The 60,948-nt window shown below is 39.2% G+C and overlaps 2 protein-coding genes across 5 annotated transcripts in view; both read right to left on the minus strand.

Moving 5' to 3' along the window:
- The window catches only part of SKIL (SKI like proto-oncogene), a 22,078-nt gene extending 12,571 nt beyond the window's left edge, over positions 1 to 9,507 (minus strand). The window contains exons 1-2 of one of the 3 annotated variants that reach the window (XM_014056804.2): positions 9,451 to 9,507; positions 3,256 to 4,355 (exon numbers count right to left, since the gene is read on the minus strand). In XM_014056804.2, the coding sequence (XP_013912279.2) occupies positions 3,256 to 4,355; positions 9,451 to 9,457 (1,107 nt within the window). In that variant the 5' untranslated portion in view covers positions 9,458 to 9,507. Of the gene's footprint in view, positions 1 to 3,255; positions 4,356 to 7,591; positions 7,747 to 9,450 lie in introns of those variants that run through there. The other 2 variants (XM_087725258.1, XM_014056803.2) reach the window with 2 other exon arrangements.
- A 6,912-nt stretch (positions 9,508 to 16,419) lies between these two features.
- On the minus strand, positions 16,420 to 58,200 carry PRKCI (protein kinase C iota). Of its 2 annotated transcripts, XR_015697989.1 has the most exons (19): positions 58,010 to 58,200; positions 46,697 to 46,818; positions 41,903 to 41,992; positions 39,916 to 39,966; positions 36,142 to 36,227; positions 34,047 to 34,187; positions 32,833 to 32,878; positions 31,540 to 31,598; positions 31,193 to 31,366; positions 30,237 to 30,334; positions 29,152 to 29,238; positions 28,087 to 28,222; positions 26,680 to 26,767; positions 24,259 to 24,384; positions 23,688 to 23,767; positions 22,048 to 22,137; positions 21,154 to 21,269; positions 18,856 to 19,164; positions 16,420 to 17,030 (listed from the first exon to the last, which is right to left on the minus strand). XR_015697989.1 is itself a non-coding variant. In XM_087725270.1 (18 exons), the coding sequence occupies exons 1-18, from the start codon at positions 58,165 to 58,167 to the stop codon at positions 19,077 to 19,079; spliced, it is 1,836 nt and encodes a 611-aa protein (XP_087581396.1). In that variant the 5' UTR covers positions 58,168 to 58,200; the 3' UTR covers positions 16,420 to 19,076. The 2 variants fall into 2 exon arrangements, 1 of the variants encoding a protein (XP_087581396.1); XM_087725270.1 differs by having other exon boundaries at positions 16,420 to 19,164.
- Positions 58,201 to 60,948: the final 2,748 nt, after the last annotated feature.

The raw sequence follows: 60,948 nt of genomic DNA on the forward strand, positions 1-60,948 counted from the left end.
TTCACACAACTTTCTAAGATTAAAACTATATCCTATGTTGTGTGAATGCAGCCATTAGGTCTTTGACTGGTATAGTTAAATATGCTGCATTCACACAACCTATAAAGCACAAACCCACTTATTGAGAAAAATTGAGTGGCAGGTTTTCATCATAATGATAAGCTATAATAGGTTGATTTGTACATGTAGATGATAAAAAGAAAATGATGTGGCTTAGCCTTTTACATGTATGTGACCAAACAGATGTTCTTCATGAAAGACCTAAGAAATGCCCCTACTGTCTTTAAAGAATCATTGACAGTTACTGTGATTTGTCTCATGATCAATTGTATTGTTTTGTTTTTTGTCATGCAAAAAATATGTTTAACTGCTGCCCAGAATATAGGCTTTAGCAGTGCTAATAATTGAGGGTGGAGTTCCTTGGGGTTATAGCAACTGCCTGAACAAGACCCTGTAGCTTTCTTGGCAAGATTTCAGAAGTGATTTGTATTGTCTCCTTCCTAGGGCTCCCAGACTAGTGCAAGGTCACTCAGATCTGGCTGTGTGCCTAAAGTCGGATTAGAACTCATGGTCTTCTGTACCTCTTATAGCAATAGCAATGAGATTTATATACTGCTTCACAGTGCTTTACAGCCTTTTCTAAGCTGTTTAGAGTGTCAGCATATGGCCCCCAATAATCTGGGTAATTTTATTCACCTCAGAAGTATGGAAAGCTGAGTCAACCTTGAGCCTGTGAGAATCAAACTGGTGCCAGTTGGCAAAATTAACCTACAATACTGCATTCTAACCATTTCACCACCATGGCTCATGGTAATTAGTTGTTCCTTGTTTCTAAGAAATTCTACATTAAGCAGATTTTTATCACATATTTCCTTGTGCTTTTCAAGCTACTTCTCAACAGTAGAATGTAGTGGCAGGTTGTATATTTTAGTTAGAAGGTCTACAATCTCAGTTTTAACCCACTTACATGGAGGCTATCAAGGCGTAGTGATTTATTTATGGTCAATAAGATCTAGCAATTATAAAATATATATTTTAAATGGCAAACTATTTCTGTATTATCGCAAAGAAAACCATATATAGGCAGCTCAACAATTAGCCTGAAGATAAAATGGCCAAGGCAAAGTTGAAAAGAACGGACCAGTATCAGAAGAAGAGTTCATCAACGTGCATATAATTGGAACATGGAATATGAAAGCAAGGAAGCAAAAAAAAATAAAAAAAAAAATTGTCAAAGTGAAATAAAGCATGCTAATTGGAAGATTTATAAATAGGTGAAATTTAGATAGATTGAATGGGCCACTTTAAAATAGGATACGATATCTATGCTGTTAGACCATACAAAAATGGAAATGTCTCTGGGATTTTAAAAAAATGTGCTTGGCTTTATCTAAATAACTAACATAATTATGTCTATTATGGTAGAATTAGTGAATATCAATGTTACACAAGTATTTGAACTTGTAACTGCAGTGGTTAGGTTATTTATAATAGGTAAGACTCTAAAATTCTATGAGAAATTGCAAAAGATACTAAATGCAACTTCAAGAAAAGACATACTGCTACAAATGTATGTATGGACTACAGTATGGAATGAATGGAGAAACCTTGAATTACAGGAAGGTTTGGACTGGATAGCTCAATTAAAGCATATAAAACTATACATGAAAATAACAAAAGAAAGAGAATTAAGAAATATTTCAAAACAGGAAACAAAGACAGTCAAGGGAGAACATTACCTGCAGGCCTATTAAATGTTTTCAGTGAATATTGTTAAGAATGGCAGGATTGGAAATTACAGGCTAAAAACTGGTGGTCAAACATATCCAGAAATCACCACTTTGTAGCTTAATGTTAGAAAAGCTCATTATGTAAGTAAACTTGAAAGTATAAACTCGGGTTAATGTTAAATATTAAAAGGTAATGCCAACCAGTGTGCTTTGTGAACTTACAATTGACAACCAAGAAGTGAGTAAGGGGGGAGTGGGGAACTGGACAGAGAGGCTTAATAAATTACAGGACTAGACTGTCCATTTAAGAAATAGAGAAGGAATTAATTGTAGGGACACAATTACAAACATAAATAAGACTATGAAGACTAAAGATATTTCTCAACAAAATCATTATAGTATAAAAACATTGGTCTTTCTGGTATCACTATAATGAAAGCAATGATCTCTTCAGTAATAATGTATAGCTGTGAAAGCTGGGAATCAAAACCAAGATAAAGATAGATGCCTCTGAATTATGCCTCTGAAGATGCTTATTAATAATAACATGGATCACAAGAAAAATAAATTAGCCACTCCTGAATCAAATTGATTGTTCCTTTAAGGCAGTGTCAATCAGCAAAAACTCACGCTATACATGGAGATGGATGATGAGTACAAAAACAATTTAGCAACATAGAGGGAAATATGGGGATTTTCAAATGCTGTAGTTACTTAGAGCCATGGCTAAATGGTATCTGGCATAGAAGAATACCATTGATTAGATAGATTCCATCAAGTCTGGTTTGACTTTTGATAATAGCGTAGTTAGATAATAACTATTTTGATCTGTCTGCAGTATTATGACTTTTTACAGCCAATCCTGTAATCTTCTTGATTCTATTTTTTTAGTTCTCTCTTATTTTTTAAAATAAAAACTCTTGCTCCAAACACTCGAGTGTCTTTTTTTCATACTGCTGCACATGGAGACTGAGCTACAACTTTACTTTTATCAATGCATAATTTGTGATTATTTTAGGCATTTGAGTTTTATACCAGAAGCAAAATTATTTAAGACATTTTTACAACAAAATTCTATCCCCTGTCATAGACATACATCAGAAATTCAAGTACAGTATTTGAAGCATATTACTTTCCCAGGATTGGCTATCATAGCAATAGCAATATAGCAATAGCAGTAGACTTATATACCGCTTCATAGGCCTTTCAGGCCTCTCTAAGCGGTTTACAGAGAGTCAGCATATTGCCCCCAACAATCTGGGTCCTCATTTTACCCACCTCGGAAGGATGGAAGGCTGAGTCAACCCTGAGCCGGTGAGATTTGAACCGCTGACCTGCTGATCTAGCAGTAGCCTGCAGTGCTGCATTTAACCACTGCGCCACCTTGGCCACCTATCATGTTCTGTGGTCGCAATTTAATTTTTTTCAAAAACATAAACAACTCTATAAAGCATACACTTAATGCATGTAAAAGCAATCTTTACAACTAAGCTATTCAAATATTATATTTTATAAACAGACTTACCTTAGATTGGGGTATTTTTTGAGTCTTCGTGCTAAATTTTTCTTTCATTTGTTCTAAGAGTTGCTTCACATTTCTTTCCTCAGATGTTCCTAAATATTTTTGATTAATGTGAAGATAACAGTGCCACTTCGCTGACTCAAAGCCCCAGTGACAAGTCCTCTTGTCTGGAGATCGATGGGAATGCATCACAAAGGTTTGGGGTGAAAACATTCCATAGCATTCTGAACACTGGATACATGGGGAATCTGGCTGAAGATAAAACTGTGGAGCAAACAAACCTTGACACTTGCCCAAGCATTCATGTTCTACTTCAAAGGCACTTCCAGTCTCCTTTAGTTGGGCCAGTGAACTTTTAGCATGAAGTAGGCTGCCATTTTGAGGAAAAGTGCGAGGACGCAACAATGCATTGCATAATCTTTGAGCATCGGTCAAAGTGATAAGTCCACAAGAAGGAGCATTAAAGGGCAGAATCCCCAAAACTTTTAAGATGTGAAGCTGATCAGAACTACATCTAGAACAATAGATGTAAAGTTCATCACACACTGTGTTAATTTGCTGTAGAGAATAGTCTCTGAGGACAGAATTCAAAACTTGAGGCAAACAAAGTCTTTTTTCTCCTCCAACTTTAAAACAAGCTATAGACTCCCCTTCCAGTAAAGTCTGAGTCAACTCTGTAGAACTATCTGAAGGGACAAGCAATGGGCCAGGAAGAATCTGAGGTGATGGAAGAGGTACAAAAACAGATGACATGTTTTCTTGTGAATGTCGAGCAGAAAATGCTGCTGGTCCACCAAGTGAACTCTGACTGCTTAAATGGAACTGTGCCAATGTATGTTTCAAACCAGGATTTAAGTTCAAAGGCTCTGATGCTGCAGCAATATTTGGTTTGGCATCTTCTTCTCTGTCATCTATAGGATTTTCTTCACATTCATCCAAATGTTCCTTCTTAATTACTGGCAACTTATTTACCATTGTGTGTATTTTATCCTTTACATGGATTTCTGTCATGGCTTTTTTTGATGGAGGGCTGCCATCTTCTTGAGCAACAGTCCCTTTTGATTGATGTCCCAGGATGATTTTTTTCTGTGGAGCTTCCATAGCTAAATTTGAAATAGGTAAATTTGAAATTTCAACAAAGGTAGCTAATTCACATCTCAATTTCCAGTTAGCTTAGTTGCAAAAACTAATATGGCTTTTTGAGAATTACATGAAATTTCTGACATTTAATGCAATATTCTTTCAAAATGACAATATAAAATGTACAACTCAGTATCAGATCAAAATAGTTGGCTCAGACCTTTGTTTTAAAATGATCCAATGATATAATCCAACATAAAATTTTGATTTAACACAAACTCTACTTTTGAAATTTTCCATTTTTATACAAATAAAGGATATTTTTTTCCATTTGAACCTGAATCACAAATGAACCTGTTCTCACATTCAAGGCATACCAATTTCAAACTGGACTGAGAGATTAGTTGGAGGTAGCTTTGTGTAAAAGAGTTCTGATATTCCCAGTATCATAAGCAATGCTTTGAGTTTATTGGACAGAAAAAGAGCAAGAATGACACTTGTTCTTCTTAAAAGAAAGCCAAAAGGAATCTGATACCATTGTCCTAGTTTCAACACTACCTATACGTATCTGACGAGGTGGGCAGCACATCTATAAATAAAGGTCACTGTAAATTCCAGTGTTCCAACCACAATCCTTAATCAGAACAAGAAAGTTTGTGACTTCAGCAAAATTAATTTCTAGAGCTAGTATTTTACATATATTTATCCATTAAAGGAATCTGAACAAAGGAAAGAAAAACAATAAATTTAGAAATAGTTTAAAATCAGGGTGGATAAAAATTGATGTTTTTTTTAAAAAAAATAAATTTAAATTGGATTTGTTTATATACATTGGATTATTTTTATTTTTATCAAATTTATTTTAATAAAATGTTTTTGGAGTAAAAAAATCTATCTAAATATAGTTTTCTATTTAAGATACATTAATAATTTAATTTATTCAGCATGAAATGGAGCTTAGTTATGTAGCATGAGCCTGTATATTCAGCAATATTGGGACTGTCAGGGTCAGAAGATTTAAATTGTGATTTAAACTGACTTGATTTAAATCAAATTCACCCTGGTTAAATAAATAAAAAAAACTCCAAATATAATAGGATGCATCCTAAATGGATATTACTATATTGGGCCCAGAGATTAAAGCACATTAAATACTTGCACAGCAATGGTTCCAGAGTGAATATGATTTATATTTTAGGATTCTGGATTAAAAGATAAAGATTCTAGGTATGTCTTTGAAACTATTTAATTAACATACTAATACAAAGCCTGTAACCTCTTAGAATCCAAATGTTATCTTGCAAAAAAGATCCATGACCAGTCTTCCAAAATATTTGTAAAGCACAAATCAGCCATAAAAAATAGAGTAGCAGCAAAGAGCAAAATGTGTTTTAACTCTTTTTTCCCTTGTACATGATAATCCTCTCCCTATACATGCTATTTTCTCCCTTGCAGATGGGGGTAGGGGATTCCTTATTTCTCCTTTCTAATCTCATACTTCCTATTACATTTATTCATCTATGCATGCTCAAAAAGGACAGCTACATCCATAAATTCCAATGACCTCCAGTTCTTGTAACTGTGTCATTCAAAATACAATTTAGGCAATTTGATTGCACTATAATCTGACCATCTTTTTCTGTTTTTAGAGGGAAATATTCCCCTCTATCTCTACATACCGATACTAACATAACCATGATTCCTACACTTATTTTGAAAGAAAGTAGAATACAAGGAAAGCTTTTGCTAAATTTTCTCCTTCCTCAATGAGATATTTTACACTTTCATAAAGCCCTTAATTACTAGTGCTTGATTTCATAAACACATACATGGTGCCACATTTCCTCAGTTTTCTTTTAAAAAATATTTCCTTTCCTCTAGATCTTTAATTTTGCTGCAAAGCTGTAACTTCCTCTAACTAGAAGCACACTTCTGAAGTTCCCCATTTTCATATGGAACTGTACCAGACTCCACAGTTTATCTCTGAGCTACATTTATTGCCTTCTACACTTACATGCACAATTAGAAAATAAATTAAAATGTTTTACATAAATTATTCCTAAGTAATGTTTTCTAGGGATCTGGAAAAGAGACTTCAGTCTTTTAAAGTAATGATGGTGGCAACCATACTCATAACTCCAACCATACTCATATTTAAAATTAATTTCTGTGTTGCACATTATGATCATTAGAATAAAAAAATTCAAAACACTAAAATTATTAGTATGTTAAAAACACTAAAACTACAGTCCAAATACTAAAATAACTACTCTATATTTAGAGCAACTTCAGCCTTTTCAAATCAACATAAAACTAAAGTTAGATGAGCGTATGGAAACTTCTGTTGTATACCAGTTGTTGTGCAAAAACAAAACAACCCCCTCACTATTGTTTTACATAAAGCAACTCAAACATAATGAGTTTTAAACAATGCAGATTGTATTACAAAACACAGCCAATATTCTTCCAGTTTTCTATTATTCAGCATATTTCTCAAAACCTACCTCCTCAGCACTAGAGAATCACTCTCTCTCCCATCAACTAATGTAGAAAAATGTAAATCTTATCCTATGACTGTGTATGTACATTCAACATACTTTGTCTAAATTTCAAATGCATGCTACAATAACATATTTTACTCCTCAGCAGAATCATCCGCACTTCCTATTTACTAGACATATTCTCATCCTCACTGGGAAAAAAAACTGCATTATTTTCCCATTAAAACAGCAAAATCCTCAGATTAAAAAAATGTCTCCCTTTATTAATTGCCACACAAGTTCCCATGTTACACCCACCTCAATTTCACACAAAATATTTCTTGAAACTAAGACGTTCAAATAATTCAGAGCTTATTTTCCACAACCTCAGCAAACCCCCTCTTTGTCCATATCTATGTAACCTTAAGAAAGATATCTGAAGCCCCCGCACCCCAGTGGCATTTAGCCTAACCTATATCCTCCTGACAGCAGTTCTTTTCGATGAAAACAAGAGTTAGAAAATGGCAGGCAAAGCTTCCCCGAAAGTCTGACTTAACATTTAGTCTGCAGATCACAACCACAACTGATCGGTTGAGGCACAACTTCTTAAGGTTTGCCGTTTACCCCTTTGCCCCCAAAGAACAAAAGTTGGGCCCGATCCACTGCAAAAAGAAAAACACCCTATATACTCCGCCTGGAATCCATGAATCCGACAGACACGCCAAAAAGAGGAGCAAAACTTCCCCAAGCAGACATTCAGTTCACCTGAATAAGATTACCTGAAAACGCAACGTGAGGGCTTCCAGTGTGTGTGACTGTGGTCGTCGTTCCTCTCATAACACCCCCACTCCCCAAAATATAATAATAACCTGCCTGAAAAAAGCGAGGAAACTCCTCCTTTGTCCCTGACCCAATTCTTGGGGTCCCGGAGTTTGCATCCCCCGCAAATATCCTTTGCTGAAACTAAGGAGCTTCAAAGCCCCCCCCCCCCCCAATCCTCCAGAAAGCCTCTCTCCCCTTCCTCTCTTTTACGCCGGGCGGGAGGCTGCTTTCGCGGGCGGAATTCCCCCTCCTTTTGCCCTGCCTTCAACTCTCCTCCTTCCTTCCCCCTTTCTTCAGCCAGACGGGCTGGCTCGTCTGCTGCTCCAGACGCTCCTCCTCCCCCGCGGGGGTGAGGAAGGTGAAGTCTAGCAGTGGAGGCGGGGAGGGCGACGCCGACGCCGCGCGGGGCTGGGAGAGACTGAAAGGGGCTGCTGCCCCCCTCAGCCCCTGCCCCCCCCCACACCGTCTGCCCCCTCCACTCCCCCCGTCTGCCTCCTCAACCTCTGTCTGCCCCCCTGACCCCTCCGTCTGCCGCCCTCCCCTCACCCGCCTGTCCCCTCACTCCCTCTGACGGCCACCCCTCACCCTGTCTGCCCGTCACCCCCTCTGTCTGCCCCTCTGACCCCCCGTCTGCCCCCTCACTCCCTTTGACGGCCCCCCACACCCCTCACCCTGTCTGCCCCCCTTTCACTCACCCCGTCTTCCCCCTCACTCCCTGTCACCTCCCTCCCCTCTGACCCCCCCGTCTGCCCCCTCACCCCCTCTGTCTGCTCCTCTGACCCCCCATCTGCCCCCTCACTCCCTCTGACGGCCCCCCTCACCCTGTCTGCCCCCCTTCCACTCACCCCGTCTTCCCCCTCACTCCCTGTCCCCTCCCCTCTGCCCCCCGTCTGCCCCCTCACTTCCTCTGACGGCCCCTCACCCCGTCTGCCCCCTCACCCCCTCTGTCTCCTCCCCTCCTCCGTCTGTCCCCCTCACCCCCTCTGTCTGCTCCTCTGACCCCCCCCATCTGCCCCCTCACTCCCTCTGACGGCCCCCCTCACCCTGTCTGCCCCCCCTTCCACTCACCCCGTCTTCCCCCCTCACTCCCTATCTCCTCCCCTCCCCTCCTCCGTCTGCCCCTCTGACCCCCGATCTGCCCCCTCACTCCCTCTGACGGCCTCCCTCACCCCGTCTGCCCCTCACCCTGTCTGCCCCCTTCCACTTACCCCGTCTGCCCCCTCACTCCCTCTGCCTGCCCCTCACCCCGTGTCTGCCCCCCCCCTCACCTCCAGGACGATGATCGGGTTGGGGGGCTTTCCCGCCCCTCCCACACACCCCCTCAGGAAGCTTAATGCCGTTCCGCAGCCCCGCTTCTCACCCCACAGCGGCAGCCCCCAAACCTACTCCCGGACCCTTCCTCCGCTCCTGCTTCCAAGCCTCCCCGGGCGATCTAGGCCAGCCTTCCCTAACTCCCAGCCATCTTCTCCGCGGAGCGGCAGGATTACAATTCCCATCCTCCCCCTCCCCCCCCCGCCCTGGGGAGCACCGGCGTCGTGGCGCAGCTCAGGTGGCGAAGAGGGGGTGAGGTGAAAAATGAGTCCTGACTGTGCGGCGGCGGCGGCGGAGTCCCCCCCCCCCCACTGTAATTCCCTCCCTCTCACCCCGGGTCGGGTTTGGGGGGATGGGTGCTCGCCTCTCATCTCTCCCCCCCCCTCCCGCCTTCCCCGCCGTTCCATTTAACTCAGTGTAACCTACACGCCGCCCGCCCGCCCTTCTTTTCACAGACTGCCCCCCCTCCCCGGTTAGAGGGTGGGAAACGTCCTCCTCTCCTTACCGCACATCCCAGCGGGCGCCCCGGTTCTTCCCAAGACTGGAAGGGAAGCGGCTGCTGCTGCTGCTGCTGCCGCCAACGTACCGCCCACCCGTGACCTCACTGCAGAGACAGGAGGAGGAAGAGTGGAAAAGCCGCCGTGACGGAGGCGGCGGCGGTGGTGGTGGTGGCGGCGGCGCACGGGCAAGGAATCCGCCCGGCTCGCGCGTCCCGCCAAGCCCCGCCCCTGTCTGGGCCAGGCGGCGCCGGCGCTGCGCTGCGGCGCGTGTGTGTCTGCCAAGAGACGTCATCCTGCCTCCCCCGCCTTGGGGGAGGAGGAGGGGGGAGGCGAGCGAGGGAAACCCTCGTCTGCGGCGCCGTTGGAACGCCGCTCGGCTGGACTCGATGCACGGGTGGGCCAAACCAAGATCATGGATGGGGGTGGATGGGCGACGGGGGGGGGAGCGAAAGAGGCCGTTAGATTTCCCCAACCCCGTTCAGGTGCGGTGCCTCGGGAGCCACGTGACTCCCCCGGCTTCTCCCCCGCCCTGGCATGGTACGTGATCCCGAGCCGACCTTGGCTGACCTCAAAAAGCCTGAGCCGGCTCTGTTCGCGCCAGCCTCTTAAACTTAACAGGGTTGGAAGGGACCTTTGGAGGTCATCTAGTCCAACACCCCCCCACGTTCACGCAGGAAACCTGTACTAGGGGTTCGAACCCGCTGACCTTTCTAATCGACAAGCTCAGCGTCTTACCTACTGAGCCACCTAGTCAGTTCTGTGGGAGAGGAGACCACCGGGAAATCCCAGGCTGTAGGCTTACCAGGGAGGTGGGGGGGGAGTACTGTAAGGCAGCCACTTCCTATCCCGCAAGATATATAGGGACATATGATCTAAGGTGGAAATTCTCATCTGCCTCCAACCTTGTCGTCCTCCCTTGTCTCCCCCAAACCACACAGCGTGTTTATGAGTAGACAGCCTCTCTTTGCTTTCCTCTTGGGGTTGTTTCAGAAGAGCAAGCCGCAGGGCGAGGGTGCCACAGTTTTCGCAGGATGCTCCATTTGGGGTTTGTGTCTGAAAATCGAGTTCACAATAAAAGAATGGCGGAGGAGGGGAGGGGTGGGCAGACTGGTCTTATGTGGTATTTATGGACCAGAGCAGCGGTCTTCAAACTTGGCAACTTTAAGTCTTGTGGACTTCTGGCTGGAGAATTCTGGGAGTTAAAATTCACAAGTCTTAAAGTTGCCAAGTTTGGGGACCCCTGGACCAGAAACTAGCTGCCTCCAGATTTTCCAGGACTTTAGACCCCAGGATTTCCAAATCTTGGTCCTAATCCAGAATCATGGCATCTTGTCTTAGTGGGGTTGATTATTCCAGCAATGGGAGTCTAAATGCGAATTCCTGGCTAGGGATTCTGGGAGTTGCAGTTCTGGCACATCTGGAGTTCACCTGATTGGGGAAAACCAGACTCTCTACTGCCATTTCGAAAGCAAAGCTTTCGTGCAATGAATTGCTTAAAACAGAAAATCCAAATGACGTCTTCCCCCCTCCCACTTCCATTACCCAAAAATATCCGACTTCCCTCTGAATTGCGATGTGAGTCTGGTGTCACTTGATGGGCAATTTATATTGATAAAACTGTCTTGATGTGTGGTTTTAGGGTGTCTGGTAAAAACTCACATTATTCTATTTTTTTTTCTTATGTAGCTTGCAATCACCCTTGAACCCAGAGTTTATAAACCTTAGCAACTAGCCTGGGAAGTCCACATATCTTAAAGAAGCTGAGATTGAGAAACCATGCTTTAACTTCTACATATATTCTGACTATAAAGCTGAAGCTTACAAGTAACAAGGTTGTTGTTTTTTTTCAGCTTACAGTATTGCTTTCCATCACAGCTGTTAGAATCAGATAAAGTTTATTTGGCAAGACTTTTTTTTAATGCGGGGAGGAGTCGTCGTTAACCAGTTTCCTTTCCTTTAATGAAACTTCCTGTATATTTCTCAAACATCTGGGTAGCCTCCAATCACAATTAAATATATAATCCAGTTACGGGTGCACATACATTTCAGGAAATGCACAATAAGTGTGTGCACTTTCAAGTCAGTTTTGAGTCTCAGTGACTACTAGTTTTCTTGGGAAACTGTTTTTAGAAGTGGTTTGCCCTTTCCTTCTTTTTGGACTGAGAGTGACTGGCCCAAAGTTACCCATCTACCTTCATGGGTAAAACAGTCTCAATTCAGGGGTGAAATTCATTTTTTTTAAACTACCGGTTCTGTGGGTATGGCTTGGCGGGCATGGCAGGGGAAGGATACTGCAAAATCCCCATTCCATCCCCACTCCTGGGAGAAGGATACTGCAAAATCTCCATTCCCACCCCAGGGCCAGCCAAAGATGGTATTTGCCAGTTCTCCGAGCTACTCAAAATTCCCACTACCAGTTCTCTAGAACCTGTCGGAACATGCTGAATTTCACCCCTGTCTAAATTACTAAGGCAGGATGATTAAAACAATATGCAGTGCACCCTAAGCAAAAATACCAAATCTTTGATTTAAGGATCAAGTCCTCTAAATTCTGGTAAAGGTGAAAACAAAGGGAAGAGAGAGGCAACACATTTGAATTTGAAAAAAATACATTTGCAATGAATTCAATAATGCCTGTTTACAAGACTCACTGAAAACAAAATGACTATACTGTAACGTTCCCGTGGTTCGTCCATGAGGCCAATGTTGAGAAAAGACAGGACACAACCTTTCTCGGGATGGAGCGACCCAGATTGGGGGTCTGGTAGCCCCTTTTATTGAGATAGGACAAAGGCAGGAGGAGCAATAGCATGTGGTTAAAAACAGCCTGTAAAAGTACAATTTCTAATCTACTGCTCAGGGAAGTTCTGTCTATATATGGTCAAATCCTGGACGTCATTGGTAGGGCACATCTCAGGATGTTATGTTATGAACTATCAGGATGTTATGGGGTTTTAGGAGTTTGTTTTCTCCTGTGTGGTTCAACGTGGCTCTGCATGCCCTGGTACAAACTGGACCATGGGTGACCCACACCTAGACAAGGAGCTATATTACAACACTATACTGTGCTGGAATAACTCTACTGGTGCAAACAAGTTGTTAAGGACACATTAAAATCATTCAAAAATTGAAACAATTGTGATTAATCACAATTTGCACAGCCATGATTTGCTGAGTAAAACATAAGGAGTTTTTGGGTAGCAGATACCACAGAGAAACATTGACATTGGGTGTATAATTTATACGCACACACACACACACACACACACACACAGAACATATATTTATATATTTATAATGTATGCTTAATGTTACAAATATATATGTACAATAGTAATATAAATATACAATAGTAATTTACCATAATTATAATTTGTTGTTAGTTGCAAAGTTGTGTGTCACCCATCGCGACCCCAATTATGATTACTGATATACATATACATTACATATACATAGATGGAGAGATGGATAGAGAGAGAGGGCGGGGGAATCATGTGTAGGGTGTATATATACTTCCGTAGTATGGTCTCTCATTCATTGTGAACAGAAAGCAAGCTGAATGGAAAGAGGAAGAAAGTGATGAAAGGTCTAAAAATTCCAGTTGTACTAATAAGGGGCATGTTAAATAGTAATATGCAAACTAAGTCATTCAAGAAAAGGACACGTAATGCTCTGCTAGCTACTTGTTTCGATTGGCCCTGATGATAGATCTTTTCAGTGCAAAAAGCCACTGCTTGCAAAGTTCAATTCCCACACAGACTATTTGCTCAGCGATAAAACACTGCTTTCAAATCACAATGACTAGGTTCATGAATCACACAGACTACAGTCAAAGCAAACAGACAATATGGTGGAATATTAGGGCTAATATATATGTATTATGGATAATATGTATTATGGGGACCCAAATTAGGAGTGTGATTGTCAACTGAATTGATCTAACAAGTGAAGTCAATGGGGAAGGCAGATTCATTTAACAACCATCTTACTAACTTAACAACTGCGTCAAGAAAGGTTGTAAAATGGGACGAAGCTCATTTAACAACATTTAGCACTGGAAATTTTGGTCTCATTTGTGGTCATGATTTGAGAGCCATCTTTATTAGGTCCTATTTTAAAAAAAAAATCCAACTTCCTCTCTTATGAGCCTTGGGTGGCGAGCTCAATTTTAAGAAATTTAGACTGGGAAGGAGCAAAGGAAATGGTGGAAGCAATGTAATTTATATAATAAGAACGCCAAATCCACGACTTTCATTATGTCCACAAGATTGCTAGCAAAGTTGTAAAGCTCCGAGTTCTCATACAAGATAAAATAAATGTAACAAGTTCTTTTAAGGAGCCTTCTGTGTGGCAGTGTGAAAATTCCACGGTGCAATTTTAAGGTCTCTTTATAGCTCACCTTTCACATTTTTTTATGTGGTTCCTGATAGGTGATGTCTCTCTCACCCACACATGAAGGGAAAAGCGAGACAACTGATCTGCATTTTTAATACCCAAGTGAAAATTGCTCTCCCAAATTGCTTCACGTTGAAAGAAAGGTGTTGACTAGGGTTGTACAAAAAATTAAAAATAACCTTCCTGTCAAACTGGTTAAGGCACACACCAAGCCTGTTTTTCAAACTGCTAAAATGGATTCCGAATTTTATCACACTGTTTTATGAATTAATTTTTCGTGCCCATTGTAAACATCTGTCATACAAGAGATGTGATTTCCTACATTAACCCACTACATAATTAAAACACGACGGCGGAAAGAAAAGTGCCTTCTAAAAAATCCATAATCTATGAAAACTGGTTTGATTTATAAAAAGAATAGTTTGCAACTGCTCAAGAATGATTTCTGATATTATTTATTCAGTATTTATAACCAATGATCCTTCATCAGTTCCTAGGAGATGGGTGTTGAAATTCTAACACTCAAATATATTGTTAATCCCCACCTAGATAATCCCTCAGATGAACCTTTTACTGAATGTGTCTTTAAAGCAATTTCTGAACATTGAGCTTCAAAAACCTATGAACAGAAAGGCCTATGAATATAAAAATCAGACCTCTTTCCAAGTGAAATTCTTAGTGTCCCTTTGTTATCACTTCTTCCTCCTCTGTTTCCTTGCAAATTCTTAACTAAAACCTGACCTTATTATTAAGAAAGGAAAGTTATTCTAAATTTTACCTATTGTTAACAATATGGTTACCAAGAATTAGCATTACGTGTTTGCAAATAGTTACAGCAACCATACAAAGCAATTTTCATCTCGCTACTATTAATAGCTTACCAAATTTAAAGGTAGGCATATAGTAGACGTCAATCAGAAGGAATGGCCTCAAAGGAGAGCCCTCTCACACAAAAACTTTGAAAGTTTGTGAGTTAAATGATTAATAGTTGCATCTTTAGTCAGAAGCAATAGCTTATCACAGAATTATCATCATTGCCATAAAATAACAGGACAGGGGTCAGAGCAATCCATGGCTCTGGAGCCCCATATGGCTCTTTCATCTCTGCTATGGCTCCGTCGCTCAAAATATGCATCACAGCCGCCAATGTGTGATACCCGCCGGCACATGATTTATTGAGCTTTTCGACCCCCGGTAGGCCAACCATGGATAAATCCAAGAAAAGTTTCAGAAGAAAACAGAACGTTTAATTCAACTATATATGCTAGTTCTGTGGCTGCTCAGGAAATAGTCAGGCACGGGAAGGGTTTTGTGGCTCCCAGTGTTTTCTGTGGGAAACGGGTTGAAATGGCTCTTTGAATGTTTTAAGATTGCTAACCCCTGACATAGGATCTTACTTGCTGCATTTTGTAAATTCTCTCTCCCTCAAGTAATACCTGAAAAGCTTTAGTGGAGATAATGAAGAGTTATGAATCACTCGACTGTTTTCCTTAGACTTACAACCCAGCCTAAATTCAGTTTTCCCAGTTTTCTTAAAAGTCCACCTCTTTTCAAGGGTCACAAATTTCCTTTTCGGAGATCAATTGTGCACAGCTTGTGTTCCCCATCCTGCAATCGAGGTCTACTTAAATCTTGTATTCCGTTTTTAGTGGCTTAACGCATAGGCATTTTATTACGTACTTCTCGGTCCTGTATTCTCTTTTTCTTGGTGCATAGTTCTCACTTCAGTATAAAATAAAATTCTCACACACCACCACAAGTGATGTAGCATGCACCCTTTCTCTTAATGAAGCATACTTTAACACATTAGTTGTCAGTATGAAAGCTCTGTATGGTGTTGGCGAGCTTCATAGTATCCCTAGGGGAACAAGCAGCAGATTTGCTATTGGCACTTTCTAAGTCCTCCCCCTGCCCCCAAAACATAAAACTCAAGTGCTAAAACAGTACTTTGGAACAAAGTTAACCTTCACATAAGGCTGTTGTTAATTAATGAAAGAAATATGGGACCCACAGCTTCAACCAACCAAAGAATATAGCATTGGAAGTAATTTATATCCTGCACTGGTGTCACACACAACCACCCAACTTATCGTTGTTTACTCCTCTGCCTAATGAAAGAATGTAGCTGTGAGTAAGCATGTGTTCTCTGCTTATCTTAGTTAGGTGGGGCTTTAACTATTAGGTTGGCCCATTGAGGTTCGCGCTGCATCATATCCTACATTACAATGGACTTTCTGTCAACAAAAAGTCCTTCGCAGTTTGGGTAGCTCCCTGAAAATGGTTGCTGCACTATTGAAGAACCAGGAAAAACCAAAAAAATGTAAGTGCTAGTGAGGATACCTAGAGTATGCTGTTTTTTTGTTACTGATTAGGAGACATGGATGGGATTACTCTGAAGTGGTTGATTATCTTGTCTGCATTCCAGAGCAATACACATCACTGTCTGCTTCTTGCCAGAGAAAGCAGAATTAACTGTAAGCAAAAGACAATGTTTATACCACTCTTACATGAAAAATAGCAAATGTAGTCATTCCAAGGGTGTTTGAGAAAAAGAGCAGGACGAATTGCAACACAGGATATAAACAAAAGCCCTGCTTTTTTTTTTATTTTGAAACTTAAAAATGACAGTTTAAAAAGTATGTAGAAATTTCAGGAGATGGTTACACAATATCAAAGGCAACAAAAGAAGGAAACTCACAACAGAACAGAACAAGTTGAGTGAAAACATCCACCAACACAATTTTTATACAAAACCAACCGTTACATCCCATCATGCAGCATTAACTTGTCCATATCTGAATTCCTAGTTCAATTGTTTTAAAATAGCCTCTACATTTTAATAAAAAGGTTTAAAAATTAACACTTTAATATCATGGCATTTACCTGAAACAAATATGAAAAAACCCCTCAAAATACATCTGTTTTAATATTCAAATCTTCGTTAAAGTTGACGTCACAAAATGAAATATACGCTACACATGTACACAGACAGACAGACAGATAGACACATTTACAGGAGGGAATAGAAGCAATTCTGTCTGTAAATGCATCAATTTTGTGCTTAGAATTCTTGAATGTTAAAATTTTATTCTAGACTTGTGCGAGTCAGACAAAGTACTTCTGGTAAGAAAACCATTTTGTAACGAGCCCATTGTAAATTGCCTAATTTTATTTGCTGTAATGAAGAAATCTGAAAAGGAAGAGGGAAGGAGTAAAGCATTTAAGTTTATGCCACAGAAATAATTGCTGTCCCCCTCAAAAGATTAACTAAAGATGACTTACCAGATCTAAAATTTGCCAGGACTAAAAAGATGTTTAAATGTACCCTGAGTATGACACCCCTTAGCATTATAATGAAAGTACAAGAATCAATTAGTGTTTTTATTTGAATAATACAAAATAATTCATACTATTCAAATAAACAAATTTTCCCCAATGCATTGAAGTTCAATAAACACCATAGTAGCAAAAAGAGTAATCTGGACTGGTTGGATTTAACTGGGAAATCTGTCACCCCATTGACTGCCAGACTGATTTGGTTGATGTGATTGTGTGGGTGCCCCCTTTATCTCTCATTGCTCCTCCTGATTCATAGCATATCATAATGGTAAACATGATATATCAATCAGAACGGAGCTGGAAGGAATCTTGGAGATCTTCTAGTCTAATCCCTTGCTCAAGCAGGAGAACCTATAGCATTTTAGACAGGTGTCTGTCCAATCTTTTGTTAAAAACCTCTAGTGATGAAGCACCTACAACTTCTGGAGGCAAGCCATCCCACTGGTTAATTGTCCTCACTGTTAGGAAGTTTCTCCTTTAATTCTCCCCGATTGATTTCCTTCCACTGTTTCTTGTCTTGCCCTCTGGTCCTTTGGAAAATGTTGAACCCCCCCCCCCCTTCCTTGTGGCAGCCCCTCAAATATTGGAACACTGCTATCATGTCTCTCCTGGTCCTTCTTTTCTCTAGACTGACCATCCCCAATTCCTATTCAACCATTCTTTGTGTTTTTGTCTCCAGGCCCTTAATCATCCTGTTGCTTTTCTTTGCATTTTTCCCCGAAGTCTCAACATCTTTTGTTTTATACATAGTACACCAGCTTGTTAAAAACATTGTGTAAATAAATTACGGTCCCCATTAATATGATGAGATAGCCGCCTTAGACCTACTTTTGGAACATCATCTACTTATTTCTCCTCAAAAAGACCCAACAACTGATTATTATTATTATTTTTTGCTTAAATTAGCTTTATACTATATAGTAATCAAAAAGCTGAGGAAGGCACTCACTTATATAGCATAAGTTCTCAAGGGATTTCACTAAACATTAAAAGCAATGAAGTACATGTGATTAATAAGAAAATTCTTTTTTATAAATAGAACCGTTAATGTCATTGCATCTACTATCCATGGTTCTATCACTATCGCAGGAAATGCTGTATCACTTTCACATAGTCTGCAGAATGAAGGCTTCATTCATAATTCTTAAGGGATACAGATAATAAGTATACATATGATGTTTCAAAGTCACAATTGCCGCAAGAGGGTAATTATAGGACCATTAAAGAGAGAAGCACATCCCAAAGAATTCAATGGGGTCTCAATAATGAAGTCAATTCACAGTAAGTTCAGAACGTTTACAAAATGAGAGCAGCCTTTTATACTATCTGTATAAAAGCTCCTATCTTGTGCGGACATAACATTTAGTACATTCAGTGTGGGGATACTTATTTTGCAATTTGTTTTTAATTAAAAGTGTTTTCAAAATTAATTTGGTAGCTTAATTTGGACAAAGCAGTCAGTAAAAATAAGTAAAGATGGAGGGAGGGAAAAAAACGGTGCAGTCTTACTATCTCTAAACCGAGTTGTCAAAAAAACCACGCTTTATATACAATTCGCTAAACATCACTTAATACAACAGCAAATCTATAAAACACAAACTAACTTTACATGTGAAGCAGAACATCTGGCAAAATCTTTTATTTCATATTAGATAACGTCTGGCCAGAACAATTACCGTGTCTTAGACTCCAATTTTGGTGTGATTGTTACGATTCTTTTGTTTCCTTTTATATCAATGAAAAAGTATTCCGCTCATAGCAAGTTAATGATGCGTTACGATAAAGTTCATGCCAGATGACAAACGCATTGGATCCACTGCTTCCCAACAGAAACATTTTTCACCCATGCAGGCAAAACATTTATAAAAAAGATGGCACAGGTTGCGCGCGTAGGAGATCAAACACATTCTTCGGCTGACATCAGGAGGGGATTGATATATTCAAATCCTTCAAACTCGGACTGATCAATCTTCTTTACAATATCACTGAAAATATGAGCAACAATACCAAAATTAAATTTCTATTCCAAAATTAAAGTATAGTAGTAGTCCTCATCTTAAAACTGGTTGCTTAGCAACTGAAATTACAATGGACCTCCCGAGGACTACTTATGATTCAGATTTGATGTTCCAAAGGCCACTCCCTCATAGTCACATGACTGCATTTGGAGTGCTCTGGAACCAGGTCACCTTTAGAGCCAGTTTCCCTGTCTTGGAGTCACGTGACTATGATTTATGATCTTTTTTTTGCCATAAACTGGCATTTACTTCCTGTTTCTAGAAAAACCTACCCATTGCAGACCATGGATTCACGCAACAATCATGACCATCCTTTGCAAATTTTGCTTTACAACTGCTGTATCCGCTTAACAACTATCATAAAAAGGTAGTAAAGGTTAGGGTTAGGCCATGTGGTGACTCACTTAACAACCAGCACAACTTACAACTGTAATTATGGGCTCAATTATGGCCATTAAATCAAGGATCTTAAATGTCTAATATGCATAGTCCTCAGGTACTCTTCTCTCCATGAATCATAAATAATGAACTCTAGAAGAAGTAAAACTTGCCCATTGTTTACAGGGATGGACTCGGATATAGAAAAATCTGTGAATGGACATGTGTGCCTAAACATTTCATCATTCTGCAGCACATGTGCCTGCAGAAATATAGACTATATAGGCTGTTTTGTTTTTAATTGAGATTCACCTCCATCCTGTTGGGGTGAATCTCAATAATAAGTGTAAGGAGGACTGGTAGAACCAAGGGGAGGAGTTAAAGAGGAGGAGTTAAAGAGGCATCAGTTTAGAATCATTATGTAGCCACAAGTGAACTTTTATTTATGACCCTTATCTAGTTCTAACCTGGTGTTAACTGTTAAAAGATTCCTGTACATCAATCTGTGGCATCTTCAGCTAGAATCATGAAGTAACTTGCTAATCCTCAATCCAAAGATTTCATGAAGTGATGTCAGATAATTTTGGACTACCTATGTCAGTCTCCTACACTGAATTATCAATACAGGACCAAACCATTAAATTGGCCCCCCTGACCTTGAATTGCAGAAGTTAATGTAACTAAGACTTTTATTTTCCAATCTACTGCCAGCCTTTCTATTCTTTACATTAAGAAAGTCATTTCTGGGGAAGAATCCAAGTCCATGTTCAATCAGACCATGGATCTATCAAGTTAAATATCCTGCTTCTAATCCAATCATATCAAGAACATGAGGGTGCAACTTCAAATGGACAGGAAGTTGAAAAGTAATGTTAGAAAGTGTGACTTCACAGAGAGTAGTGGAAATTTGAAACCAACTTCCAGCAGAGATAGTGGGTCAATGGTCAGTAACCAAGTTTAAAATTGCTTGGGATGAACACATGTCCATCATCCAACAAAAATAAATAAATAAAATTAATAATATATAAAAATAATTATTAAAAATAAGAAAGAAAGAAAAAAGAACTACAATCCAAATAAACTCAAAAGGCAGATGCAATGGACCACTAGGTCTTTTTCTGTCATGAATTTTCTATGTTTTTTTTTTTATCATCAAGATACATGTAAGCTAGAGCAGGTGTCTGCCTCCACATTAAGCAACCAACATTCGAACATGAGCATGAAGGTTACACATAGCTCTCTTACACGCCACAGAACATGGTTTCATGACAACTACAAGGCTTACAAGAGTATTTTTCTGATACCGAAAGGTAGGGTCTTATTTTCTTTTGATCCCCCAAATAAGCGCTTGTCCTCCTTTTTGGGGAGGTCTTATTATTTTTGAGGTGCAGGAGGCAAGCATGGTCACCTCATGGCTGCTGCTGTGTTGCAATATTTTCGTGGAGGGCTTATTTTCGTGGAGGGCTTATTTTAGCACATGCGCTCAAAAGCTCGATTGAGCTTATTATCTGGAGAGGTCTTTTTTTTTTTTTTTTTTAGGAAAACTGGGTATATTAACTTCGGAAATCGTTTACTTACTCGTCGTCAGGTGTCAGTTGTACAGGTTCATTGGTAAACTGAGAATCAAAGTTATCCAGACCAAATTCTCCAGAAATATGTGGTTTAAATGGAGGAACAACCTGTTTTTGTTCCATCTAGGAATAAAGTGTTCAGCATTAAAATATAGCTTTTTATAAATAATGGATAATATTTCCAAGATCACTGAAGTTTTATCTGATTTTTAATGTTAGTTTCCTTGACTGCCTCACAAATTTAACTCAGATTCTTACTTAGTATATTATTACAAAATCTCTGATTTGGACTGAATTTTCAATTTGATTGTGCTTTTGAATTTGTTTATTTGCATAATAATTTTGCATAAACAAATTTTGAATTTGTTTATTTGCATAAACAATACACTGCAGAATCCATAGGTCTTTAGAGAAGTAGAAATTCCAGAAGAAAGAATCTTTTCCAACATTTTCGGAAAACATGGTATTTTCCTTCCTTGTTTATAGAAGAAATTATGCTTCTGATAGCAGAAGATCTCCTGGCTTTTTCCTTATTCTCAATGCCAGAATTATATAGGGCAGAGATTTCAGAAATGATTTTGAGAAGCTAAATGGTGTTAATCTTTTGTCAGAGTTACCTTATTCAGTGTTTAAAAAGACAGTATTTTTAAAATTCTTTTAAAAATCTAAGCAACCTCACATACCAAATTCCTCCCCCTGAATTTATTGTTACTTCAGATTCTTACATAAAAGATTTGCGTGAATCTTTCGGAGTTCTACAAAAGGCAATTATAGGGGGAAATCTCAAAGCGTTTAACAACTTTGTCCTATCAGTATTAGAAACTGACTGATTGAATCAGATTACAAAGATCCACTAGTGGTGCCTGAAGCTTTTAAATGCAATATTTACAGAGACGCTTACCATATCCCAATCAACATTACGAAAAAACGGATGTCCTTGAATGTCTGCAAAACCTGTTTGAGGGTGGCATCCTAAACGTTCTTTCGGATCCTAGCAATGAAAAAAAAAAAGCATATATCTGAATAATAAAAGCTACATGAATACCTTTGAAGTAGATACATAAGACTCCTGCACAACTATCTATGACCGCATCTATTTAACTTTTAGCAAATCTGTGGCATCATGTTCTTTCACACAGACAATGCCTTGAATGACAAGTTTATGTTTTGATAATTTTTATGCCAAAGCATGACAGCTGGAATATCTGTATTGTTTAACTGCAAATTAAAGTTATGTCTCAATTATAAGCCTATAAAGTAAAGGCAAATTCAGTTAGTTTACAGCTGCTACCCCATGCCATCTTTGTACTTGCATTTTTAGCTACCGTATATTTTGGAGTATCAAGATTTTGAAGAGGCAATTTAAAAAAAAAAGTTTTTGCACTCTACAGACTTCCCAAAAATGGCCCGTTTTTCACAAAAACAGGCACGTTTTTCACAAAAACAGGCACGTTTTTTGTCGTCCCCCCCAAAAAAAGGCATGTATAGCCTTTATGAGGCTTATAGAGTGATCCTGGGAGCTGCCCCCCCCCCCAAATGAGCAAAAAACGCCCTGTTTTTCACTCATTTTTATTTGTTTGTTTGTTTGTTTATTGGATTTATATGCCGCCCTTCTCCCAAGGACTCAGCCCCCAGGAGCACTCTAGAAGCCTCCTAAAGGCTATGCACGGCCATTTTTGCAAAGGGGGCGGGTTTCGGGAGGCCAAAAATGCTGTATTCAATATATGAGGCACCCAGATTTTCACCCTCTTTTTTGAGGGAAAAGGGTGCGTCTTATACTCCGAAAAATATGGTAGAGTTCCTTTTAAAAGAATGTGGAAAAATTTCAATTTCTGCAAAGGGGAGATCTTGTATAGCTTTTCATTATCCTTTTATAATTACTGATATAAATGATAGATGTCTGATTTTTTAGCTTGAGTCTTCTTTTAAAACTATGCACCTTTAATGCTAACATGCCAATTAATTACTACTTTATGTAGAAATGTATCAATTTAGGAAATGGTACAAGTACCCAGAGACCTTAAACCTCAATCCTGCAAATCTACCTGTATACGCTGGCCATTCCCACTTTAATATTTCCAAGATCTCTTCTCTAAAATAGTGTATTTCTCCTGCAGAGAAATAGGTGATGCTATCAAAATGGTTCTGGAGGGCCTCTCTAACCGATGCCTTGCCTAGATAAATAATTAAAAACTAAGATCAAAGACAAATTTCTTCCATTGTCACAGCATGCAGGAGAGGAAGCTTTCATTGGAACCCTTCTACTTGACACCATTAAACACAAATCACCCATGCAAGGTCAAACTCAGAATTAAAGGTAAAGTCTTAAGTATGTTTGCATTGGGAGCAGATTCCACTAGTGAGTTTTGACTGCAAACAAACCCAGACTAAAATAAAATGAAAACTCTGGGCAAATACTTTTAAGCTGATCTCATAAGAAACTGGCTTTGATCATTCCAAAGGCTTCTTTCTCAACTTTGTAACTGCAAGATGTATATTTAACCGTGGCGTCTTCAAACTATGTATGGCACAAACTCTCACCTTGTTCAAAAAGCTTTTTAGAACACTTGCTGCCTTCACAGACAGGGACCGTGGGATACGGATTTGCTTCTCCAGAATAACTAGAAGAAATAATTAGGGGCACTGAAATTTCAACAATTAGCATTCTCAACATATCTCTGGGGGCTGAAGTAAAAGTCCCCTTCAAACTGAGTGTAATTTCTGGTGACATCATGGACACAACTTGTAGGGATTTTTCGGCAATATTATGAAAGGGGGTTTCCACTGCCTTCTTTCAACGAGAACAATACTGTAATCTTTCCTATCTATTTGTTCTGCTGAACCAGACTTTTTTTTATGCCACACAATACCTTTTTATTAATTTTTAATTAATTTCTATGTTGCTTTCTGTGGAACGCAGGTTTTTTCCCCAGCAACAAATAATTTACTTGCATCTCCCATAGTGTTTTAAGTATATGATGTAATTATACATATATTTTCAGCAAACATGAATGGAAATGGAAATCAAAAGGCAAGATCTGCTACACTTTTTCAGTTTTAGCATGTAAGTGATTTTTCTTCATTGACTACTAGCCATTTATACTTAACTAACCTTGGAAGAGGTAATCTTCTGTATTTTGATCAGGATTATCAGAACTTCCAACAATATCGAACGGAGATCTTCCCGCCATCATTTCAAACATCAGGACACCTAAAGCCCACCAGTCCACACTAAATCCTAAGAGTTAGAGGAAGACAATATAACACATTAAGGAGCGTAATCCAATCAACCTATTTAATTTAAAAATTATGATAATGCAATAAATATCGCTATATTAAGAGTTTGAACCTGATTACAAGGATTTTGAAGTAACATACATGCTTAAAGAATTTCAACATTTTCTAAACTCATCCATAAATTTTCTGGATTTCTCAAAAATTCTGAGAAAACCTAATTCTACTTTAATAGAATATTCCCCACACACAGAAACATAAAATGAAAAATATATGGCAGCAGATGTTTTAGCCCAGCATTCTTGTCAACAAAGCTAGACTCTGATTTTGTACAAAAAAAGTATTTTTAAATGGATGTTTTTTTCCCTTACCTATCATCTGAAATAGCATAGTACAGCAAAATATTTATTTTGACAACTAAGCCTACATGTTACTTCATGAAAGATAAACTGGGTTTATATAACATGTTAAACTTAAGTTAACAAATGCAACTGCTGGGTTCATAAAATGTCCCCAAATAAACCATATTATGACTTAATCGTTGTCTGATTAGACAGTGGTTAAGTGACAGTAAAACAATGGCTGGATTTCCCCAATAAAACGGAATCTGACTTCTGACTTTATTTTAACATGCACTGTGTTGATTCACATACTGGGTATGTGTTTATTCCTAAACTGAGTTTAGTTGAATTCAGTAAAATGCTGAATATGCTTCTCTTTGCCTAATGTAATAAAATTTTAGGCTTACAATGACAGTAGAAAATATGTGAATTTTTAGAATTATCCATAACCCTGTATGTAGTTGTTATGACCAGAGCTTCATTTAAGTTCCATTAATAGAGAAAGAGATTCTGGTTCAAGAAACTATATACGAAGCAATTCTGGTTCTTGACATTACTGAACAGAGCCAACTTTCACTTTCTCTATGAAATGATCCATGTTTATTTAAGTTTCAGCTCACAGACTTATATGGCAATCTCCTATAAAATATAGTGGTTACAATTGAGAATGCACTGTTGCCTAAATGACCAGGAGCTACCTAGATTTGGAGGCAGCCAAGCAATCCCAAATCACAATGCTGTATATTCCTCATATGTACACTATCTTCCCAACTATGCACAGGTAGTCCTCGAGTTACGAATGAAATGGACCCTGCCCATTTCATGCCTGAGGATTCGTTTAAGTGAATCTCGTACTTGAATGGGATCGCTCCCTCCTTTTGCCCATGCATTCGCTAGTTGAATACAAGGCTCGTTAAGTGCACATGAGGTATTTCAGGGTGGGGACAACCATGGGGGAGGGGGGCTACGGGTGGAACAAACCACCTGCCTAAGACCACCCAAGCCCTCCCTCCCCCCCCAAGATCCAGCCCCCTGGAAGCTCCATTTTGGCTGAAAAAATGCCGGACGAGGCCCCTGGATGCCTGAATGGGGCTTCTGAGGGGCAGATCTGCACCTCAGAAGTTCCATTTCTGCCTTCAATGCCTTCCGAAGGCAATATACAGGACAAATGCTGCAGAGTAGTTGGTTATTCGTAATGGCGAACAACTGCCATGGTGCTGCAAGATTTGTAGTTTTTCCTTGTTCACAAACGCTAGGGTGCACTTATTGCGTAACTTCAAACGTTCACTATTGAAATGCTCGTAACCCGGGGATTACCTGTATTGAGCTGTTTAGTAAGCCTTTCAGTTTCATTACTGTCATTGTAATGATTAGAAAGTATATTTTATAAGAGCTAGTAATCCTAGTATTTCATTACTTTTTCCAAAAAAGAATGTTGTCTTAACATGTTCAATGGTTTGTGCACTGTTGTGCACTCATGTACATGGTTTGTGCACTGTTATTTAAGCAAATTTATTTATAAATACAACTTAACACAAGTCTGACCATATGGATCACAGAACATAAATATCTTGGAATCTAAAGAGAAAGATAAAACAATACAACTTGATGTTGATTTTAAAAACTGAATTAGTAAGAATTAGCTACAGAAGATTCCACAGAATTTGGCAGAATCAGGTGAAACCATCCTACAAGGGTATTATGAAGAAAAAAATAGGAGTCATGTACATTGCTTTGAGCTTCTAGTATAAAAGTGAGATATAAAAGTAATTGATAACTAAAAGCAGGATCAAAATGTATTTTTCTAAAAAGTATATTTTATTTTTTGGCGGCAAGATTAAAATTCAGAGATAGAGTGAATGGCATTGACTAATAAAGGAAAGTTCAACACTTGCTTGGTTGAAGTTTCACTTATTTAGGATATTAACTACACATTTTACAAAAATAGTAAGAGTTACCATAATCTTCTCCACGTAAAATTTCGGGAGCAATATAATTAGGAGTGCCACAGAAAGTGCTGGTGGTGTCGCCAGGTCTTAATCCTTCCTTTTAAAATAGAAACAAGGAAAATATATCTTACACAGTTCAAATATATCTTTTGCTTCCAATTCATTTTAGGAATATAAAGGAATATAAACTTACATTCTAGTAAGGCCAAGACCTAGGATATGGATATTCTGGTTGCTTATTGTAAGCAAAAAACTAAGTCATGCTAACAAAATTCCTAATGATCTGTACTCAATCTCCTTCTTGCCCAATATGGACACCTACATCCTTAAACCAAATGTATCTAACTGACATAGTACATGTGACTAATGACATTACATAACACTGGACTACCAAGATTTTGCTTCCTGAACACTTTTGGATGAATCTTATGGATTTTGAATTGCTAATCATGAAAATAACCTGTAATTTAATCTACCATGTACCATTTTACAGAAATCTTCTGTTTTTACACAGTGGCAATGCCCTTCATGACCTATTGGCTACTACTCACACATAAAACATACGGAAACATAGAGCTGTTGTTGAACTACAACTACTGTAGAACTGGAATATCTGTAGAGATCTAAAGTTGCAATACGTTAAAAAGAAATGGTTATTCCAAAAGAATTTGGTTCCAAAACAGAAAAATGTGGCATGTGATGTAACAACATAGAAGACCATGAAGTGCAACATGTTCATTTTCTGCATTCACAATAGTACTTCTTTCTTGAAAATCTAGGTGATGAACATGGTGAAAAGTTGTTGCCACAAAGAAAAAAACAGTATCAGGGCAACTGAAATCCATCAATATTGCTATTGTTGGACACTGCAGTGAGATGCAACGGACACCAAATACAAACGAAAATCAGCAGCAAAACATTTTAGTCCCGTTGAACTCATGCAGCATGTCAGAAACACTATGCAATTAAATGAGTTATAGTCATTAAAAGTTAATTTCATATTTTTCAAGATTCCTTCTGGTAGTAATTCTGAAATTATATTTGTGTTGAGTTTGAAGGGGCCTGTTATTATCACCAAGCTTTTCTGAAAGCAAAACCTTTGAAAAAATGTGTTGTCCAATGTTCACATTTCTATTCCATGTATACAAATGGCATACATTGGTATAAATAAAACATTACACAAATGATATAAAAGACACAAATTATGCCAACTATTACCAACTATTGACACCAAACAGTGATAACTTAAGGAGAGAAGTCCAGAGGAAAATTTTGCATTCTATCCCATTAATTGAAGCTGCAGAAATCCAAGGTTTTACTGCGTTTTAATCATTTTTAAGCTTTTGAAACTAGCAGTTTCTGATCAAAAGGCATTCACCAAAAAAAGTTTCAACTTGTGGCTATTTTTCTTCTCACCTTGCACATGCCATAATCAGTCAACTTGATATGTCCCTCAGAATCCAGCAAAACATTGTCCAGCTTCAAGTCTCTATAAATTATTCCTCGTTCATGAAGGTAGTTTAAAGCTAAACTGATTTCTGCGGAGTAAAACCTAAAATGAAACCAGCATTTTAAAATACACTTCCAAAAATGTGGATAGATCCCTGCCTACAAAGTCATTTTTCCCAGAAAAAATGAAAACACTTAATTTTTCTTCTCACCGCGCCTTTTTAGGCTGTGGCATCACACTGCTCCTGAACAAGCTATTGGATTGGAAGATCCATGGAATATTTTGAATCAGAAACAGGGCAAGATACACATTTGCTTTCTACCTAAAGGTGGTTCAAAACCACTATGAATTTCCCCATTTTATGTCAGATCAGCTTTTTGCTTAGCTGGATTTAATCCTTACTAACCGGCTCACTGCCAAGCCTCTGTGCCCAAGATTCCTTCTACAGTTCATCTTGCTCATTGTTTTTAAGGTTCTGCTTTTTATATGCTGTTATCTGAGGAAGCTGGTAGAAGATGGGTATAATTACCAGTACCAGCCAGACACCACCATGTTTCAGTGGAGCACCAATAATTGCACAGAGCTGCAGCAGTGGTAATTACTGTTAATTCCACATTAACTGTAATTGTTACTTTTTTTGGCTTTGAGTGACAAAAAATGTTAAATAGTTTACTATCACTTCTTTAACACTTTTGGAGACTCTTTGAGGCGGAACTGAATCCACTGGGTCTGGGGAAAATTAATCTCTGGTTCTTGACAAATTCAAAAAAATATCCTTGGAAAGGCAAGGAAAACTAATATGGAAAAAAAATATGAATATGTAGAGAGAGATATTGTTCTCCCTTTCTCAGCCAAGCTGGAAAGAATAAACAGAAAAGGCAGTGCTGGGATCAGAGCCGTTCAGCTCCCGGAAAAAGGAGACAAAAGAAAAAATGCTGATACCCAGCGGGAAAAAACAATATGCTGCACTCAAATATATTTGTTTTCTCTCTCTAACTAGTCTGCAAAATTCACATCAAAGAAGCACAAACCTGGCATGCTCTTCTGGCAATTTCCTTTGTCGCTGCATGTGAAACATGAGATCCCCTCCATTCACATATTCGATAACGAAAAATAGCCTAAATCACAAAGAGAGATTATGTAATGGATAACTTTCACGTATCCGGTTATCATCATTCACCTACTTATTACTTATGAATCTTAAGCGATTATAATTCTCACAATATGATTTCCTCGCTATTCGTTGTAAAGCATATTTATTCTTTACCAATTTGTAAGATTTTCCCTCATATGACTGTGCTTTATTTATAAATTTCCCTCTTTTTTTGTTTTTTGATAATAATAGAAGATAGGGAGAACACCAAGCATTCCTAAACACCTCAAGACTAATTATTTCTTTTTATTAAGTCTTCCTTAGATAATTTCAGTGAGAATTTATTCATCATCATCATGTAAGTATGGAAGCAGGACAGCAGATATGAAAATTACAAAGATTAATTTGTTGCAACCTATTTGGGGAATTGTTTTCCACTCTGTCTTACCAGGTTTTCTAATCCTAGTATCAAGAACTGCATCTGTTCCACATAGGAAGTTGTATTTTCAAAGGGTCATTTACATATTACATTATTTTGTTCACATCATCACTCTTGGATCAGTTTTTCCACACTCAAAGCCATTTTTTAAATTTTTCTACATAGATCCACGTAATCTATAGCTGAAATTTCCAAATATTATGTAAAAACAAACTCAAACCTATTCAGAATTCTTATCAAGTTATCCTATGTTAGCTTGTTATAAGACTATAGTCAAATAATATTTTTCATAATTTATATATCCTTACAGCTATTGAAAGGGTTTTTTTGTGTGTAAAACATATATTCTCATCTTTCCATCTTAAAAACCCTGTGTATGTTGCTTCATGTGATAATATTCTTAATTATGTAGATGATTTCTTTGTTTGATCATCTTTCTTCTGAAAATCACTTTTGGAAATAAGTAATGATGTAATTATTTTTTTAAATGAAAGCAATACTTTATTTTCTTTTAACCAAAGTATAAACAATCTCTTATAAAAAGAATAGAAAAATACGTGCAAAAAACATATTGTGTAGTTTACCTGCTTTCTGTCTGAAAACATGAGTGAAGACCAACAAGGAAAGGATGATTTGATGCTTGCTCAAAGACATGCTTTTCTGTTTGAACCCAGTCAATATCCTGTAACAAAGACACACAGAATACTTCTTGTCTTGAAATATTTTCTGGGAAATGCTATTTAAACCTGTTAGCTAAAGTTGATTATTGAACCGGAGATAAGCAGTGATATCTACTCTTATAATAGCAAGGTGGGAAATCATGTACTCTCCATGTCCACCAGCAGCAATTGTTCATAAATTCCTAGGGCACCATTGAGGAGTCTAAAATTTCCAACTTTACGTATCAAGTGAAAAAACTTACATTTCCCACAGCTCTTAGCCTCTGTGCTTATTTCACTGCATTCCATCAATGAATTCAATCAAATCTCTTGACACCACATGATGACTTGAGATTTGCTAATAAGTTTATGCATTATTGGGCATATTTAGGTTGAATATATCACAAAATGCAATGAAACTACACTTGAATGTCCATGGTTTCTGACTTTAAAGTGCTCCTGTTATTAAAAATCAGCCTTGTTTACAACATTTCCAGCATTTTTGTTAATGGGAAAAATAATTAAGCATAATAGGAGTTCAGAAATAAAGCTCTTTAGGAAGCAAAATCTGATCACAAATCTCAAGAAACTAACTGTCTAATCTACTGGCAGCTTCATTAAACATTTCCCTGGCTTCCCCATAATAAATGTTGTAGGTGAAACAATCATTGGATAAACAATTCCCTATTCTAAGAACTATACCAACTCCCTGAAGTGGCATAAGGCACCAGGTAGCTGTCTCTTCAAGAAAGAGAGGGTACTCCACTGGATTTGACTGGATCCCAGTCATAGAATAATTTCAGCAGGTAAGGCAGAGGATAAAATCACCGAAGAGATCGTGCAATATGTAGCAATTAAAAACATTGTTAAGCATCACTCACCTCATCATCATTAACTAGTTCTTTTTTCACAACTTTCATGGCATAAATGCGCTCTGTCTTCTTTAACCGAACTAAAAGTACTTTTGCATAACTTCCTCTCCCTATAACACGAAGTAAATCGAAATCTTGGAGACCTAGACTGGAAGATACTTTGCCGCTTTCTCTACTCTTGGCCTGTAAGAAGAGAAATTCCTTTAATTAGTGAGGCTGCAACGCTGAACCATTCTTATAGCCAATAGTTCTTACTACTAATTTGTGATAAGGTCACCACACTGCCAATTAAAGGCATTTTCAGTTACGGACTTACAAAGGGACCAACAATTTTAGTAGAAAAGAATTAAGAGTACCTCCTTTTCTTCACCAACGTGGTCTAAACTTTCATGACTTGAAGGATGATATGGAATCACTAAAAGGAAAAGAAATTTTAAAAAAAAACTTAGATCTCCAGATAAATGCAAATCTTTGTAAAAGGATTGTGTTAAAACTGGTAAGTAGATTGGCTTAATGCAATTAATCTACATGGCACTACCCCATAAGAGTAATTTGCATGTTTCAGCTGGTGCAAAACGTAATCGTGCATGTTTCAGCTGGTGCAAAACGTAATTATAGGTACCAGTCACTCGGCACATGTAACACTTATGCTCTGCAAGCTGCCATGACTGCAGGTACAGGTAGCCCTTCTCCTATAACCATAGTTGGAATAGTAATCTCTATTGTTCGATAAAGCAGTCGTTTAGCGAGACGTCATATGACAAGACTGCAATTCTGGTATTACCAACTGTAGTTATTGAACGATCATATAAGTCAGGGGTCGACAACCTTAAACACTCAAAGAGCCACAAAGGTCCTAACCAGAACCCCCCTCCCCTCGGTTCAATTCTGGAACAGAACGGAAGTCTGGTTCCCCCACCATAGAGTCTCTCCTCCTAGAGCAGCATCCTTTTTCCTCTACCTGTCCTAACCGAAAGCCCTATCAATTGTGGAGCTGACCAGCGACAGGGAGCCACCGCAGAGGGATGAAAGAACCACATGCGGCTCCAGAGCCGTGGGTTGCTGACCCCTGACATAGGTCATTAAGCGGAGTCGCAGGTACGGAATGCGAGATGCCAGAGGCATGGAAGAGACATCCCAAAAAGGTTTCAGCCTGAGTGAAGATCCACTCATGCATGGCCTGGGTTGGGCCTTCCCCAACCAGCTTTGAGGACCTTCGCAACCATTACCTTACCACGCTGACTGTCTGCTTGGATTTCAGCTTACTTTCATTGCTAGGGGCTTGCTTCAAGAGCTTCTGATCAAAGGAATTCAGCTCTTGTTGGTTCATGAAAAGTATCTCCTTTGGTGGGGTGCAGAAATGGAGCCAAACTTTTCACAATTGCAGCTCTATTTCTGCACCCCACCAAAGGAGTTCAGGTCCCCTCAGGAGGCAGCTCCCAGAGACCAGAGGAAGTCCTCTCAGTAAGTGGCAGCACCTCACAACCTTCCATGATGGCTTCCTCATGACTTTCTGGGTAGTCCAGCAGAAGTTGTTTCAAATTGGGATCCCATGAGCATGAGGCATTTGATAATCGGTGATAAGTGTGAATAGGTTGCCAAGCACATAGACAGCAAACATGTGACGGTGGGGGTGATGGTGCAATTACCTGGTTCGCTATTATCAGAATGCACTGAGGAATGATCCATAAGCTCCTACAAAAAACATAAATGAAAGGAAAAGGGAAAATGTAAGATCATAAGTTTTCAATAACCTACCATTTCTGGAAAGAGGCAGTGTTTTTATTTTGGGATAAATTTCACTATTTTCCAAGCAAACCAGAAAAAAACATGCAAGAGATCAAGCTGCATGGAGCCTTCATTAGAAATGGTTTAGTTAAAATAAAGTAACCCTCTGATGAGGTTTCTACATAAGGTTCTACATTTAGGCAACAAAAACGAAATGCACAGATACAGTATAGGTGGTACCTTGCTTAACAGTAGTAACTGTGAAAGGGATCTTGGAGTCTGAGTGGACAATCATTTAAATATGAGCCAGCAGTGTGCAGCAGCTGCCAAAAAAGTCAACACAGTTCTAAGCTACATAAACAGAGGGATAGAATCAAGATCATGTGAAGTGTTAATGCCACTTTATAATGCCTTGGTAAGGCCACACTTGGAATACGGCATTCAGTTTTGGTCACCACAATGTAGAAAAGATGTGGAGACTCTAAAAGAGTGTAGAGAAGAGCAAAAAAGATGATTAGGGGACTGGAAACTAAAACATATGAAGAACGGTTGCAGGAACTGGGTATGTCTAGTTTAATAGAAAGAAGGACTAGAGGAGACATGATAGCAGTGTTTCAATATCTCAGGGGTTGCCACAAAGAAGAGGGAGTCAAACTATTCTCCAAGGCACCTGAGGGTAGAACAAGAAGCAATGGGTGGAAACTAATCCAGGAGAGAAGCAACTTAGAACTGAGGAGAAATTTCCTGACAGTTAGAACAATTAATCAGTGGAACAGCTTGCCTCCAGAGATTGTGAATGCCCCAACACTGGAAGTCTTTAAGAAGATGTTGGATAGCCATTTGTCTGAAACGGTATAGGGTTTCCTGCCCAGGCAGGGGGTTGGACTACAAGACCTCCAAGATCCCTTCCAACTCTGCTGTTGTATTATATGAATTCACTCAAATAGTTCAATGTACATAAAAATGCTTTAATAATGTAGGAAAAATCAACAAATATGGTTTTTGTAGGCAGGCAAAACAAAACAAAAAACACAGATTTCAAGCCTTGATTATTTCTTACTAATGTATTCAGTGTACTGCTATACATGGAGACACATATACACTTGAGAGAAGTACAACTATCGATTTTACTTACCGGTGGTATAGCATGACGGTCACATACTCTGGTGACAAGTTTATGACATTTTTTATGAACTAGAAATTTACAATTGATGCATTTATATCCCTGGCGCCCTAATCCCCATATTCGGTCAGTACAGATGCCACAATGAGCTCTCTAGGAAAAAAAAAAAAGAACATAAATAGTATCTGGATATCAGCTCTCAATCTGGAATTGCACTTAATTCCTATTCTCTGCTTTACTTGTAAATTATTACATAGGAAACAAACCAATAGTCTTCTTTATTACTCCTAATATTTGTTCTACATTAAGTATTGTTTCTAGTTAATGTTCTATTTTTTTCCCAAGTTATACTTTTATTTATATTCTGAAGCTGTGCTAACATCCTATATTCTACAAGTGCTTGTTTTCTATTATTTTTGAATGTTTGCAAAAAATATCAATAGCTTCCCCAATTAAAACTATATATAATATATATGGTACCAAACATAATGTAGAATATATATTTGGTACCATATATTCATATAGTATTTTAACCTATAGCTGGGTTAACAGTGGGATTTTAAAATATTTATTAATCATTTCAAAAAGAATAAAGGGTGATGATGTGGATGAACAAGCAAAAGGAGAAAAAGAAAAATTGCTGATACATAAATCTAGTATCAGTAAGTGGACAAAGGAATTACTGAAATTGCATAGTTAGTACTTAGTGCATTGTTGATGAAAAATTAATCATTAAAAAGTACATTAAAATAATTTTAACAATATGAGAAAGAACAATTTGTTGAATGAATCACGATGTCAGATTTACACTTTCATTACTGTCATAATCATATACAACAATGATTATGTTTTTAACACCATGCCACTCTAACAGTAAAACAAAGCGGAGTATAGTTTAGAACAGGGGTAGTCAACCTTTTTATACCTACGCCCACTTTTGTATCTCTGTTAGTAGTAGAATTTTCTAACCGCCCACCGGTTCCACAGTAATGGTGATTTATAAAATAGGGAAGTAACTTTACTTTATAAAATTTATAAAGCAGAGTTACAGCAAACCCCTACCGCCCACCATGAAAGTTGGAACGCCAACTAGTGGGCGGAAGGGACCAGGTTGACTACCACTGGTTTAGAAATATGTTTACATAATTTAATTTCCAGACAGACAGCATTGCATCAAAACCCAAAAGACCTGCAGGACTTATGGTTCCCAGCTTATGATGTTCAAGTATACGTTCAATTCGTTTGACTATTATGTTTTTTTAATTGAGATATAACCATGCTAGGGATAAATTTCAAAAAAATATTACTAAAAATCTTCCTGATTTGCTTGCTCCTGTTGCAAAGGCGGGAGCAAACAGCATGAACAATGAAGCAACCCAAATGCAATCATGGTACATGAAGCAGTTTTATACTTCCAAAGCATTGTATGTTTTTTAGTTGCCGCAATCCTTCATGGCAGACCTGGGCATTTTACGGCCCCTGGCCACATCCGGCCCTTTGGCTGTCCCTACCCGGCCGCTCGAGATCAACGGGAAATTAGAAATCAAATGTAAATAAGATGTGGCATGTATTCTTAGCAGTAGCATCTTATCAAAACCATATAAGTTTCTGCTTTGTATAAAAGGGTCAAATTAATATTGCGTAGAATTAAGTTCAGCTTGTTCGTTTGGCCCTCCACCACAGTTCGAGTTTCTCTTGTGGCCCCTTGAGAAAATTCATTTCCCACCCGTTTTGTGGTTTACAGCTGCTAAGGATAACTATAGTCTACACAATAATTTCCGGTATAGGTGTTCAGACCAGTGGAAGATTAGATCCTTTAATTCTTCAGAAATAGTTGCAAGGTATTTCTTCCCTTTTAAGGACATAGAATGATTTGGAAGTAATGTCGTTGTTTGAAAATCGAAATGTTATCAAAAATAAAAATGCTTATTGATAAAGATGTATTATAGTGAATGTAAATAAATTCTGGGTTAAAAGCTGATAAAGTCAATTTGAGCTTTTAAAGTCTATTTTCTTAGCACCAGTACTTAAATAAAAGGAAATAGTTATCTGACACCACAAAAGATCAAAGTCCAATTTTGAAAAGTGAAAGCAGCAATGCACTTACCCTGTTAAAACGCTTGGCTTGAAACGTATGACCATTTGCACAATAGAGCTTTCTCCATCTCCGTGCACCCCTTCGATAAATAGATTCTAAGGAGAAATAAATAAATTAACTTAATCTAGTAATTATGACAAACAAAGCTGTACGTAGTTAAGCTGAGCCCTTGTTCAAGAACTGCAAGAATCAAATTTTGTTGTCACAAAGACTGAACAAGTCAGGCAAATGAGAACAATTTACATGTAATACTAAGAAAATAGAACAGATATACTGAAAACAGTGTCCTCATTAACAATGGGTTTTTTAAAAAAAAATATAGCTAGCTTAAAAGGCTCAGATAATATTTTAGGAGGATTTTTTTTCTCTTTTTACAATTATCATCTCTTGATTCGGGCTGGAGCCAGGAAATTGAGTGGAGTTGAGCTGTTCCTGGCCGGATGCCCTTCCCGACGCCTACGAAGAGTTTGCAGCAGATATTTTCTCTTTGCACTCTGATAGAGAAACGTCTGTGGCTGCCTAGGATTGAACTCTCAACCTTCCGAGTAGGAGGTGAAAATCTTCACCTCTAGGCCACCGCACTGCTCAGATAATATTTTAGGAGTTTATCTTGGCAGAAAAGCAAGTAGGCTTTGGATCAGGTCTATCCACTTTATACATCAGTTAATACTTTAATCATCTGATTCAAAAACAATAACCTAAAACAGGTTTGTACACTACCTTCTGTGATTTTAAGCAGGATTTCCACCTAATATCTAGGAAAATCTTTACTGCAGAAACCCAAAGTCACAATACCAGTCTCATGGGAAAGTGTAACTTAATATAGTATCTCTCAGAAACATTTGAAATGGAAACTAATTTAAACAAGGATGCATCCTTTCCCCATTATTATTCTAGTTTACACCAAGAGTGGGGTATTCATCCATAGAGAAACATCTCCTCACATTAGCTAATCTCCACCCCCATAACAACACTGGTGTATAGAAAATGCAGTAGTTGCATGATGTCAGAAGGTCTAAAGGAGGGGTGTACAACTAGGGGTGGTTCCTGTCAGCATTACTGCCAGTTGGTGTGTGCGCGCTTTGCGTGTGCTCTGCACACATGTGCAGTGGCCTGTAAATAGGTCTGCACATGCACAGAACATTTAAAAATGCCAAAAAAAACAACCCATCCCATGGCGACGGGGGAACCGGTTCGGGGGTGTGGCAAGCCTGCCATCCCTACTGGTTCAGCAACCCAGTCGCCATTTCCACTACCAGTTCGCCCAAACCGGTGCGAACCGGTAGCAACCTACCTCTGTGTCCGACCCTGGCCATTATAAGACCTGTGGACTTCAACTCCCAGAATTCACCAGCCAGTAACAAATACCAGCCAGTAGCAAATATAATAGCTCATCTCAATTGGGATCACTTATTACCAATCAACTTTGAGAAAATGTGCTGTACGAAAATGCAAAACAAAACAAAAAAAGTGCCTTGGAGTTTCCAGGAGCATTGCATCATACATAGCATGGTTCAAATACAGGCAATCCTCAACCTATGACTGTCATTGAGCCTGGAATTATGGTCGTAGGTTCTAAGCAAGTCATTAAGTCAAAGCATCAAACGATCTGAACCAATTTTACAACATTCATTAAGTGAACACAGCAATCACCAATTGTACCTACAAAGCCGAAGGACATTGCAAATGGTTATAAAGGTGAGGTTTTGCCAAGCAGCCAAGAAGTGTTCACATGACCATTAGGGGATGGTGTTCTGGAGACATAGTTAACCTTGAACAGTCCTAAGCAACTGGTTGTAAGTCAAGGACTGTGTGTATTCAGGTATCATATTCCAATTTATGAGAAAGTGAAATGCCCATTTTTGCTTGTGCTTCAGGAAAATGTCCAAAGGATATCTGGATGCCGAAAGATGGCTATTACTATCTTCTTTCTAGCCAACAGAAATTCCACAAGCTCAGCTAAACAGAAGTTTCACATGGTTATCAGTAGGAAAGCCAGAAAAATGTTTTTGAACCAGCTTTGTATCTAACAACATACGGGCCTTTTTACATTAAAGAGTTTGACCATTAGGTATGTTTAAAGGTAGATTCAGAAAAAAAAATCACTTCTAAAAAAATGTGCTTTCTGAAATGGGTGCATTTAAAAGCACTGAAATTTCTCAATTATAAATAGATCAGAGCTATTTTATAACTACAGCTGTTGCTTTTTATAGGATAGGATACTCTCTCCAGGAGGCCCTCACAAGTCACTCGCGCCCTTGTGTCCTCTAGACTGGACTACTGCAACGTGCTCTACATGGGGCAGCGCTTGGAAGAGCATTCGGCAACTTCAGCTTGTCCAGAATGCAGCCACGCGAGCGATCGTGGGTGCACCTCGGTTCACCCACGTAACACCTATCCTCCGCGAGCTGCACTGGCTGCCTATTGGTTTCCGGATACGCTTCAAGGCGCTAGTCGTCACTTATAAAGCCCTTCATGGTATTGGATCTGGGTACTTGAGAGACCGCCTGCTGCCAATTACCTCCACTAGACCGATTAGATCCCACAGATTAGGCCTCCTCCGAATTCCATCCGCCGGCCAGTGTCGACTGGCGACTACCCGGAGGAGAGCCTTCTCTGTGGCTGCTCCGACCCTCTGGAACGAACTCCCCATGGAGATTAGAACCCTCACCACCCTCCAGGCCTTCCGCAAAGCCCTTAAAACCTGGCTGTTCCGACAGGCCTGGGGCTAAAGAACTGTTGCCCCCGTCTCGAATTGGTATGATTGTTGTGTTTTTAATTATGCATTGTTTTTTTGTGTCGTTTTAAATTTTTTGTTTGTATCCCCCTTCCCTGGTTGAGTTGTGAGCCGCCCTGAGTCCCCTTCGGGGGAAAAGGGCGGCATATAAATAAAATCAACATTCAACATTCCTATCCCAATTTATCACTCAGAATTGTACTAAAGCCTGAAAATAGATGTAATAAGAAATTCAGTGTTTCTGTTGGATTGGGGAGGGGACGGGGTGGGGGGGATGGGATGACCTATTATATACTACTGGTAGTCCTTAACTTATCACCATATTCAGATTGGAAGTCTGTGTTTGTAAGTTGAGACACCAATGTATTTGACTGTTACAATGCTCATTCAATGAATCATGCAATCATTAAATCCAAATTATGCAGTTTTAATAGCAGTTAGCAGTTAGACTTATATACCGCTTCATAGGGCTTTCAGCCCTCTCTAAGCGGTTTACAGAGTCAGCATATTGCCCCCAACAACAATCCGGGTTCTCATTTTACCCACCTCGGAAGGATGGAAGGCTGAGTCAACCTTGAGCCGGTGAGATTTGAACCACCGAACTGCAGAACTGCAGTCAGCTGAAGTAGCCTGCAGTGCTGCACTCTAACAACTGCGCCACCTCGGCTCTAAGTCCGAAACCCACAGTTATTAAGCAAATCACTCGTTTGTTAAGCAAATCCATCTTCCCAAATGGGCATTTTTTTTGCCAGAAACCAACAAAATACATAGCAAATCACATAAATACAAGCTAGTTGCCAAGCAGCAAAATGCAGTCATGTGTCCTCAGATATGTTTGAGTATGGTGTGACGTTTTACGATGGCCATTGTAATTTCAAACAGTCATAAGTTGAGGAATACCTGTTCATTTTTTATCCACTTTTTTCTTTCCATTTAAAATAAGTAGTTTCAATTTATAAGAATAATGCTGTCATACATTCCATTTACAAATGCTCTATCAGTTTAAATGATATGGCTGTGTTACTTATTAACTTTAATATACTTACTATCTTCCCCTGGACATGGCATTCCGGGCCTTTCTGGTACACAAGGAAACACTAGAGAGGAAAGTAGTAATATTAGATTAGTCATTAACTCAAAGATGTTGGAAGCAACAATAATAACATAGCAGTTAGATTTATATACCACCTCATCATGTTTACAGCCCTCTCTAAGCGGTTTACAGTCAACATATTGCCCCCAACAATCTGGGTCTTCATTTTACCAACCTCGGAAGGATGGAAGGCTGAGTCAACCTTGAGCCTGTCAAGATTAAACTCCTGGCAGTGGGCAGGGTCAGCATGCACTAATGCATTCTAACCGCTGCGCCAGCACAACTCAGGAGTTGATGCATCGTTAAACAGGATGAAATTTGCATGCTTTGCGAGATGATTTATGTAACTATGTTTTAACCTAAATCAGTTTTTCCCCTTAGAGCAGGCCTATCAAACTGGCGACCCGTGGGTTAGATACATCATGCACAGGCCACACCCACTCCAGCGCTACAAAGGCAAAACACATTGTGATACGTCACAATCCAGCCCGTGACACAATCGAGTTTGACACCCGTGCCTTAGAGGGAACTGAAAAATCATCTGAAAAACTAATTTAAACTAATTTAATTTAAAACTTTACAGTATCTAGATTTACATCCCTCTAGACTAGATAGTATCACACTGTGTTTCCTGGAACCCCAAGGTTCTGTGAGAATCATCCAAGGGTTCAACATGACAACTTCTGTTCACACTGTGTGAAATGTATTATTGTAACCTTTTGCTTAATAAAATGTATTATATGAAATGATTTATCAGTTGATTATACACTGATTGTACACTGATTTCTCACATTGAAGAGGGTTCCTCGGGTATCTCAAGTTTGAAGACCATTGATCTGGACCAAGAATGGACAATTAATTTTCCCAGGGGGGTCGCATGAGTAACTGGGATAGTTCTGGAGGGAGGAACCAATAAGGCTATAAAGATGCGTAGGTGTTCATGCATTCACATATTCACGCATGCATTTACATATTATATTTTTTAAAAGTCACCTTCAAAATAAAAGCAATCCATGTGGGCTGGACAGGGATAGCCAAAGGGCCAGATGTGGCCCAGGGGATATAAAATACTTAGGTCTGCTCTAGACTAAAACATATACAATGCAACATGTCAAGTAGCAATCTCCAGTATTCCTTTTTAAAGAATCTATCTGAGTTATTATATAGCTTCTGTTGTAGCCCTGCCAGCTGCCAGCAGAGCTGGCGGCAGACTAGGTTGGGGAGGAACTTGGACCAGTCCTGGAGTCTGGGGAAAGGCTCTGATAGATGGAAGCAGAGATAGAGCCAGAAACATCTGACATTTCCCAACTGCCTTTGGAGATACGTGGGGAAGAACAACAGCTGGGCCTGTTCCAGATGTGTCTATGGGCAGAGCTGTCAGGAGAGAGAACAACTCAGGAACAGGGGATGACTCAGGAAGAAAGGCACCCGTGGACGCTGAATGGCCCCTCCCTGGCTGGGGAATAAATAGAAGCGGGACAGGAATTAATTTACAGCTTTGCAACTGGAAGCTCTTGGCCTGGCAATTATCCAAGACTGATAAGGTCTGTTATTGCAATTAACCCTTGGAAGGTTATTGCCAGGACTTTCCTGTGGGTGAATGCCATGAATTCACAGTAGTTAAATAAAGAGGGTTTTTTCGGGACAAGAAGTCTCTTTCTTGGTTCTGCTAAGGCTGTGTCAGAACACGTTCATCCAATAAAATTAGTAATCATAGTAGCACTAAGGAATTACACATATTGTTTTGTCTACTACCATTCCATTACAAAGATAGATGAATCTAGAATTATTGCTAAAGAGAAAACAGTTTCAACCATCTCCACTTCGTTGAAACTGTTTTCTATTCTGGAAAGAATTATCTACCTGTTCCACAATATTCACCTCCATCTCTCTAATCTTTGGAGAGACACAGGTGGAAGAATGAGATTATACCATGTTACCATGTATTAGAAGTTCAGAATCCTTATTTAATTCATATAGACGAAAAGCCTCTTCCAGTTCCAGCTGGGAAGAAACAGTACATGGATCTCCTAAAAAATAAAAAGAGATATTTCAAATTTAGTTATTTTTACTTAACCACATATATGCCCTGCCACAATCCAGATTGCCAGAAGCCTTGGTGATACAACTAAATTTAAATCAAGATGTTTTTAAATTGTTTTTTTCCAGAAACATTGAGAAAAGCATAGGTTCCACCAATATACTTTAACGTTCTCAATGTTGCAATTTCATAGGGTAATTGCACAACTTAAACAAGGAAACTTATGAAGTATTTATTTTAGAAATATTGTCCTTCAATATTAGATTGTTTATTTCAATACACACCCTTATTTCTGAATAAAATAAATGTGCACCAACCTATTTGTTTTATAAATTGATTAATGTGTCAGACTGCATATTTCTATGAGAGCTGCTCATGACAGCACTATTTTTTTATGTAGGAAGTTTTTAGGAATTCTCAGAGCTATATTAATGTTTCCGTTTTATCAGTTTCACAAGATGGGCATGAAATTATGTATGTAAAAATCCATCAAAAAGATCACATGATTCATTCTTCAGTGATCAGCAATCTCTCTTGCCAGCAAGCCTTCTTTTCAGGAATATTTACCATATGGTAAGTACTGGTGATGAACTTTTAATTCTGTTTTTCTCCACAGTCCCTGTGCATTTTTGAACTTAATTCTTTCTCTGGCAGCTTCCCCTCTTATGCCACATTCGGACCTGTTTGGTCCTTGGAAAGTTAGCCTTCCAAAAGATGGACCTAAATCTCTTTCCTTAATTCGTTTCTGGCTTGGAAAGAAATCATAAAGCATAACACTTTTTTTATTAAATTATTTTAATTTAATTGACTTTTTGAATTGTCAGTATTTTTTACTGTCCTCGTTCCTTAATTTTTAAGAATACTTTGTTGTATTTCAACATATATTTGAAGCATATATTTCTTCTTCATAATAATTACTTTCTTGCTCTTTTTCTCCTCACTATTTTTGACCAACAATGTCTTACATCTTATTCTCTGGAATGCTTGTGCTACCAGCTGTAATTTGAACAGCTAGAATTTATGGTCTTCGAAGTTCTGCCTATCACAGCAAATCAGCATTCACATGATGCAATCCAGGCACCCAGATCAGTTACGACATTCCAGAATGCCAGTCATATAGCTGCCATTTGCAACCTTCACTGCTGGCTTCTGGGAAACAGAGTCTATGAGGAAGCCAGCAGGAGGCCCTTATCACAAAGTGTTGTATCTTATGATTCATGACGAATGTATTTATGATGACTATGATCGTGATTTATCATTTATACATCTTTTATGTACACTCAGAGCTTATGCACAGAACACAAATTCCTTGTGTGTCCAGTCACACTTGGACAATAAAGAGTTGAGTTGAGTTCTATTCTATTCTACGATTCACTTAGTAATGGCAACCAAAGGTACCAGAGCTGCCATCACTAAGTAGTGCAGTTACAAGATGTTATGCTTTGCAACCATTGCTTAGTGTAGTGGTTCTCAACCTGTGGTCTGCAGACCCTTGGGAAAGGCAATGTCATGACAGGGGGTCCACAAAAGCTTGAACAAATGTTATAATTGAATTTTTTGAGTTAAATGTCTATGGAGATTCTCAGTCATCCAGGTCATGGTTGTCCCAAAGGTGTTTTTTTTTCCAAGAGGCAAATGTACTTCCTTGTTTTTCTTTGAAAATGTTTCGCTTCTCATCCGAGAACCTTCTTCAACTCTGACTGGATGGTGGGGAGTGAGTTACATCTTGAGGTTAACTTCTGAGTTAAATCTTGGGGGTTAGTGGCTATGGTCCATGGCTACAAAAGGTATTTAAAAAGGGGGTCATTGGTGAAGAAAAGGTTGAGAACCACTGGCTTGGTAATTAAAATTCTAGCCCAAATTGCCACTGCTAACTAAGAACTACCTGTACTTAGGTTTATATGGCTGCCTAATTTGCAAAAGCAAATCTCAATAACTTACAGTTTGAAGAAAGATGATAATAAAAAGTGATATTTTTTTTTAAAAAAAGGATGTATAAAATAATTTTTAAAAATACAACAATGGAGTCAATTGTAGTAACAACAACAACAACAAAAACAACTGATGTCAACCCAAACATCCAAGGTGTTTACATCAGCGATGAAATTCAAAACCTTTTACTACCAGTTCTGTGGGCGTTGCTTGGTGGGTATGAGGTAGCTTGGTGGGCATGGCAGGAGAAGAATACTGCAAAATCTCCATTCCCAACCTACTCTGGGGCCAGCCAGAAGTGGCATTTGTTGGTTCTCAAAATTTCCGCTACCGGTTCTCCGAACTACTCAAAATTTCTGCTACTGGTTCTCCAAAACCTGTCAGAACCTGCTGGATTTCACCCCTGGATTTCACCCCTGGTTTACATTCTATACAGGGGTCCTCCCATGGCCTGGCCCCAAGAGGAAGAATCAACCCATTTAGGGCCTTGAAGAAGGACAGAAAGATAAATGCCCTCTGAACCTCAGTGGTAATGAAGTTCCCCAGAGCAGACACTGATACAAAGAAGTCCACGAGTCTCACAGAGTGATATTGTTGCATAAAGAGATCTAAAAGCATGTCCACTCTGCCAGATTTCATGGGCTAAGCAGAAACAAACCAAATATTTTGTGGAAGTTAAACATTTTGTTTCCTTTGTTTATTTTGGGTGTTAGTTAGTGGGGTTTTTTGTTTGTTTGATGAGGGTAGACCTATACTTTCCTTTCAACATATCCAATTGGATCCTGCTTTTAAACAAGCATTTATTTGCATATTCATTTGAAAGGTTAACCATTCAAAATTCAAGGATTACATTTCCTTCTTTGCAGCTCTTAGAAAGGCCAGCTAATGCACACACTGAAGCGCCTAACATAATTGCAGATTTATTTTGTTTTTTACAAAAAAGAACTTTTATTAGGCCTTGTTTAGAGAACAAACCTGTTCTTCTTCAAGCAAAACTACAGAGCAATTTTTTTAAAAATGCAATGCTAATCTAAGAAGCATGTTCTCAAATATGCCTTGAGGGCATTTAATGCCTATAATCCTCCTGGAATTAATGTTTATTTTCTTTAACAATACTTCTATGCATGCCAAAGTTTAAAACTTTCCTTTTCTACCTAACCGTCGCCACAAAGTCCTTCCTGCTATCATCATGTAAGTAGCTGGAAAAAGGGTTAAATACTGAAATAGCTAAAACTGGATTTCTAACTCTATAATATATTCATTGAATAAGCGTCAGTAGACAGAACCCCCCCAATAATGCAGATCTAGAATTAGATTGCTGGAAGTGGGCAGCAAGCCATTGATTCATATCTCTAACTCACTATACCTTTTAAACAATTAAATGCAGTACAGGTAAATCCTCGACTTACAACCACAACTAAACTCAAAATTTCCACCGCTAAGCAAGATAGTTGTTAAGTGAATTTTGCCCCATTTTACGACCTTTCTTGCCAGAGTTGTTAATCGCTGTAAGTGTTAAGTTTGTAAAATGACTATTAAATTTAACCTGGTTCCCCCATTAACTTTGCTTGTCAGAAGGTGCTCATATGATCCTGGGACACTGCAACTATTGTAAATATGAGCCAGTTGCCAAACATCTAAATCAGGTGGGTTTCACATTTTGTTACCACACGTTTGTTGCCACGCATGCACCCAGCCTTCCACAGATGCGCTTTGCTCGCGCACGTGCCTTCCGCGCATGCTCCCAGCTTTAAAAACGTGCCTAAATAGGATGTCATAGAGCCAGGGCAGGTGAGCGGGCCCACCCACGATTTCTGCTACTGGTTCAGGCAAACCGGTCCGAATTGGCTGAATACCACCTCTGATATAAATTCTGTTCACATGCCTATAAGGCTGAAATGGTCAGAAATGTAAAAATTGTCCTAAGTCACTTTTTTCAATGCCATTGTAAGTTCAAATGGTCACTAAATGAATGTTATAAGTCAAGGACTACCTGAATATTATTTACTTTTTAAGATTCCCTCTCCAGTATTCTGAATTAAGATTAAATATCAGGAAGTTAAGATTCCTTTTCCAGTATTCTGAATTAAGATTAAATATCAGGAAGTTAAGATTCCCTCTCCAGTATTCTGAATTAAGATTAAATATCAGGAAGTTTACTACTGCAGGTCACTTGGAATGAAATACAATAAAGAACTTGTCTTGCCACTTTCCTGTTCAATAATTTTATTTGCATTTCTTTCCACAGTTAATGTCTTATATTTTTACTCAACTGAACTTGACCAGCTATGTGACCTAATTACCTTTGGAGTTTTTGACCAGCCTATAGGACAATCTTTTTTCTATGAATCAACTGGAAATGCAGTAAGATGCAATCAAAAGCCTTTGAGAGGAACAAGAGAAATATAAATTTCCACATGTCCTACAACAATTACTGTAGTCTTTTTCAATTTATTTCCCACGTAATTTGAAAGTAAACTAAGGCAGGATAAGAAAATTAAGGATCTGTGAAACAGGGAAGCCTAAATTCTAATATTCTTTTCTCATTTCAAACATAAAAAGAGTTATCCATACAACCGTCATGAAACCTAAAGCAATGCAACTATCATTTGATAACCCCTATACTATTATAAATTTGAATCTAGAGTCAAGACCAAAACCACAAAGTGCCTCTGGGACTTTTTACAGCACTGCTGAAAGTTACAGAGGCACTTGATGGAAGACGCTAATAATTTATGAAATAGTTTTTCTTTGTACTTACCTTCTTCGTCAATCCATTTCATAGTGAATAACTGTTCATTATCGAAGGCGCACATGTCTCGAACTTCATTACATAGTCCCTCAAAGGAGATAGAAGGCTCAAAATAAGTTATCATAATGTCCCTGAAAAGAATACAATGAATAGACTATTAATTCAGAACTGAACATCCATTTGTAATTGTATCTATTTTATTTGCTCCTAATTGATAAATTTACATGCAACTGCCTGTATGTTCAAAACAACTTCATGCCGATTTAAATGTGCATGAGCCTCTACTTTCTCTAGAAACAAAGTGCATACAAGATTTATTTATCCATTCCTTTTATATATCTCCAAATCAAAGCAGACTTGTGGTAGTTTAGAAAACAATCATCAAAAGCATGCAGAACAGTTAAATCTTTCTTCCTTTTTTTCTTTGCTATCCGCAAGGAATATAAATCCTTCCATTCTCCACTATCCTGTCAAAGCTGAAGAAGCTTCTTGGATGAGAAGTGAAATGTCTTCAAAGAAAAAACAAGGAAGTTGAGTTGCCTCCTGAAAAAGCATCTTTGGGACAAAATGGAGCCAGCCTTAATTCTATAGGCCGGTGACGGCTAACCTTTTTGTTGTTGTGTGCCAAAAGCACGTGCATGCGACAACGCCCATGTGCGGCCACACCAATAATGCAAAGTGTGCGCGCAAACACACACATACACACACCTGGAAGGCCTTCTGCAACAACCTGGAAGCCAAAACAAGGCGCAGGGATACTGTGTGAGGCCCCAAAATGCAATGCAAGCATGCCCCTGCACATGTACCCCACCCCCTCATGCATGCGTGTGCCCCTCCCCTGCATGCCTCCTGCCCCCATGCATGCATGGCAGAGACCCCAAAACCAGCTCCCCAGTGGAGGTGTGCGCGCATGCACAGTGGAGCAGGGCTGGGGCAACGGCTGACGTGCCCACAGAAAGACCTCTGTATGCAAACTCTGGCACACATGCCATAGGCTCACCATCACAGCTAAAGGGCAAGGAGAGAAAAGCAACCGAGAAACAATTCCGGGTCTTCGTTCCTCTCCCTTTATGAAAGTGGGCATGACCAAAAACTCTTTCTAGGAAGAATTTATTGGAATAGGCTAAAAGGTGGGTTCTGCATGGACCTTAGAGCCGTAAGGGATTGAGCCCCAAAACAGCACTCTGCATTGCTGAGTGACCCCTACAAATTATTATTATTATTATTATTATTATTATTATTATTATTATTATTATTTATTTGTCTTGTATGCCGCCCACTCCCGGAGGACTCCGGGAGGCTCACAAAAGACAAGGGAAAGGGGGGAACAAGACAAAGACAACATATTAAAAACAAAACCAACATTCACAATTTCTATGGAGGTAGATGCTTCTCAGCTCCCCCAGCCTGCTGGAACAGCCAGGACTTGGTGGCTTTGCGGAAGGCCGGGAGGGTAGTAAGGGTCCGGATCTCAACAGGGAGCTCGTTCTAAAGGGCTAAATAACCAGAACAGGGACTGAGGGGCAAATTATGGCTCTTGGTTGGTTAACATCAGCCACTAACTGCCTTTTGCAATAACTGCTGCCTCCAGGGAGGTTTCAAAGGCATCCCCATACAAAATGCACTGCAGTAATCTAATTTTAAAAAAAGTGATGAGAGCGTGATCCCCATTGTGATTATGTTGTTAAGAGGTTTTGTTTTTTTCTTAAATTAAACAAGGGCATAAGAAGAGTTTAGAAATATTTCTAAGATAGGCCACTCCTCAATGAATTCTTCTGGCTAGGACTCTTTTAAACGTGAATCACCATCATTACTGAAAAGCCCTGTGTAATAAAAGGCTCAACCGTACGAGAAGATAAATTTGGTTCTACGGCATTTACGGTGAAGTTTCCGGAAGCTTCATTATTGATGAACTCATCATCAATAAAAGTAGGATAAAACCAACATATTTATGGCCTAGCTATTCACATTCTTCATAATTCTTAGCCAACAGATAATGCAATAAAAACACCAGGAGTTTTGCATCACATTACAAATAGTCCTTGACTTAATGAGCCTAATATTCCTGTTGCTAAGCAAAGCATTTTAACTGAATTTTGCCCCATTTTACGACCTTCCTTGCCACAGTTGTTAAGTGAATCACTGCAGTAGTTCAGTTAGTAACACGGTTGCTAAGTGAACCAGGCTTCCCCATTGACTTTGCTTGTCAAAAGGAGGTTGCAAAATGGGATGACATGACACACACACACACACACACACACATCGCAATCATCATAAATATAGGTCATCCCAATTGTCGTAAATATGGGTCAGTTGCCAAGCATCCAAATTTTAATCATGTGACCGTGGGAATGCTGCAATGGTTGCAAGCATGAAGAATGGTCATAAGTCACTGTTTTCACTGGCATTTTAACTTTGAAGGATCACTAGATGAACTGTTATAAGTCAAGGACTACCTGTACTTTGTCTTCTCAATAGCAATACATTTAATTGCATCTGGAAGACTCTTTCCACTAGCTGTTTAGACATATTGGTGAATTAAATTCCTTCTTTCCCTCAACAGTATCTCGGTGAATCTTCATTCAATTCCTAATATAAAAAGGCAGCTTGATATTTGTCCCTAAACTACACCATTGTTTCTGCACTTTTGTAGCCATATATTAGAATTTAGTCCCAGAAAAGCTTATTCTTGCCAACAAAAACAAGCAAGGAAAAAGGAGTTAGGCGAAGAAAGGCCGTTCATGGTTATACAAACAACTTACAGGCCTACAGTCAAATCTGAACATGCTAAAAACATTTCCTTCATGAAAGAAACTTCAAATTCCTTGTTCAAGTTAAAGAGAATAACCTATTATAAATAAGAAAATTAATCCCTTAAAAGATCTTCAGAAGCACAACGTTCAATAATATTTTCTAGATAGAAAAAAACCCACAGTTTTTCAAATGTCATTAATCTTAATTAACTTTAATATTCTTATTTTTCTTCATCAACTACTACCCATGTTTAAAACATAATTCCAGAAATACTGTTCTGCGATTAAAGGTTAGTCTACTTTGGTTTTCCCTCTTAAAAATAAATTGAACAGAGAGAGAGAGTAAAGAAAAGGTATTCATCAACCTTTTACAGGCATGACACCTTAATTGTGACTAAGTATAATTCCAGTTAGCTAACCTGTTTATGCCAGACCATGAAACAACTCCCTCTGACTCATTTAAACTCCAGATGTAATACTCAGCTGCAGACACATTAACTTTTAACATTAACATAAAAGTTAACAGAGCATCAGAGAACAAAACCACTTCTCTACATTATTGATTGATCAGTGTTTTTAACAATCACCCTGAAATGTATAAAGTTCACCAGACATTTAAATAGTAATAGCTGTTTAGACTTATATACCATTTCACAGGGCTTTACAGTCCTTTCTAATAGGTTTACAGAGTCAGCATATTGCCCCCAATAATCTGGGTCCTCATTTTACCAACCTCAGAAGGAAAGAAGATTGAATCAATCTTGAGAGGTCAGGATCGAAGGAACTGAACTCCTGGCAATGTGGACAGAGCCTGCAATACTGCATTATAACCACTGCACCAGTACTCTTCTTAAATGAAACACACATAACAGCTGGCATGGCTTAAACAGATCTTCATACATATGAAATTTTAGATCTATGCCAAAATGCAAATTATATTAGGTTAATTTAGATATTAAAACAGTATCTAAACCATGGGTATCCCAGCCTTTTGGTTTGCCTGGGTCTCACTGAGTGAAAAGGAATTCTCTTTGGTTGCATAAATAACAAATATCCTTTTAATTTTTTTAGTATTTTTCAATGTTCTTCTGGAGCCGCACTATTAGCTATCCAGGGACGGATTGGACATACCTGATCTGAACTATGTTTAGCATCAATAGCTAAAAACAAGAGACAAAATGCTTTTCTCTTTTCATCAGTTAAGAGAAAGCAAGCAGGCAAGTATCAATACCTGGGAAAGACAATTCAAAGGCTTAGTTAATAATAGTTTTGTGCCTATGACACTTCCTTCAAAAAAGTTAGGAGTCCATCTTTTTATGAGCACTAGAAACTAGCTATCAGCAAAAGGAATTCACTGACAGAGATTTTTTACACACAATATTTTTATCTTGAACATTAGTTCTTAAAGAACATTAAAAAATAAAAGAACATTCTATATTTACTTTGGTTATCACCCAACTTGAGTTATGTTCAGAAGCAAGAATGTGCAAGAGCTCTGTTAGATTAATATGTATTTTCTAACTATGCTCCAGCCTTACCTGGACATCCTGATATATTTGATGGAAGTTATTTCTTTGAAAACATCTACAGGATGCAAGATGTTTTTTAATAATCAAAGTAGATTTAGAGTTTTTCCTTTCATGTTCTACTGGAGGTTACTCTCTCAATCAAGAGAACAGAATAAATATTGAAAACAGGGTTTTCAACATGTCAGATTTTACTCTTGTACAAATATGGCACTGGATGCCTGAATCTGTACAAAGAGGATATTTTTTGTACCAGAGAAATATCATTTAAGATAACAAATTCTAATTATTTAGTTTGCACCTAAGGTTTTGGTTTTTAGATGTCTGTAACAAATGGCTACAGGAACATTTATGACTGTTTCACACAACATTTTTATTTATCTCTAAGGTGAAGCCGAACCAACATTGTTGTCAACTCAAAGAATAATATACAGTATACAAGTGGGAAGTCTGAGCACATTAGCAAACAGATGGTTCTTTAAGCCTAGTGATACTACAGAGACAACTTCTTCTGAGAACCTATACCAAAGGTAAACAAGGCAATTCCAAAGGAAGGAACATTTAAATTTTGAAGGCAAGTTTCTATCCTTCAATTACAAGACTGTTTATCTATATGCCCTCCTTCTGTATAAGCAAATCTGATTATATGAATCAGTGATTATAAGAGTTAGTGTTATACAGGTAGTTAACAACTACTTTGTTCAGTGACCACTCAAAGTTACAACAATGTTGAAGAAAATTTATGACCAGTGCTTGAACTTACAGCCATTACAGCATCCCCCGTCGTATGACAATTCAAGCATTTTGCAACTGGCACGCATTTACAACAATCACAGCATCCTGGAGTCATGTGATCACCATTTTTCATCTTCACAACTGGCTCCCAACAAGCAAAGTCAATGGGAAAGCCAACAGGCAATTTGCAAGTTGGTTCACATTTCAGGCTTAATAACTGCCAGAAAATCACCTGATAACCACTGCAGAGAACTGACTTCATAAGTTAGGTATGATCGTGTGATATTTCACTTAACCACCTTATATCTTAGAAACAACAGTTGCAAACCCTAGGTGAAGTTGTTAAGTGAAGACTGCCTATAATATTCTTTTGCATACTTGTACAAATGACTTAGACAAGGAAATAGAAAGATGTTCATCAAATTTGCATGTGATACAAAGTTGGGATAGACTACTTAAGACCTCAGAAGACTGGCTCAAGATTCAAAAGGATCTTGGTAAGACTTAAACATTGGACCCGATCCAACAAAATTCTATTCAACAGTGAGAAAAAAAGGTTCTGCACTTTATGCAGATGCACAGCTATAATATAGGTGGTTTGGCAGTATATTACTGAAAAGGCTCTTGGTTTCCTAGCAGACCACAAATTAAGCATAAACCAGCACTGCATTGCAGCTGCCAAAAGAACCAATGCAATCTTGGGTTGAATCAACAGACATATAATATCAAGATCAAAGGAAGTGATAGCTCTAGTTTAGATTGTGCTGGTCAGATTGCATCTGGAATACTGCAATTACAAGGAGGAAACCGAAGACCTCGAAGGTGTACAGAGAAAAGCAACAAAGAAAGTAAGGGCTTTAAAGGAAAGTCTTCTGAAAAGTTAAAAAAAAACCTGGGCATTTTCAGCCCGTGAAAGCTGAGGGAAGACATACAACAGTCTTCCAATACTGGAAGGGCTGTCATAGAGGCTATGGATTTATTATCTGTGGTATCCCAGGACAGAACAAGAATCAATAGCCTTTACGCAAGGAAAACCTTGAAATAAGGAGGAATCGTTACAATCAGAAGATCATTTTCAAATAAAGATAGTCAACCATTTGTCTTGGATGGTCTGATGATTCCTGCCCTGGCCAGGGAGTTGCATTAGAACAGGGGTGTCAAACTGGCGGCGCATGGGCCAGATGCATCACGCGTAGGCACGCCCACCCCAGCTCCACGAAAAAAATGTTGCAATATGTCCCGTGCAGCAACATGACACTGCAGGTTTGACACCTGTGCACTAGAAGATCTCCGAAGTCCTTTACAATCCTATGCCTCTGTTCTTCTTGAGATGCATTATTGAAAATGTTTATGCTTCTAAATGTCATTTAAATATTAAGACAAAATAGAAAAGATGAACAATGAATGCATTCTTTTTTTTCCCTACAAAAATACTGGATGCCAACAGTATAACTGTTTAGCTGTTCTCATTTTCTCAATTTGGTGTTACACTTGGTTCTATGGTATTCTGTATTTTGCAATATACATTAGTGAATGTATTATAGTATTATCATAGTTTGGATTCACAGAACAGATACTGGAGTGCATTGGGAGAGAGGAAATGTAAGTATTCAAAATGAAAAAAAATCTTGGGGAAATGCCTGTTTAGTAAGAACAGGAATGTAAGGTTTACATAGGCATTTCTCTCTTACCCTGTAATTCTACCAGCAGTATGATAAAACCTGACACTGGGAGGGAAGGGTCACTGAATACAACACTAACCAAATGTTATTAACTGTTCACAAGAGAACACTCTTTTTGTTTTTTCAAAATAGATCATGAAAGCTGATTTTGAGTGTTATGTCGTTGTCACACACCCCCACCAACACACATTCTTCTTCAAAGTTCAAATATGCTATCAAACCACACACATCCCCGCCTCCCCCAATTCCATATTGACATTATTTCTAAGCTTCTACCTTTAGAGTGTTTAGCATATTAAGGTTCTCGACTTACAATCATTCATTTAGTGACCATTTGTATTTACAGCACTGAAAACAATGTCTTACAAGTGGTCCTTGCATTTACATGTTGCCGCATCCCAGGGTCATGTGACCAAAATTCAGGTGCTTTAACAACCAGCATGTGTTTATGATGGTTGAAATGTCCCTGGGTTATGTGAATGCCATTTGTGACCTTCCCAACTGGCTACCAATAAGCAAAGTCAATAAGGAAATCTGGATTTGCTTAGTGACTTTGTGATCCACTAAACAACTAGAGTGATTCGCTCAACGACCATGGCAAAAAGGTTGTAAAATCAGGTGTGATTCATTTAACAACCACATTGCTTAGCAATGGACATTTTGGATTCAATTGCCATAATAAGACTGACCTTTATTGATTACTAAATCAAAAGCATCACAATGAAAAAAATGGAGTTATTTAAAATATTATACCTAATAGAAAGAGAAAAAGAAATATTTTTTCGAGTCTGTACCTGGTGTAATTCACACAAGCATTACGATGAAAACAAAGAGAGAGTGCTGCTTTTTAGAAATTCTGCTTTAATAGCAGATTTACTTGCTTGGTTTATGATAAAGCAATACATTTAATTTGAAACTGGAAAACATAAAACACAGCCTTTAAATAAATCCTGGGAAATTACCAGGTACAATCACTTCAAACAAGTTAGACTCCTGATGGTTTTATGGACATATCCATGCAGTTTTCTCTAGCAAGAATATGGAACGGTTTTTCAAGATATTTTTTTACTTTCTAGTCTAGATGAAGCCCTGGTTCCCCTTTGGTAATTTCCCATTCAAATTATTTGCAAGCAGAAATGTTTACATCTAGAGTTCAGAGAAAACAGCATGGAATTTCTTCAACAAGATCTATAAGTTACGACTTTGGGCCAAATCATTCAGTCTCAGCCCAACTCAACTCACAGGGTCGGTGATGTGGGGAAAATAGGAGGAGAAAGTTATGTTGTATATGTTGACTACCTTGAGTTATTCATGAAAGTAATAAAAGTTGTATACAATTAAATAAAACATGAATTTGCATGAACCTATATAGGTAGTCCTTGACGTACGACTACAATTGAGCTCAAAATGTGTTGCTAAGTGAAACAACTGCTGAAGTTTACTCCATTTTATGAACTTTCTTGCCACGTTGTTAAAGTGAGTCATTGCAGTTGTTAAGTTAGTAATCAAGCTGTTACATGTCAATGGCTTCCCCATTGACTTTACTTGTCAGGTGGTCTCAAAAGGGAAACACATGACCCCAGGACACTGCAACCATCATAAATATGAGGCAGTTGCTAGGTGTCTAATTTTTGTCATGAGACTGTTGGAATGCTGCAATGGTCATAAATGTGAAAAATGGTCAGAAGTCACTTTTTCCAGTGCTGCTGTAACTTCGAAAGGTCATTAAATGAACTTTATATCTTCAAACAAGGCTATTCTCTTATACCGATACTCATGAGTATCGGTATAAGAGAATAGCCTTGTTTGAAGATATACTGCTATTGATAATTCTTTCACAAAGAAAAGGAAAAGAGAGGATTCAGAGATTGCAAGATGTTAGTTAAACGTGATCAAAAGAAATGATAATATTATGTTGAACTCTATTCTGTCCCTAGTTGCTAATACTTCACGAAGTAGGATTAATAATTTAAGAGTAAGCTCAAAATGCAAATAAATATTTCTTTAAATATCATCTGTTCCTCAAACCAAAAATCTATAAAGAATTCTTAATTCCCAACTAAGTTGCCCAACACTTGCTAAAACAATGAGTCAGTTCAAGGGTGAAAATAAAACAAAAAGTAGAGGTCTTTATGTCCAACATGATTGACAAGTGTCATGGGCAGGTCCAAATATTTTCTTTCACATATTCAGCAAAATCAAATGACATGCTTCAATTAATCTGTGACAGGCACCCCACTTGCAGAACTGATTTCTCACAACTCATTTTCAATGGATGGTTATTAGCACTTTAGTTTCCCCAACTTGATCCTGTGTCGTGTGCTAGTGCTAGCCTATGAATTCTTATCACCTTTCAGTTATCAAACCTACTTGGCTGTTATGGAAACTGTATTTTAGAGAAATCTTCAGCTTCATGTTCTCCCAGCTGTAGTCCAAGCTGTCTGGAGAACATGAAGCTGAGGATTTCTCTAAAATACATATTTGAAGAATCAGCCAGTCTTCTTCTAGTTATTTGACTTAATTTTGATGGTTGTCTAAATCCAAAGCTCTCTCCCTCTTCGTGTGTGTGTGTGTGTGTGTGTGTGTGTGTCACACATTAAACAAGTTTCAATCTCATGCAATAAACACTGTATCACACCCTGTGACTCTAAATAGTTATCTGCAACTGGCATGAAACATAAACAAAGAACCACAAAATGCATAAAGTGGTAATTCAGGCTTGACATACTTTAGACCATATTGCTATGATTATTGTGTTATTTCAAGAGTGAGTTCAAGTCTCAGCTTTACCCATCATTCATGAAGTCTCACTGAATACATATTCCTTAACTTTCACTATGCTACATTCCTGAGGTTCTGACCTTGACATGCTTTCTCTTCCTGAATTCCCTCCCTGCCCCCTTCCCTAGTAACACAAGCATTCCTTGGACAACTGGCATCCCACAAACATTTTTCTCCCTTTGCTTTGCACCAGGAGCACTCCTTTAGTTTATTAAAGCTGCCATTCCACAACATCATTTACTTGCTTCTAGGTGAGGAATATTAAAAATTCCCATCCCCACCCATTCCCAAAGCCCCACAGCATTCTTCCCTTGACAATTAAATCCTGAGTACCTACAACCACAAGGCCCCATTGAGTGAGGACGCCATCCTCTTACTGCTGTTAAGGAATGTGTGGAAATGCAACCATCTAAGCCTGTAACTCCCTATTCATTTCATAAACATCCCTGTTAACCCTTGTTTGCCATCCACTGGAAAGGCCCATTTACATTTGGCATCTCTGTAGGTGAGGGGTTTTGTTTTTGTGCCTTCGAATCAGCCTCTTGGCAACTTCTTGATTGAGTCCCTCCAGTTTTCCTGACAATGTTTTTTTAGAGATGGGTTTGCCATTGCATTCTTCCTCCTTGGGCTAAGGAAGACTAGCCCAAGGTCACCCAGCAGCCTTTGTGCCTTTGGCAAAACTAGAATTCTTGGTACTGTACCAAACTGGCTGTCCTAGGTGAGTTAGTTAAGTCATTCTGAACCAGCATGGGCTTAATGGTTGCGAGTAATCAACCATTCCCCAACCACCCCTGTGGAGGGCTACCACCAGCAGGGTATCTGTCTCATGTCAGTCAGCCCATGCAATTGTCCCTTCTTCTTATTTTGCAATTATATCAGGGTGCTTCCTTTGAAGGAGAATAAGAGTTCAAAGGTAGCCTATTCACCTGGATCCAACTACAGCCAGTTTCTAAGGCCCAGGCATAGGAAGAGAAGACTGCCCAGCAATTTGACCCTTAACCCAATCTCTCCCAAAAGAACCAGCCTCCCGTAATGACTGAGTGCACAAACTGTGTTCTCTCTCTCTCAATATATAAATGGAGATAGACAGACAGACAGATATATGATGGAGATAGATAGATGGATGGATGGATGGATGGATGGATGGATGGATGGATGGATGGATGGATGGATGGATGGATGGATGGTTGGTTGGTTGGTAGGTAGGTAGGTAGGTAGGTAGGTAGGTAGGTAGGTAGATAGATAGATAGATAGATAGATAGATAGATAGATAGATAGATAGATAGATAGATAGATAGATAGATAGATAGATATTACATACATGGGGTAGGCCTCTCTCTCTCTCTCTCTAAATATATACATTTATATATATATAAATACATAGTCTCTCTCTCTCTATACACACACACACACACACACAGACCTGGTGTCGACTTCTCTCTCTCTCCCTCAACATACACATTTATGTGTGTGTGTATATACATACATACATACGCGCACACACACACACATGGTTGTGGTCGGGAAATCGCAGTGGACGGCTGGCTCAGCGCGGCATGCAAACCGAGCTCGCCCTGGGGCTTAGCTTATCGATCGCGCGGCCAGGAAGACAGCTTAGTCGGTCCGAGCCACGCCGCTGTCGGGGGGAAGGGAGAGCCGGGCTGAAAGAGCAATTATTCTCCCCTTTCCTTGGAAGCCACGCGAGTCCCGGGGCTCTTCTGGGGGCAGAGGATCCCCACCAGGGGGAACCTGATCTTCTTCCTTTTGTCTCGGCTTGAAGCGGCTGCTGCGGCGCCCCACGCCGTCCACCCGTCCTTCTCCTACTGACCCGGGCTGGCCACTCACCCTTTATAATAAGCCTTGACGCGGACCTGATGGGCGCTGTCCCCTCCGGGGCCGCCGAAGCTACCGATCCCGCCGCCGCCGCTGCCTCCCGGGCCCGGGTACGACATGCTAGTGCCGCCGCCGCTGCTGTTGCTGCCGCTCTCGCGCTGAGTCGGCATCGCCCCTCAGCCGTGCCTCGCCGCGCTTCGCCCGGCCCCGCCCGCCCGCCTGCCTCCCTGGCGGCCCCACCCCGGACCTGCAGAGGGGGGGGAGGTCTGTACGTGCGTGCGTCCCACGCCCCCTCCCTCCCCAAAGCGACAGCCGCCGCTGTAACGGATGGCCGGCTCAGACCGCTCCGCCTTCCCCTCCTTTTTCTCACCCCCCCCCGCTCCCTGCCACCACACCCTCCTCCGAGGTCGCGCGCTGGAGGCGAGCGTGCGTGCGCGGACAGGTAGTACGTCCCTTCGGCGAACGCGCCAAAGTCGCGGAGCGGAAGGGATGAGCAAGGGGAGGGGCCGAGTGCGAGCTGAGGAGCGAACCACTTTCGCCGGGGCGTAGGGGTGGTGGTGAAGCAAAGGGCGAAAAGAACCGGGGGAAGAGGGGCGGCTTTAAGATCCTGTGGAGCCGGGAGGCCGCACGAAGGAAACGTTGTTTTTCTTGAGCCCGACGCATGCCAAATTCGTTCTCTCTAGGAAATAGGCTGAATGGCTTGTCAACCTTTTTTGCAGTTCCCCCCTTTTTTTTCTGTCTGCGCACCTGACGAAAAGATCATAGAGAGGCGACTTTGGCATAGTACTATACTCAGTCTAGCATTGCTGAAAGCAAAAGACCGTAGAACACCGATGTCAAACTCGATCGCGTCACATTACGTATCGCGATGGGTTTTTTTGCCTTTGCGGAGCCGGGGTGGGCGTGGTCTGCGTGTGACGCATCCGGCCCGGGGGCCGCCAGTTCATTACAAGTGGCCGGCGTGTATAAAACTTTTGTGTATGTTATTGGGACACAAAAGGGGAATTCTAAAGTGGGAATGCTGCAAATCGCAGGATGCGTAGAAGTCTGCAAACGATGGATCAGTGCACTGCAGAGGTGGTTCAAATGGGCATCGTTTTCTGGCTTGCACTTACAAGTGCTCACATTTCTGTACTTCCATAATTTGAAAACTCCTTTAATATTTAATATTTTTTGCAGAAAAGTAATGCTACAATATGTGTTGAGCTGTAGTAGGGGCATGATCTTTAAAATGTGGGGGCGTGATTTATTGAAAAACAATTGCTGCTTCTGCGTGAGAACATGGATTTTAGTCTTGGAATTTTTCATTGCCCGTTTAGTCATTGAATTGATGGAATTTAGACTCGTTTAGAGATCCAGATGTTGAAATCCACGTTATTCTTTCATTCTTGCTTCCATGTTTTGTTCATTAGTGGTGGGGGGAAGGAGAGAAAGACTGGGGAGAAATCCTTCTGGCAGCCTCCTGCACTAAAGGTTGTTGAATATGCTAGACTACCAGACTGAAATGGGATTAGATTGTTTAGTTCCATGTATTGTGGAAACTCAGCCATTATCTCAGCACATTGTATATGCCAGTCTATTAGCTTTAAATTACAACATGATATGAGCAAATTATGATATATATTAAAGCAGAGTAATATAGTTGGAAAAACCGTTGGCTTTACTAGTTGTTTGAGCCCAGTAATGAAAGTCTTGAAAAAAATATTCAAATGCTGTGATGTAGCTGTATCTAAAATGATTAGAATAGTGTAGACAATAGTATTACTTGTAATGCTCTGTGAATGCAAAAGTTGGACTTTGAAGAGCCAGACAAAAAGGACTGATGCTTTTGAACGTTGATGTTGGAGAACATTCCTGAGAATGCCCTAGACAGGAAAACAAATAGTTTGCTAAAACAAATGAATCCAGACTTATTATTTGAAGAACAATTGGTCAGACTCAAAACAATCAGATTTTGGGAAGCTCCAGATCTCTTGAGAAGTACATAATGATGGGAAAAGTTGGGGGGGAAAAAAGAGGACGATCAGCAGGAAGATGAACTGCATTATAACAAATGAACGCACCATTTCAAGACATAAAAAGCCAGCATGCGGACACATCATCCTAGAGAAAAGTCTTATCTGTGTGGTCCCTAAAACTTGACATTGACTTGAGATAATTTTATTTTAAAGAAACATTTTTTATGACTCAGATTAGAGTGCATATACCAAGCTGTGTATCATTATCATATTTGTGATATCATGACCTGCACTGACAGATTACCTTTCTCATTGGTTTTTTTTTTAACATATCTTAATATTGGAGAGAGGATCAAATACATGATCACCCATTAGGCTGCCCTCTCTTTCCCCATTGATACTGAAACTACTGTCTTAAAAAAGAGTGGACAGCTATAAAAACCAAACCATTGATGAGCAATAAAAGCTTTGTTTTTATTAAATGTGAGAAAATCTTATCCTTAGATACAATTCCTCAAGTAACAAATGTATATGTCTAGAGATAGCTGTGGGTTGCAGGAACCCCTTTATCTTTTGTAAAATATGTAACATTTCATCCTTTCCCACACAGCTTGTCTCTTTCTTAGGTTTGATCAAGGACTTTAGAATATTATATGATTGTTGAGGTTAGTTTTTGCACATCAAATTGCTTTGGTTCCAAGCAAAACATGCTTTCCTAAACTTAATCCCTAAAATTCTACATCACAATCGGACTAGGAACAGGAACATTTCAAGTCCATTGTTTCCCAATCTCAAAAACTTTTAAGATGTGTGAACTCAATTAATCTAGATAGAAATCAGCTATGATGTAAATCTGAACAAAAACTGTAGTGCTTTAAAGCAGTGTTTTTCAATCACTGTGCCGTGGCACACTAGTGTGCCGTGACATAGTGTAAGGTGTGCCATGGGAAAAACACCCGCCGGGTGTTTTTGCCTCGGGACATCTCTGTGTCC

Source organism: Thamnophis sirtalis, unplaced genomic scaffold (genome assembly GCF_051295495.1).
Source record: "Thamnophis sirtalis isolate CommonGarterSnake01/CBP01778 unplaced genomic scaffold, rThaSir2_p1.2 scaffold_11, whole genome shotgun sequence".
Taxonomy (NCBI): Eukaryota; Metazoa; Chordata; class Lepidosauria; order Squamata; family Natricidae; genus Thamnophis; species Thamnophis sirtalis.

What these genes read in the sequence shown, in the direction of transcription:
- PRKCI (XM_087725270.1), bottom strand. Translation starts at nt 58,167, where the DNA reads ATGCCGACTCAGCGCGAGAGCGGCAGCAACAGCAGCGGCGGCGGCACT. An exon ending in TTCTGAACTTCTAATACATG is followed by an intron (nt 39,967 to 41,902) that starts GTAACATGGTAT and finishes TTTCCTCTCTAG; the next exon opens with TGTTTCCTTGTGTACCAGAA. An exon ending in GTAATGTTGATTGGGATATG is followed by an intron (nt 21,270 to 22,047) that starts GTAAGCGTCTCT and finishes CTTTATTCCTAG; the next exon opens with ATGGAACAAAAACAGGTTGT.